Source organism: Rhinoraja longicauda, chromosome 12 (genome assembly GCF_053455715.1).
Source record: "Rhinoraja longicauda isolate Sanriku21f chromosome 12, sRhiLon1.1, whole genome shotgun sequence".
NCBI classification, from domain to species: Eukaryota; Metazoa; Chordata; class Chondrichthyes; order Rajiformes; family Arhynchobatidae; genus Rhinoraja; species Rhinoraja longicauda.
The window spans coordinates 51,985,300-52,056,143 of NC_135964.1; the positions used below are offsets into that span (position 1 = coordinate 51,985,300).

The following is a 70,844-nucleotide window of genomic DNA, read 5'->3' on the forward strand; positions in this document are numbered from 1 at the left end:
ATTCTCTGAATGCATTCAAGAGAGAGCTAGATAGAGCTCTTAAGCATAGCGGAGTCAGGGGGTATGGTGAGAAGGCAGGAACGGGGTACTGATTGAGAATGATCAGCCATGATCACATTGAATGGCGGTGCTGGCTCGAAGGGCCGAATGGCCTCCTCCTGCACCTATTGTCTATTGACCATTGACCAGCGATCCCCACACATTAACACTATCCTACACCCACCAGGGACAGTTTTTTACATTTACCAAGCCAATTAACCTACAAACCACGTCTTTGGAGTGGGAGGAAACCGAAGGTCTCGGAGAAAACCCACGCAGGTCACAGGGAAACTCAGTACAGACGGCACCCGTAGTCGGGATGGAACACGGGTCTCCGGCGCTGTGAGGCGGCAACTCTACCACTGCGCCACCGTGCCAACGTGTGTGGGAAGGAACGGCAGACGGGCACAAAATGCTGGGTTACCTCAGCGGGTTACTCCAGCTTTTTATTGTCCCACCAGAGGAATGGAGAATAGGTGCTCCAAAAAGGCACAGTGCAGGAGGTTAATCAGCAGGCAGTGGGGAATGTGCGCGGGAGTGAAGGGGAGGGTTGCATCACTGGATATCAGCATGTACTCTGTGGCTAAATGATTTGTACAGTTGCAACATTTCCCCCAAGCTCTCCAAACTGGAGCTCAGGAGGATGAGGGGAGATCTTACAGAGGTGTACAAAACCATGAGAGGAATAGATCGGGTAGACGCACAGAGTCTTTTACCCAGAGTAGGAGAATCAAGGACCAGAGGACATAGGTTCAAGGTGAAGGGGAAACGATTTAATAGGAATCCGAGGGGTAGCCTTTTCACACAGAGGGTGGTGGGTGTATGGAACAAACTGCCAGAGGAGGTAGTTGAGGCTGGGACTATCCCATCCTTTAAGAAACTGTTGGACCGGTACATGAATAGGACAGGTTTGGAGGGATATGGACCAAGCGCAGGCAAGTGGGATTAGGGTAGCTGGGACATTGTTGGCCGGTGTGGGCGAGTTGGGCCATTCCTTCTCTCTAGAGATGCTGCCCGTCCCGCTGAGTTACTCCAGCATTTTGTGTCTATCTTTGGTGTGAACCAGCATCTGCAGTTCCATCCTGCGCTCCTGTGAAGGAGTCTGAAGAAGGGCCTCGACCCGAAACGCCACCCATTCCTTCTCTCCAGAGATGATGCCCGTCCTGTTGAGTTACTCCAGCATTTTGTGGTGAGACTCTTGTGAAGGAAGTGAGATAAGAATCATATGACATTCTAGAAGAGTCATGGAGTGGGAGGTTGATCAGCAGGCTCGGGAGAACGTGCTCGAGTGGGAAGCCATGGATTGCTTCAGACCGTGCACTTGTTGGGTAAATATAGGCCGTGATGTGTTGTGATAATCCCATGATATCAGAAGCGGACACACCAACTGAGTCACGGGCTTCCAGATGCAACAGAATCACCAGCAAAACATGATAGATAACTTTTTGTGGCTTGTGTATTAAATGCTAAGAGTGTGTGTGTGTGCTAGTTTATTCATCTGACTATCTCTCTCTCTCTCTCTCTCGCTCTCTCTCTCCCTCCCTCTCCCTCTCTCCCTCCCTCCCTCTCCCTCTCCCCCTCAGAGTTGTGAATCTGTGGAATTCTCTGCCTCAAAAGGCAGTGGAGGCCAATTCTCTGAATGCATTCAAGAGAGAGCTAGATAGAGCTCTTAAGGATAGCGGAGTCAGGGGGTATGGGGAGAAGGCAGGAACGGGGTACTGATTGAGAATGATCAGCCATGATCACATTGAATGGCGGTGCTGGCTCGAAGGGCCGAATGGCCTCCTCCTGCACCTATTGTCTATTCCTTCTCTCTCTCTCATTCCCTCTTTCTTTCTCGTTCTCTCTCTTTTTCTCGTTCTCTCTTTTTCTCGTTCTCTCTCTCTCTCATTCTCTCTCTCTTTCTCATTCTCCCTCTCTTTCTCATTCTCTTTCTCATTCTCTCGCTCTCTTTCTTTCTCATGCTCTCTCATTCTCTCTCTTTCTCATTCTCTCTCTCTCTTTCTCGTTCTCTCTCTTTCTCATTCTCTCTCTCTCGTTCTCGTTCTCTCTCTCCCCCTCCCTCTCCCTTACACTCCTCCAGCTCCCACTTCCAACCAACGACCAGCTATCCTAGAATTGCATCCACCAGATCTCCTCCCCCTCTCTCTGCTTCCAACTGCTCTGTCTCTCTCACCTACCAGAGTGCCATTATCACCTTCTGTCCTTATCAGATTGCAGCACTTGTCGCCTTTGTGTCCGTGTTTATCACCCACCCAGCTCCTGTAAGTATGTCAGTGGGGATAGAAGCTTGGAGGCCATGTTGCAGTTGTATGAGACGGTGGTGAGGTCGCATTTAGAGTATTGTGTTCAGTTCTGGGCACCATGTTACAGGAAAGCTATTGTCAAGCTTGAAAGAGTTCAGAGAGGATTTACAAGGATGTTGCCAGGACTAGAGGGTGTGAGCTACAGGGAGAGGTTGAGCAGGCTGGGTCTCTATTCCTTGGAGTGCAGGAGGATGAGGGGCGATCTTATAGAGGTGTACAAAATCATGAGAGGAATAGATCGGGCAGACGCACAGAGTCCCTTGCCCAGAGTAGGGGAATCGAGGACCAGAGGACGTAGGTTTAAGGTGAGGGGGAAAAGATTTAATAGGAATCCGAGGGGGTAACTTTTTCACACAGAGGGTGGTGGGTGTATAGAACAAGCTGCCAGAGGAGGTAGTTGAGGCTGGGACCATCCCATCGTTTAAGAAACAGTTGGACAGGTACATGGATAGGGCAGGTTTGGAGGGATATGGACCAAACCCAGGCAAGTGTTTCCACACTGTATCACTCTCTGACTCCATAACCCCTGTTCCCATTTCCCCTCTCCCCCTCCCTCTGTCTGGCCACATCTTCCATTGGTGATCTCTTTGTCTTCCATCGAACAGCCGCCCGCCCCCATCTCCCAACTCCACCCCTCCCCTGGCACCTCTCTCTACCCTTCCCCTGTGCACCACTCGCCCACCAGGCTTGTGTTCACTGGAGTTTAGAAGGATGAGAGGGGATCTTACATAAAATTATAAAAGGACTGGACAAGCTAGATGCAGGGAAAATGTTCCCCAATGTTGGGCGAGTCCAGAACCAGGGGCCACACAGTCTTAGAATAAAGGGGAGCCCGTTTAAAACTGAGGTGAGAAGGGCCCAGGGGGTATGGGGAGAAGGCAGGAATGGGGTACTGATTGAGAATTTGCTCACAATACTCCAAATGCGGCCAGACCAGCGCCTTATAGAGCCTCGGCATTACATCCCTGTTTTTGTATTCCTCTTGTAATCCTCTTGATATTGAATTTGCCTTCCTCACTGCCGATTTGACTTGCAAATTCACTTTTTGGGAGTCCTGCACCAGCACTCCACAAGTCCCTTTGCACCTCCGATTTCTGGATTCTCTCTCCATTTAGAAAATAATCTACGCCTTTATTCTTATTACTCAAATGCATGACTCTGCACTTTGCTGTACTGGATTTCATCGGCCACTTCTCAGCCCACATTCCCCACCTGGCCAAGTCCTTCCGCAGAGTCCTTACTTCCTCTACACTGCCTGCTCCTACACTAGAGTTGCCAACTGTCCCGTATTAGCCGGGACATCCCGTATTTTGGGCTAAATTGGTTTGTCGCGTGTGGGACCGCCATTGTCCCGTATTAGGCCCATGGGGCGCTGTAGGCCTGGACGCTGTAGGCCCGGACACTTGGCACGGGCACGGGGGCCGCTGTAGGCCCGGACACTGTAGGCCTGGACAATGTAGGCCCGGAGGCCCAGGCGCCGTGTAGCAGAGGTTGCGTAGCAACCCGCCTCCCGGCCCGGGCGGCCGCCATTGGTGGAGCAGGAGCACGTGGCCGCTGGCTGGGAGCGATCGCGTGGGACGCAGGACGGTGACGTTATCTTTTGTCCCTTATTTGGGAGTGAGAAAGTTGGCAACCCCTTCCCTTCACATACCTTAACAACATCTGCAAACTTGGCCACAAAGCCTTCAAACCCCTTATCCATGGCGCTGTAAGGCAGCAACTCTACCGCTGCGCCACCGTGCCATCCTACGAAGCCATCTGTGGCAATGGCATCACAGCGTGAATGCGTGTGTAAACGTACATTCACACACGCCATCGTGCTCTAAGCGTGAACATATATGTTAATCACAACAATGATCATGCTTCAAAAGTACTTTGAAAAAGCTAAAAATTTGCCAAACCTGTATCTCATATTTCTAAACTGACTTGGATGAAGGGATTAAGAGTAACATTAGCAAATTTGCAGATGACACAAAGCTGGGTGGCAGTGTGAACTGTGAGGAAGATACTATGAGGTTGCAGGGTGACTTGGACAGGTTGTGTGAGTGGGCGGATGCATGCCAGATGCAGTTTAATGTGGATAAGTGTGAGGTTATCCACTTTGGTGGTAAGAACAGGAAGGCAGATTATTATCTGAATGGTGTCAAGTTAGGAAAAGGGGACGTACAACGAGATCTGGGTGTCCTAGTGCATCAGTCACTGAAAGGAAGCATGCAGGTACAGCAGGCAGTGAAGAAAGCCAATGGAATGTTGGCCTTCATAACAAGAGGAGTTGAGTATAGGAGCAAAGAGGTCCTTCTGCAGTTGTACAGGGCCCTGGTGAGACTGCACCTGGAGTACTGTGTGCAGTTTTGGTCTCCAAATTTGAGGAAGTATATTCTTGCTATTGAGGGCGTGCAGCGTAGGTTTACTAGGTTAATTCCCGGAATGGCGGGACTGTCGTATGTTGAAAGACTGGAGCGACTAGGCTTGTATACGCTGGAATTTAGAAGGATGAGAGGGGATCTTATTGAAACATATAAGATTATTAAGGGGTTGGGCACGTTAGAGGCATGAAACATGTTCCCACTGTTGGGGGAGTCCAGAACCAGGGGCCACAGTTTAAGAATAAGGGGTAGGCCATTTAGAACTGAGATGAGGAAAAACGTTTTTCAGTCAGAGAGTTGTAAATCTGTGGAATTCTCTGCCTCAGAAGGCAGTGGAGGCCAGTTCGTTGGATGCTTTCAAGAGAGAGCTAGATAGAGCTCTTAAGGATAGCGGAGTCAGGGGGTATGGGGAGAAGGCAGGAACGGGGTACTGATTGAGAATGATAGGGTGGATAGGGTGGCACGGTGGCGCAGTGGTAGAGTTGCTGCCTCGCAGCGCCAGAGACCCGGGTTCGATCCCGACTACGGGTGCTGTCTGTACGGAGTTTGTACGTTCTCCCCGTGACCTGTGTGACGTACAGGTTGTAGGTTAATTTGGCTTCAGTAAATATTGTAAATTGTCCCCTGCGTGTTAGGATAGTGTTAGTGTGCGGGGATCGCTGGGCGGCGCGGACCCGGTGGGACGAGATCAAGATCAAGATCAAGATCAAGATAGCTCTATTTGTCATCCAATATTGGACGAAATTTCCGTCACCCACAGTCCAACAATAAAAGCATTAAATAGGCATTCAAATTACACAACCCCAAAACCCCCAAAACACAGTCCAACAATAAAAGCATTAAATAGGCATTAAAATTACCCAACCCCAAAAACACACAAAAAAAGAAACATCCATCAAAGAAACATCCATCACAGTGAGTCTCCTCCAGTCCTCTCCTCACTGATGGAAGGCCACAATGTCTTTCCCTTCTCCTGCTGTCCTCGCCCGCAGTCAGGCTGTTGTGGTTGCAGGCTGCACCGGACGGTCCACAGCGGGCCGAGCCTAAGGCGCGTCGCGTCCCAGCCGCTCCCGCAGCCTCCGAAAACGGCCGGCTCCGCCGATGATAAGTCCGATCCGGGGCGGGCGAACACGCTGCTGCTGCCGCTGTTGCTGCACGTCGGAGCGGTCGTGGCTCCCGACATTGAAGCCCCCGCCCAGCAGAGAAATATCCCGCGGCATATCTTAGGCCGCGCCGGACGGTGAAATGTCCGCGACCCAAGCCCCGCGATCCGGGGCGGGCGAACACGCTGCCGCTGCCGGAGCTCCCGATGTCGGCATCCACGCGGCCCAAGCCTAAGGCGAGTCGCAGCTGCTCCCGCAGCCTCCGAAGACGGCCGGCTCCGGTGGTGGTAAGTCCGATCCGCGAGCTCTGCGAACCGGAGCCCTGGAGGCCGCCAGCTCCAGGAGTTGGGCCGATGGTAGGCCGCAGATGGAACGGAGACACGGCCCAGAACACAAAGGTCGGGTCTCCGTTCGGAAGGGATACATATTTACATATTTACAATGTTACAGTTCCCCCCCTCCCCCCCACATACACACATAGTACACAAACACAAAAACACCACATCACAACTACAATTAAGACAAAAAAAAACAACAAAAACACAAGACAAATGGACCGCAGGTGTAGCCGCAGCTGCTAGGGCAGCGCCGCCAACAGGGGCCTGTTTCAGCGCTGTATCTCTAAACTAAACTAAAGTAAAAACAACATTTAAGAGCCATTTGGACAAGATCACGGTAGGAATAGTTTAGAGAAATATGGGCCAAATGCAAGCTGGTGGGACTGGTGCATGGGCAAGTTCTGCATGATTTTTATTTTGTATGAATTTTAAAATTTGGTTTTAAATCTGAATAGGTTTTTTTTGTGTGAATAAAGATTATTCATGAGATTAAGAAGTTTTGCACTTGATCAGTTGTGTGAAGTGAGTGTTAATGGTAAGTGCCCATAACAATAGACAATAGGTGCAGGAGTAGGCCATTCGGCCTTTCGAGCCAGCACCTCCATTCACTGTGATCATGGCTGATCATTCTCAATCAGTACCCTGTTCCTGCCTTCTCCCCATACCCCCTGACTCCGTCCGCTATCATTAAGAGCTCTATCTAGCTCTCTCTTGAAAGCATCCAGAGAACTGGTCTCCACTGCCTTCAGAGGCAGAGAATTCCACAGATTCACAACTCTCTGGCTGAAAAGGTTTTTCCTCATCTCCGTTCTAAATGGCCTCCCCCTTATTCTTAAACTGTGGCCCCTGGTTCTGGACTCCCCCAACATTGCGAACATGTTTCCTGCCTCCAGCGTAACCACACTGAAGACCACACCCTACACCTTCATTAACCTGCATACTTGCAAGCTTTGAGCTGGTTTTAATTCATGGATTTGTTTTCAAATGTATGTGCTTTTGATCGGAGAACAATTGGTTTTGAGTAAGGTCATTCGGCCGTTTGGTGATGTTGCAGGAGCAGAATTAGTTTACTCCGCCATTCAATCATAGAAACATAGAAAATCAGTACCCCGTTCCTGCTTTCTCCCCATATCCCTTGATTCCGTTAGGCCGAAGAGCTAAATCTGACTCTCTTGAAAACATCCAGTGAATCGGCCTCCACTGACTTCTGTGGCAGAGAATTCCACAGATTCACAACTCTCTGGGTGAAAAAAATGGCTGATCTATCTCTCCCTCCTAACCCCATTCTCTTGCCTTCTCCCCATAACCTCTGACACCCGTACTAATCAAGAATTTATCTATCTCCGCCTTAAAAATATCCACTGACTTGGCCTCCACAGCCGTTTGTGGCAATGAATTCCACAGATTCACCACCCTCTGACTAAAGAAATTTCTCCTCATCTCCTTCCTAAAGGAACGTCCTTTAATCCTGAGGCTGTGACCTCTAGTTCTAGACTCTCCCACCAGTGGAAACATCCTGTCCACATCCGCTCTATCCAGGCCTTTCACTATTCGGTGAGTTTCAATGAGGTCCCCCCCCCCCCCCATTCTTCTAAACTCCAGCGAGTACAGGCCCAGTGTCGACAAAGTAGGAGGCCAGTTCCACACAGCAGCAACCAACTGCTGCCAAGCAACAGGCACAGTGGCACAGCGGGTAGAGCTGCCACCTCACAGTGCCAGAGACCAGGGTTCCATCCTGACCTCGTCTGTGTGGAATTTGCCCGTTCTCTCTGCGGTCATTTGCGCGTTTCCCTCGGGTGCGTTCCGGTTCCCTCCCACACTCCAAAGACCTGTGGGGCTTGTAGGTTAATCGGCCCTCTGTAAATCGCACCTGGTGTGCAGGGACTGGACGAGAAAGTGGGAAACACAGAACTAGTGTGGACGGGGGTCAAAAGAGAGTTAGATGGAGCTCTTCGGCCTAGCGGAATCAAGGGGTATGGGGAGAAGGCAGGAACGGGGTAATGATTGTGGATGGTCAGCCGTGATCACAATGAATGGCGGCGCTGTCTCGAGGGGCCGAATGGCCTCCTCCTGCACCTATTGTCTATTTATCTATGTATGTGATCGATGGTCGACGTGGACTGGGGGGGCCAAGGGGCCTGTTTCCATAGATAGACACAACATGGTGGAGTAACCGTGGATCAGGCAGCATAATAGCTGATGTTTTGGGTAGGAAACCCTTCTTCAGGCTGGACAAAAGCAATCTGAAGAAGGGTTCTGACCTGAAACGTCACCCATTCCATCTCTCCGGAGATGCTGCCTGACCCGCTGGGCTACTCCAACATTCTGTGTCTATCTTCGGTATAAACCAGCATCTGCAGTTCGGCGGCACGGTGGCGCAGCGGTAGAGTTGCTGCCTTACAGCGAATGCAGCGCCAGTGACTCAGGTTCGATCCTGTCTACGGGCGCTGCCTGTACGGAGGTTGTACGTTCTCCCCGTGACCTGCGTGGGTTTTCTCCGAGATCTTCGGTTTCCTCCCACACTCCAAAGACGTACAGGTATGTAGGTTAATTGGCTGGGTGTAGGATAGTGTTAGTGTGCGTGGATCGCTGGGCGGCGTGGACCCGGTGGGCCGAAGGGCCTGTTTCTGCGCTGTATCTCTAAATCTAAAAAATCTAAAATCTTCCTACATAAGGGGCCATTTTCCATGCTGTATTACTAAAAGTAAAACTAAAGACATTTTTCCGTAAGAATTTCCATTGGGACTGAAGGCTGGCATTAGAGAGAGGGTTCGATCCTGACTACGGGCGCTGTCTATACGGAGTTTGTACGTTCTTCCCGTGACCTCCATGGGTTTTCTCCGGGTGTTCCGGTTTCCACCCACGCTCAAATGACGTGCAGGTTTGTAGGTTAATTGGCTTCAAAATTGGCTGTAAAATTGTCCCTAGTGTATGTAGGATAGTGCTTGTGTACGGGACGATTACTGGTTGGCATGGACCTGGCGGGCATATCATATCATATCATATATATACAGCCGGAAACAGGCCTTTTCGGCCCTCCAAGTCCGTGCCGCCCAGTGATCCCCGTACATTAACACTATCCTACACCCACTAGGGACAATTTTTTACATTTACCCAGCCAATTAACCTACATACCTGTACGTCTTTGGAGTGTGGGAGGAAACCGAAGATCTCGGAGAAAACCCACGCAGGTCACGGGGAGAACGTACAAACTCCTTACAGTGCAGCACCCGTAGTCAGGATCGAACCTGAGTCTCCGGCGCTGCATTCGCTGTAAAGCAGCAACTCTACCGCTGCGCTACCGTGCAGCGGTAAAGTCTAAAGTCTCAAATCTATCCGGTGGTGCATGCTATTTTATCTTCTGCCCAACAGGAGAGAGGAGAGGAGGAGGTGACTGGGGTGAAAATGGTCTTTGATTATGTTGCTTGCTTTGCAAGTTGTGCATCAACTTCTACATCTTATACTTCTTCTTCTTCTTGCGTATGGCGTGCACAGCCTAAAGTTGTAGGCCAAGGGTAGACATCCAGGCCAGGGCAGCAGCAGTTGCTGGGTGGATAGCCTTGATGCCACCTGGGAAAAGCCTCAGTGAGCAGTCATTCAAGAAGTGTGGGATGGTCTGGTCTGGATATCCGCAGTGGCAAGCAGGGCTGTCTGCCATCGACCACGTGTGCAGGTGATGGGCTGTTCTTGCATGGAGGGTGCGGATCCTGTTCAGGGTTAGCCATTGCTTGCGATGGTGGTCAAATCCCGCTGGTTTCACTGTGGGGTCTGTAATCACCTCTCTGTTGTTGGTGTTGGCTTCTATACGAAGCACAACTTCTATGAGAAGCACAAGTGCAATCAGTGATAACAATATTGGCCGTTTCACAGATTCCCTGGTTCTACCCGTACATGGACATTTGAAGTTCTCCTTTAGACTTAGAAACACACAGAAACATAGAAAATAGGTGCTGGAGGGATATCGAGGGATATGGGGAGAAGGCAGGCACGGGTTACTGATTGTGGATGATCAGCCATGATCATATTGAATGGCGGTGCAGGCTCGAAGGGCCGAATGGCCTACTCCTGCACCTATTTTCTATGTTTTCTATGTTTCTAGGAGGAGGCCATTTGGCCCTACGAGCCAGCACCGCCATTCATTGTGTTCGTGGCTGATCATCCACAATCAGTAACCCGTGCCTGCCTTCTTCCCATATCCCTCGATTCCACTAGCCCCCAGAGCTCCATCTGACTCTCTTAAATTCATCCAGTGATTTGGCCTCCACTGCCCTCTGTGGCAGAGAATTCCACAAATTCACAACTCTCTGGGTGAGAAGAGCTAAAATTGGCATGTCGCAAATGTAATGCGACGGTGGTTTTGGGAGATTTCAACATGCAGGTAGACTGGGAAAATTAGGTTGGTAATGGACCCCAGGAAAGGGAGTTTGTGGAGTGCCTCCGAGATGGATTCTTAGAACAGCTTGTACTGGAGCCTACCAGGGAGAAGGCAATTCTGGATTTAGTGTTGTGTAATGAACCGGATTTGATAGGGGGACTCAAGGTAAATGAGCCATTAGGAGGCAGTGATCACAATATGATATGTTTTAATCTACAAATTGAGAGGGAGAAGGGAAAATCGGAAGTGTCAGTATTACAGTATAGCAAAGGGGATTGCAGAGGCATGAGGCAGGAGCTGGCCAGATTTGACTGGAAAGAGGCCCTAGCAGGGCAGATGGTGGAACAGCAATGGCAGGTATTCCTGGGAATAATGCAGAAGTTGCAGGCTCAATTCATCCCAAAGAGGAGGAAAGATTCTAAGGGGAGTAAGAGGCACCCGTGGCTGACAAGGGAAGTCAAGGACAGCATAAAAATAAAAGAGAAGAAGTTAAACATAGCAAAAAAGAGCGGGAAGCCAGAAGATTGGAACTCTTTTAAAGAGCAACAGAAGATAACTAAAAAGGAAATTCGGGGAGTAAAGATGAGGTACGAGGGTAAGCTGGCCAATAATATAAAGGAGGATAGTAAAAGCTTCTTTAGGTATCTCTAAACTAAACTGAACCGGCTGTACACCTCGCTGAATACTACTTTTCTTGTTATGATCATGCAGGATGGACGCAGAGTTTGGAGATCCTCTCCGGTCCAGATCCAGAGGAGAAAGCTGTGGGCGACAGTGTGATGTTGAGCTGCCGGTTCACACTGGAGAGTGGGGATATCGGGCCGCTGGACATCGAGTGGTCGAGGACACCGCCAGATCCAACAGCTTCACAAATCATTGTACGTGTAAGCCATGCTGCTTAACCTGCCCGAGGTGAACCAGTCAGAGGGCGGTGAATCTGTGGAACTCATTGCCGCAGAAGGCTGTGGAGGCCACAAGTCAGTGGATATATTTAAGGCAGAGATTCTTCTATAGACACAAAAAGCTGGAGTGACACTGGAAGCATCTCTGCAGAGAAGGAATGGGTGACGTTTCTGGTCGACACCCTTCTTCGGACTCCTACACACAGACAGATTCCTGATTGGTGCGGGTGTCGGGGGTTATGGGGAGAAGGCAGGAGACTGGGGTTGATCGGGAGAGATAGATCAGCCACGATTGAATGGCGGAGTAGACTTGATGGGCCAAATGGTCTAATTCTGCTCACATCACTAATGAACTCATTGAAGAAAGCACAGAGTGCTGGAGGGAACTTAGCGGGTCAGGCAGCGACTGTGCAGGGAAATGGAGAGGCAGCGTTTCGGGAATATGCTCTCCGTTAGGAGGAGGGGGGGGGGAGAAAACTGGGAAAGAGACGTGTAGGAAGGAACTGCAGGTGCTGGTTTATACCGAAGATAGACACAAAATGCTGGAGTAACTCAGCGGGTCAGGCAGCATCTCTGGAGAGAAGGAATAGGTTGAGACCCTTCTTCAGACTGAGAGCCAGAAGGCATGGGTGACGTTTCGGGTCGAGAGATGGAGGGTGGGACAAAGCTTAGCAAGTGGTGGGTGGTGGAAAAAATAAACAATGTGCTCTCATTTCATCCCTACCATCGGGAAGAAGTTTAAGAATAAGGGGCAGGCCATTTAGAACGTAGATGAGGAAAAACTTTTTCAGTCAGAGAGTTGTGAATCTGTGGAATTCTCTGCCTCAGAAGCCAGTGGAGGCCAATTCTCTGAATGCATTCAAGAGAGAGCTAGATAGAGCTCTTAAGGACAGCGGAATCAGGGGGTATGGGGAGAAGGCAGGAACGGGGTACTGATTGAGAATGATCAGCCATGATCACATTGAATGGCGGTGCTGGCTCGAAGTGCTGAGTAGCCTACTCCTGCACCTATTGTCTATTGTAAGAAGGCACAGGCGTCTGGAAACCGTGAGCAAAAACCTGCATATTTGTAAACCTCCTCTGGACCCTCTCCATGCCAGCATGTCGCAGCTAATGCATGGGGGCCCAAAACTGCTCGCAACACTCCAAATGCGGCCTGACCAGCACCTTATAGAGCCTCAGCATCACATCCCTGTTTTTGTGTTCTAGTCCTCTCGAAATGAATGCGATCGTTTCATTTGACTTCCTCGCTACTGATTCGACTTGCAAATTCACCTTTTTGCGAACGGTCCTGTTTCCAGTCTGTAAAACCCTCTGACTCTTTTAGTCACTCTGCTAACTCTAGCAGCTAGCAGCTAACGTTCCTTCCTACACGTTTCTCTCGACCCGAAACGTCACCCATTCCTTCTTTCATGCTAACTCTACGCTAGTATGGCCACTGTAACGGATAGCAATACCCAATGTTGGGTGGCACGGTGGCGCAGCGGTAGAGTTGCTGCCTCACAGCGCCAGAGACCCGGGTTCCATCCCGACTACGGGCGCCGTCTGTACGGAGTTTGTACGTTCTCCCCCGTGACCTGCGTGGGTTTTCTCCGAGATCTTCGGTTTCCTCCCACACTCCAAAGACGTACATGTTTGTAGGTTAATTGGCTTGGTGTATCTGTAAATTGTCCCTAGTGTGTGTGGGATTGTGTTAGTGTGCGGGGATCGCTGGTCGGCGCGGTCTCGGTGGGCCGAAGGGCCTGTTGCCACGCTGTCTCTCTAAACTAAACTAAATTATTGAATTAAATTATATTAATTATTGTCCACACCTATAACAATTAAACACTGTTGACTGGACAGGTGCGTGGATAGGAAAGGTTTAGAGGGATATATGGGCCAAACATGGGCAGGTGGGACTAGTGTGGATGAGGCTTCTACATGCCTTGGTCGGCATGGGCAAGTTGGTCTGTTGCTTGCCTGTTTCCACACTGTATGATACTCTGTGACTCATTGTCACTCCGCTAACTTGGGTTGCCAACTGTCCCGTATTAGCTGGGACATCCCGTATATTGGGCTAAATTGGTTTGTCCCGTTTGGGACCGCCCTTGTCCCGTTTTAGGCCCGGATACTGTAGGCCTGGACACTAGGCCCGAACAGTATAGGTCCAGAGGCCCGGGCGCCGCCTAACGGAGGTTGCGTAGCAACCCGCCTCCCAGCCTGGGCGGTTGCCATTGGTGGAGCGGGAGCACGTGGCCGCTGGCTGGGTGAGGTCACGTGGGGCGCGGGGGCGGTGCCATCACCCTTTGTCCCTTATTTGGGAGCGAGAAAGTTGGCAACCCTACTGCTAACCCTTGCAGATAATGGGGCCACCAATACAGATAGGAACCTTTTTAATTCCAAAACTATTTTATTGCTTGAATTGAAAGGATTTGATCTCATGACTGCAGCTTGGTGGATCTAAATTAACATAGAAACATAGAAAATAGGTGCAGGCGTAGGCCATTCAGCCCTTTGAGACAGCGCCGCCATTCAATATGATCATGGTTGATCATCCAAAGTCAGTACCCCGTTCCTGCTTTCTCCCCACGTCCCTTGATGAGAGTTAATCGAAGAAAGCACAGAGTGTTGGAGGAACTTAGTGGATCAGGCAGCATCTGTGGAGGGAAATGGTTAGAGCTTAAGAGCTCTCTCTTGAAAACATATCTTGAATAAGTTGAAACTGGCGACTTAACCGTGATGCCTTTCTGCCCCAGATCATTGACTTTTCTGGAGACAGGGTCTACGAGACCAGCGTGGAAGATATGAAAGGCCGCGTGCATTTCAACTCGGCGGACCCCAAGAGCGGCGACGCTTCCATCAACATCACGCGGCTAAGGTCGACCGATGCCGGCATGTATCACTGCAAAGTGAAGAAGTCTCCCGGCTCAAGAACAAGACCAATGAAGCTGGAGGTTTCTAGTAAGCAAGATTAACTTCTGTGTTGGAAAATAAACTGCAGATGCTGGTTAAAATCGAAGGCAGACACAAAATGCTGGAGTAACTCAGCGGGTCAGGCAGCATCTCGGGTGACGTTTCGGGCCGAGACCCTTCTTCAGACTGATGTTGGGGGGGAGGGGGGCGGGACAGAGATAGAATGTAGTCAGAGACAGGAAGACTAGTGGGAGAACTGGGAAGGGGGAGGGGATGGAGAGGGAAAGCAGGGACTACCTGGAGTTTTGTAGTTGCTGTTCGGCTTGCCGTGTTCCTATCTCCAATCCTCCCTAAATCGTGAGGAATAGATCGGGTAGACGCAGTGTCTCTTGCCCAGAGTAATGGGAAATCGAGGACCAGAGGCCATAGGTTTAAGGTGGCGTTTCGGGTTGAGACCCTTCTTCAGACTGAGAGCCTGGGGGGATAGTTGGGTATAAACAGTTGCAATAGAGCAGTTGGGTAGAAATAAAGAACCGCAAGTGCTGGTTTACACACAAAAAAAAGACAAAGTGCTGGAGTACCTCAGAGGGTCTGGCAGCTTCTCTGAAGGGCCCAGATCTGAAACGTCACCTATCCCGTGTTCTCCAGAGATGCTGCCTGACCCGCTGTTACTCCAGCACTTTGTGAAACGCCACCTATCCACGTTCTCCAGAGATGCTGCCTGACCCACTGAGTTACTCCAGCATTTTGTGTCTTTTTTATAGAATAGTCTAGCACAAAGAAAAATCATGTACAAAATAGTGAGAGGAATAGATTTGGTAGATGCACAGAGTCTCTTGCCCAGAGTAGGGGAATCGAGGACCAGAGGACATAGATTAAGGGGAGGGGGGACAGATTTAGTAGGAACCTGAGGGGTAACTTTTTCACACAAAGGGTGGTGGGTGTATGGAACGAGCTGCACCAGCAAGAGGCAAAGATTTGATCAAATGTGGAGAAAATGTGAGGGAATGGAGTTAGAAGGTTGTCATGTCATGTTTCTTGTTGTACGGTGAGGTACAGGTCCAATGAAAATCTTCCCTGCAGCAGCAACACAAACAAACACACGAGAACGAATGGACACAAAAAGCTGGAGTAACTCAGCGGGTCAGACAGCTTCTCTGGAGAAAAGGAATAGGTGACGTTTCGGGTCGAGACTAGGGTTGCCAACTGTCCCATATTAGCCGGGACATCCCGTATTTTGGGCTAAATTGGTTTGTCCCGTACGGGACCGCCCCTTGTGCCTAATTAGGCCGGACGCTGTAGGCCCGGACACTGTAGGTAACGACATTTTAGCTCCAGACAGTGTAGGCCCGGGCGCCGCCTAACGGAGGTTGCGTAGCAACCCGCTTCCCGGCCCGGGCGGCCGCCATTGGTGGAGCGGGAACACGTGGCCACTGGCTGGGTGAGGTCACGTGGGGGCGCAGGGCGGTGACGTTACCTTGTCCCATATTTGGGCGTGAGATAGTTGGCACCCCCATACTGAGAGACAGAAGGAATGGGTGACTTCCGACTTCCCTTCAGACCCTTCTTCTTGAGAGAAAGGTCGTTGTCTTGACACCAGGCTACGAGGTTCTCGATCTCCTGTTTAGGATCCAACAGTTCACCAATCCTTCTGGTCGGCTCGAGAGTGCATTTGGCTGACGTGTTACTTCTCTCTTTCCAGTGAAGCCGTCACCTCCAAGCTGTATTGTGGATGGAACCCAAGAAGTTGGAAAAGACGCGGTGTTAAAGTGTTTAAGTGTGGGCACCGCCCCCATCACTTACCTTTGGACCAAGCAAGGATCTACACACCTGCTCCCTTCCTCTGCAATTGCAGGTAAATGTACATTAAAAAATAAGGATTTCAAGAAGAATATGTCTATGTACCACAGTTGAGGCAACGTCAAAGAAGGAGAAACAAGAGGGGGGACATCATTGAAACTTACCGAATAGTGAAAGGTCTGGATAGAGTGGATTGTGTTTCCACTAGTGGGAGAGTCCAGGACCAGAGGGCACAGCCTCAGGATTAAAGGACGTTCCTTTAGGAAGGAGGTGAGGAGGAATTTATTTAGCCAGAGGGTGGTGAATCTGTGGAATTTATTTCCACAGACGGTGGTGGAGGGCAAGTCATTGGGTATTTTGAAGGCGGGGGTGGACAGATTCTTGACAGGCCTGTTCATCTTTCCACTGTGGGAAGGAACCGCAGAGATAGGCAGTGTTAGATCAATTCTAGATTAGTAAGGGTGCCGGGAGTTATGGGGAGAAGGCAGGAGACTGGGGTTGAGAGGGAGAGATAGATCTGTACAATTGAATGGTGGATTCGATCCAATGGGCCGAATGGCCTAATTCCCCTCTCGTGTCCTATGGGCCTATGAAGGGATCAGAGGAAATGCTTATCGTGACTCGGTGACTGGTTGGAATCTGAAACAAACCAGTTTAGTTTAGCGATACAGTGCGAAAATAGGCCCTTCGGCCCACCGGGTCCACGCTGACCAGTGATTGCCATAAACAAGCACTATCCCACACGCGCCGCCGGACAATTTCACCGAAGCCGATTAACCCACGAACTTGCCCGTCTTTGGAGTGTGGGGGGGAAACCGGAGCACCCGGAGAAAACCCACGTAGGTCACGGGGAGATCGTGCAGACAGCATTCCGTACAGACAGCACCACCTGTAGTCGGGATCGAACCCGGGTCTCCGGCGCTGTGACGCTGCAACTCTACCCGCTGCGCCACCGTGCCGCCCTGAACTACCCGAGTGGGCGGTGAAGGTTACCGTCATAACATTTAACGGGGGTCTCGATATGCCGCTCAATTGCCATGGCACAATTCCTTAGCTGGTCGAGAGATGCCGGTTCAATCCTGACCTCGGGTGCTGACCGTGTGGAGTTTGCATGTTTACCTTTTTTTGTTTTTGCTTCAGATTTTAAATAAAAGCTCCTTTTGTTTCAGACATATCTGCAGGAACTCTGAAGGTGAAGAACGCTAGCGTGGACAACTCCGGTGTCTACAAGTGTACGGCGAAGAACAGGGTCGGCAGTTCAGAATGTTTCGTTCGGCTCTCCGTTTCCTCCTGTGGGTATTCACTTCCATCCAGCAAGTTTCCGTTGTCTCGGTTCTTCGAGACCTCCGCTCTTGCGAACGAGGAACGGCTCACTTTCCTCTCATTTCCTTTCCGGGTTTAGCATCGAACAACGGTGGCAAGATAGCCGGGGCCATCATTGGAGTCCTCCTCGCCCTGCTGTTGATCGGCGTCCTTGTCTGGTTCTTCCTGCGAAGGAAGAAGAAGACGACACATGAGAAGGAGCAGCCATTCGAGATACGGTAACTGCACTCACAGGTCCACGGCTCCATCAGTTCCAGGAGCAGAATTAGGCCATTCGGCCCGTCGAGTCTACTCCGCCTGGTGTTCCAAAGGGTCCATAAAGTCATAAGTGATGCAAGCAGAATTAGGCCATTCGGCCCGTCGAGTCTACTCCGCCTGGTTTTCCAAAGGGTCCATAAGGTTTTCCAAAGGGTCCATAAGGTCATAAGTGATGCAAGCAGAATTAGGCAGCGGTAGAGTTGCTGCCTTGCAGCGAATGTAGCGCCGGATACCCGGGTTCCATCCCGACTACGGGCGCCGTCTGTACGGAGTTTGTACGTTCTCTCTGCGTGGGTTTTCTCCGAGATCTTCAGTTTCCTCCCACACTCCAAAGACGTGCAAGGTTTGCAGGTTAATAGGCTGGGAAAATGTAAACATTGTCCTCAGTGGGTGTAGGATAGCGTTAGTGTGCGGGGATCGCTGGTCGGCGCGGACCCGGTGGGCTGAAAGGCCTGTTTCCACGCTATATCTCTAAGCGAAACTAAAGACATCCAGTCTGAAGAAGGGTCCCGACACAAAGTGTCACCTGCCCATCTTCTCCAGAGATGCTGCCTGACCTGCTGAGTGCCCCGAGCACTTTGTGTCCTATTCAGAAGTTGCTAAGTTGCTGTGTGCCGAGGGGGGGCGGGGGATGGAGACTCTTTAACGCTGTTTTTGTTTTCTGCTCTCTGGTTTTCACAGGGAGGATGTCCCCGCTCCAAAGAGCCGTGCTTCAACCGCGCGGAGTTACACCGTGGATTCCCAGCGTTCCTCTTTAGGCTCAATGTCTCCCTCCAACATGGAGGCCTACAAGCCCCAATACGACCGGCTGGCCACCGAGGAGAATGAGCGGCCCCCCGCTCACAGCCCGGCCCTCACCCCTTCCTACAAGGTAGCCGTTCCGAGCCTCAGCCGCATGGGCGCCGTTCCTGTCATGATACCAGCGCAACACCGGGACGGATCCATCGTGTAGCACGCAGATCACAGCCGCACCACCCAGCCCAACACCAACCTTCTACTCCCAATCCCCATCCCCAACAGCAACCCCCGACCCTCAATCCCAACCTCCCAACGCCAACCTCCCAACCTCAACGTCAACCTCCCGACCCCAACGCCAACCTTCCGACCCCCAATCCCGACCCCAACACCGACCCCCAATCCCGACCCCAACGCCAACCTCCCGACCCCCAACCCCGACCCCAACAGCAACCCTCAATCCAAATCCCGACCCCAACACCAACCTCCCGACCCTTAATCCAACCCCCAATCCCGACCCCAGCCTTTAATCGCAATCCCGACCCAACACCAATCCCCGACCCTCAATCCCGACCCCAACACCAACCTCCCGACCCTTAATCCCAACCCAAACCCCAACCCTTAATCTCAACCCCAATCTCGACCTTTCCAATCCCGATCCTCCCAATCCCAACCCTCCCAATCCCAACCATCCCAATCCCGACCACCCAATCCCGACCCTCCTATTACCCAATGCCAAACCCAAATCCCAACCCTAAATCCCAATCCCAAACCCCTCCCAATCCTGAATGACCCTCCCTCCAATCTTGATCCAAATCCTAACTCCCAATCCCAATCCTGACCCCCCCAAATCCCTAATGCCAAACCCAAGTCCCAACCCTTCACCCCATCCTCAACCCCCCCCCCCCCCCCCAACCCAATGGCTGCCTTTGGCTGGGCTGCTTGAACAGCGAGGGCCGTCTCTTGTTGACAGTCCACCAGGCGGTCTCGAGTGGCTCGCGTGTTCCACCATCCACGCTGTCCAGCAAGAGCCTGGTCGAAACCTCCACCGTGTAAATTGTGTAGTATACTGGCGAGAGTCGTGTGTCGTTCTGATCCTGTTTTATAAAGACTGTCTTCTCCCCCTGAGCCGGCCGGTTGGGCGTGAAGCTGGGCATGAAGCTGGCACCTCCGGCTTGCCACCGTACCCTCCTCTGGGGGCCCCGTGAAGGAAAGCCTGGGGCTCGGGCATTGGGGACGAAGGGGAGGAAAGTGCTTGGCGTTCCCAAACACCGCCCTCTACAACATTGGACAGTAACCATACATCGGTCCATACATGGAGCAAGGCCTTGAAGGTCGGCACAAAATGCTGGAGTAACTCAGCGGGCCAGGCAGCGTCCCTGGAGAGAAGGAACGGTGGGAGGAGAGAATTCCGGAGATGCTGCCCGTTGGTTGCTGAGTTACTCGGCTCACACCAGCATCTGCAGTTCGTTCCTGCTGCTTTACTGAGGTTGGTGTGAGTGACACAATGGGTGCAGGGTGCCCTGTGTACCGCCTGATGGCCAGATAGCCACAAGGAGTAAAATGTTCTCCATACCCGATGCATCTACCCGCAGTGCCTCCAGCACAACCCAGTGTGTGGGATAGACCCTGTACAGCAAGCACGAGAATCATCCATGGATTTTCCTTCATGCCATGCATGTTTATTCTCCGTTTTCGTTTCATTATAGAGTTGGTGCAGTTGGTAGTTCTTCAAGTCAATGCCCGCCCCTAGTCGGGCAGACCAGTCCCGAGCATTCCTGCACACTACTCTCTCTCTAATGCCTGCCCATTCCCCCTTTGAAAACTCTGTTTACACGCTCCTATGGGCAGTGAGTTCCAGATCAAATCCAAAGTGCAACGAATATCATTCCCTTTCCCATTTTCCATTTTCCACGGGTGCAGCAATAGTGCAGGAGGAGGCCATTTGGCCCTTCGAGCCAGCACCGCCATTCATTGTGATCATGGCTGATCATCCACAATCAGTAACCCGTGCCTGCCTTCTCCCCGTATCCCTTGATTCCACTAGCCCCTAGAGCTCTATCTAACTCTCGTTTAAATTCATCCAATGATTTGGCCTCCACTGCCCTCTGGCAGAGAATTCCACAAATTCACAACTCTTTGGGTGAAAATGTTTTTCATCATCTCAGTTTTAAATGTCCTCCGTTGTATTCTTAAGCTGTGTGGCCCCTGGTTCTGGACTCCCCCAACATTGGGAACAATCCTTACTACAGGTGCTGTCTGTACAGAGTTTGCACGTTCTCCCTGTGACCTGCGTGGGTTTTCTCCGGATGCTCCGGTTTCTTCCCACACTCCACAAAGGCGTGCAGGTTTGTAGGTTAATTGGCTTCTGTAAATTGTCCCTAGTGTGTGTTGCATTGTACAGGGTGGTCGCTGGTTGGCGCAGACTCGATGGGCCGAAGGGCCTGTTTCCACGCTGAATCTCTACCATCTACGAACGTGAATAGGTTCCCTATCTTCAGCTAGATTTTTGTCCTTCCACCAATAACGTTGCCAGCAGCCATGTGCTCCCGCTCCACCAATGGCAGCCGCCCACGACGCAACCTCCGTTAGGCAGCGCCCAGGCCTCCGGGCCTACACTGTTCAGACCTACAGCGGCCCCCGGGCCTACAGCGGCGTCTGGGCCTACAGTGTCTGGGCTTACAGCGGCCCCCGGGCCTACATTGTCCGTGCCTACAGCGGCCCCCCCGGGCCTAATATGGGACAAGGGCAGTCCTGTACCGGACAAACCAATTTAGCCCAATATACGTGATGTCCCGGCTAATACGGGACAGTTGGCAACCCTATCCACCAAACCTCCTCCTAATCCCAGCTTCTGTGGTTGAACCATGCAGCTAAAAACCCTCAACCTTTTTATACACACACACACACACACATATATATATATATATATTCCCCGCCCTTGGTCATGCCTCGAGGTAGTATCCATCCTTTAAGAGGAACTCAAGAGGAGAGGCCAACTATGAAAATGGTCGCAAAATCAAATTTTCAGCCCAACTTCACTAGAGTGGTCTTCAAATCCTGCTCAATTGCCTGCAGCTCTGGAATAAGTCTTTGCGTTCTACGCACGAGTGTGACATGAGTTTTATTATGTAAATGTTTTGTCGTACGTTTTGATGTTGAAGTGGTTTGTGGCTCGTTACAGTCCTGATTTGTCTGACCTTCCCATCCCTTGTTTTGTTTCTCGTGGTACTTTAAGGCAGCATGTCGCCTGTTTTGGCTCACATGAAGGATCTAATATTGATTTGGTGAGAAGAGTGTAGTGGAGCGAATGGCCAAGCATTGGAGTCTCAGCTTGCGTGCAAATCTAGATAGTTTCTGACTTGAATAAACAATGTGCAAATCTTGGCTTTGACCCTCCATGAGCTGTTGGGCAGTTCGGTGGGATCAAGTCCAAAGTTCTTTGTGGTTGATCTTTTTGCTTTAGACTTGATTTTTTTTAAACTTCATCTTGATCTATCGCTGTGTGAAATATAATTTGAACACTTCGAGTGTATCACTAAAACAAGGGCGGCTAACACTTACAATGCCTTGCAACGCTTACAGCGCCTGAGACCCGGGTTCGATCCTGACTATGGGTGCTGTCCGTACGGAGTTTGTACGTTCTCCCCGTGACCTGCGTGGGTTTTCTCCGGGCGCTCCGGTTTTGCTCCCACACTCCAAGACGTGCAGGTTTGTAGGTTAATTGGCTTCGGTAAGAAAATTGTAAATTTGTTGCCTAGTGTGAGTGTGTAAGATAGTGTTAGTGTAGGGGGTGATCGCCGGTCAGCGTGGGCTCGGTGGGCTTGTTTCCACGCTGTACCTCTAAAGCAAAGATACTCGAGGAACAAGATAGACCACTCGACCATAAAAACCGTAGCGTGTAAAACGGCGCCATTTTAGTGGGCAGAAACTTGCAGAGACATTTTAAAAGAAAAATAACAAAAATCTGTGAATTGACAGATGAGATATATTCTGCATTTTAATGGTATCACCACACATACTGTTCCCCCACAACACTGATTACACTGTGAGAGGCAGAGCGAACGGCGGGTTTTGCCTCCTAAAATGGCGGACGTTACGCTCCTTTGCGTACTACACTTCAGTGCAGGCGATTTCAACGGAGTGGTCCATCTTGTTCCTCTAGTATCTTTGCTCTAAAGTCTAAAGGAACGGGTGTTAATGCTGGCAGGCAAGAGTGAGCTAAAATGTAGAGGAAAAGCAATTTTATAAAAGAGCAAAGGTCCCCCTAATCTGACACAAAAGATGCTTGAAGCTGTTGATTGAATGCGTGAGTTGTCCACACAAATCGTATGCACTGACACTCGTACCACCATTTGTTGAACTCTGTACAAATCTGTGTTTTATTTAGTTGTAGAGAGGTACTGTGTAATCATTGCTTATTCCTCTTGACAATTGAATGTGAAATTGGAATAAAGGTTTGAGATTATTTAGATCTCCTGGCTGTCTGGTATTTTGTAAAGTCTGTTCTAGAATCACAAGAGTCATACCGCGTGGAAACAGGCCCTTCGGCCCAACTTGCCCACACCGGCCAACATGTCCCATCTACTCTGGACCCACCTGCCCGCGCTTGGTCCACATCCCTCCAAACCTGTCCTATCCATGTACCTGTCTAACTGTTTCTTAAACATTGGGATAGTCCCTACCTCAGCCACCTCCTCTGGCAGCTCGTTCCATACACCCACCACCCTTTGTGTGGAAAAAGTTACCCCTCAGATTCCTATTAAATCTTTTCCCCTTCACCTTAAACCTATGTCCTCTGATCCTCGATTCCCCTACACTGGGCAAGAGACTCTGCGCATCTGTTGATCTGATACGGGTCAGTCGTACGGTGCTGGTAGATTAGGTTTGTCAACTTTCTAACTCCCAAATAAGGGACAAAGGTTGACGCCACCGCCCAGCGCCCCACGTGACCTCACCCAGCCAGCGGCCACATGCTTCCGCTCCACCAACGGCCGCCGCCCGGGCGGGAGGCGCATCCTCCATTCGGCGAACACACTCGGCCCTGCTCCCTGAACACACTCTGTTAGTCTACACTGTCCCGGCCTACAGCGGCCCCCTGGTCTACACTATCCGGGCCTTACAGTGGCCCCCGGGCCTACAGTGGCCCCCGGGCCTACAGTGTCCGGGCCTTACAGTGGCCCCCGGGCCTACAGTGTCCGGGCCTACAGTGGCCCCCGGGCCTACAGTGTCCGGGCCTACAGTGGCCCCCGGGCCTACAGTGTCCGGGCCTACAGCCCCCCGGGCCTAATACGGGACAAGGGCGGCCCCGTACGGGACAAACCAATTTAGCCCAAAGTACGGGATTTCCGGGCTAATACGGGACAGGTGGCAAGCTGAGGGTAGATGTCCAGAGGTCTCATTGTAGCTTGGTCTGCAGAGTTCATTCATTGCTGCTATCGAGATCTAGGAACTCTGCCCTGTAAGAGCCATCTCTCCCCAGAAGGACCGCCAATGATTTAATAAGACGGCTGATTCACCCCGGCCTCTCAAATCTCGGGTTTGTCTGTTTTTTGATTGATCGACCGATTGATTGATTAATATTTTATTGTCACATGTACTTGGCACAGTGGAATGTTTTGTTTTGGGTGCAGTACACAAAGTATGCAAACTGTCACCATGTAGAGGGCAAAGTTACAAAAGTATTCAATATTGTCGCTGTGGACCTCCTTCCTTCTTTCTCCCCCTCTCCCACCCCAAGGATGGATCCCTCTTTGTTATCGGCGGCCCTCCCCTCCCTCCCAAGCCGGATCCCTCTCGGGACATTTGCCTGTGATGCTTGCAGCCTTGAAAAACCTGAAATGCAAAAAAAGATTTTGGGTCCGTTCTGCCGCTTAATTTAACAATGGTGCAGCGGGTTGGGCCGCTGCCTCACAGCGCCGGAGACCCGGGTTCGATCCTGACCGCGGGCGCTGTCCGTACGGAGTTTGTACGTTCTCCCTGTGTGGCCTGCGTGGGTTTTCTCCGTGTGCTCCGGTTTTCCTCCCACAAGCCATAGACACGCAGGTTTTATAGGCTGATTGGCTTCGGTAAAATATTTGCGAGAAAAATGTTTTAAAAGCCCGGATCTCTGGCGTTGTGAGTCAGCAACTCTACCGCTGCGCCACCGCGCCGTCCACAAATGTGGCACGCAAACGCAGCTGAACCAAACTCCTATAAGGCCACATGAAAGATACGTTAAAGGTCATCTATAATTACAAGCTGTGTGTTTTTTTGTGAATGGCTCTTAATGCCAAGAATTGGTCATTATAAATGCAGGCAGCCTGTGATCAGTGGTGACCTCAAAGGATGGATTCTGCTCCTCCTGTAACAAAACAGCTGATTTAGACAGATTGAGTTTGTTGGCATCAATTCTTCCCCCTCCGGCAGACACTCCATTGTCTAACTGAATAAAACTGGCCCCATTGTTGATTCCTTGTCCTCGTTTGTTACTCTATACACTTGGGTTCTACACACAATGTTCCTCTTTGTTCCTTCCCCTTCTTTCACAGTGAAGGGCCCTTTTCAAGAGACTGCTTTCCATCCGGGATAACGGCCACTCCCACTCTCAACCCCACCAATGGTCAAGGGGGCGAAGGCTGATTTCTGGGATAAAACTACAGGCACGCCCACCTCAAGGCATCCAACATAGACCAGTACAGTAACAGGTAGACTCGAAATGCTGGAGTAACACAGCGGGTCAGGCAGCACCTCGGGAGAGAGGGAATGGATGACGTTTCGGGTCGAGACCCTTCTTCAGACTGATGTCAGGGGAGGGGGCGGGACAAAGATAGAATGTAGCCCGAGACAGTAAGACTGGTGGGAGAACTGGAAAGGGGGAGGGGATGGAGAGAGAGGGAAAGCAAAGGCTGTCTGAAGTTAGAGAAGTCTTACAATGGAGGAGGCCCAGGACAGAAAGGTCAGATTGGGAATGGGAGGGGTAGTTGATTTGGGAATGGGAGGGGGAGTTGAATGGGAGGGGGGGGGGGAAACAATCTAGCATAGGAACAGACCCTTCGCCCCACAGTTATCATTGCTGAACATGATGCCAAGTTATGTGTAGGAAGGACTTGATTAGTACGGGTGTCAGAGGTTACGGGGTAGGGTTGCCAACTGTCTCGTATTAGCCGGGTCATCCCGTATTTTGGGGTAAATTGGTTTGTCCTGTACGGGACCGCCCTTGTCCCGTATTAGGCTGCTGTAGGCCCGGACACTGTAGGCCCGATGCTGTAGGCCCGAACAGTGTAGGTCTGGACACTGTAGGCCCGGACACTGTAGGCCCGGACAGTGTAGGTCCGGAGGCCCGGGCGCCGCCTAATGGAGGTTGCCTAGCAACCTGCCTCTCGGCCCGGGCGGCCGCCATTGCTGGAGTGGGAGCACGTGGCCGCTGGCTGGGTGAGGTGACGCGGGGCGGTGAGTGAGATAGTTGGGAGTGAGATAGTTGGCACCCCTATTACAGGGAGAAGGCAGGAGAATGGGATTCGGAGGGAGAGATAGATCAGCCATGGTTGAATGGCGGAGTAGACTTGATGGTCCGAATGGCGTAATTCTACACCTACTCCATATGACGTCTAAAGACGTGAAGGTTTGTGGGTTGATTGGCTTGGTATAATTGCAAATTATCCCCAGTGTGTGTAGGATAGTGTTAGTGCGCGGGGATCGCTGGTCGGCGAGGGCACAGTGGGCCGAAGGGCCTGTTTTTGCGCTGTATCTCTAAACTAAACTAAACATAACTTTCTGGGCTGAAGGCGATAAAGTGTTATTGTGGAATGAAAATGTGGGAGTGAGGTGTGATTAATAACACTGAACCGAGACATCTTTCACCTGTAAACAGCTTGGCTGTTTCAAGATGATCATTGCCAGCCAATTTCTCTAAGGCTTTTCACCCTTCGGTAGTAAGGAAAGCAAACGCAATGCTATGATTTATTTCGAGAGGGCTGGAGTCCAAAAACCGGGGCTCTATAAGGAGCTGGTCAGGCCACATTTGGAGCACTGTGAGCAATTCTGGGCCCCGTATCTGAGGAAGGATGTGCTGGCTCTGGAGAGGGTCTAGAGGAGGTTTACGAGAACGATCCCAGGAATGAGTGGGTTAACAAACGATGAGCGTTTGTCGGCACTGGGCCTGTACTCGCTGGAGTTTAGAAGAATGAGGGGGGGACCTCATTGAAACTTACCGAATAGTGAAAGGCCTGGATAGAGTGGATGTGGAGAGGATGTTTCCACTAGTGGGAGAGTCTAGGACTAGAGGTCACAGCCTCAGAATTAAAGGAACGCTTCTTTAGGAAGGAGATGAGGAGGAATATCTTTAATCGGAGGGCAGGAGGAATCACAGAGGGGGAGCAGCGAGAGAGGATGTTGCAGGAGTCTTGTCCAGATCAGCCTTCCCTGTGTCCAAAACAATCCCACTGATGTTTCTCAAGATACAGTACACGAGGAACAGCAGACGTAGATTTACAAAATAAAATAGGGCATCACGGTGGCACAGCGGTAGAATTGCTTCCTTACAGCGCTTACAGCGCCGGAGACCCGGGTTCGATCCCGACCACGGGCGCTGTCTGTACGGAGTTTGTACGTTCTCCCCGTGACCTGCGTGGGTTTCCTTCGAGATCTTCGGTTTCCTCCTACACTCCAAAGACGTACAGGTTTGGAGGTTAATTGGCTTGGTATAAGTGTAAATAGTCCCCTAGTGTGTGTAGGATAGTGTCAATTTGCGGGGATCGCTGGTCGGCGCGGACTCGGTGGGCCGAAACGCAAGAGCCTGCAGATGCTGGAATCTTAAGCAAGAAAAATAAAGCTTTAGACTATAGAGATACAGTGCAGAAACAGGCCACCGAATCCATGCCGACCAGTGCTCACCCCGTACACTAGCACGACCCTACACGCACTACGCATAATTTACAATTTACACCAAGCCAATTAACCTACAAACCTGCGCGTCTTTGGAGTGTGGGAGGAAACCGAAGATCTTGGAGAAAACCCACGCAGGTCATGGGGAGAACGTGCAAATTCCGTACAGACAGCGCCTGTGGTCAGGATCGAACTCGGGTCTCTGGCGCTGTGAGGCAGCAACTCTACCATCGTGCAAGCCCAAAGCTATGTCGTTCGCTCTTTGCCATTTCCACCCTGGGTTTAATGTTTTGACCGTTTAGGTTAGAGATACAGCGTGGAAACAGGACCGTGCCAACCAGTGTACCAACACTGCCCTACATACTGGGAACCATTTTGCAACATACAATCAACCTACAAACCTGCACGTCTTTGGAGTGTGGGAGGAAACCAGAGCACCCGGAGAAAAACCCACGTGGTCACGGGGAGAACGTACAAACTCCACTTCATTCACTTCAAACTCACAACTCCACCCTGGATAATGGTTCTAACTGCCTACTCTTACATGTGCCGTTTAATATTTTTCTAAACTTCTTTTCAAGGTCAAAGTTAAAAGGTGACGTCTCCTACTGCCATTGATGTACAGGGAAGAAAAACAAGCTGAACAAAAGATGTTTTGTACACAGTGGAAATTTTAACTTTCCAGGGCGGTCACAATGGCGCAGCGGTAGAGTTGCTGCCTTTACAGCGAATGCAGTGCCAGAGACCCGGGTTCCATCCCCACTACGGGTGCTGTCTGCACGGAGTTTGTACGTTCTCCCCGTGACCTGCGTGGAATTTCTCCGAGATCTTCGGTTTCCTCCCACACTCCAAAGACGCGCAGGTTTGTAGGTTAATTGGCTTGGTGTAAATTGTAAATGTTTAAAGAAATAGTCCCTAGTGGGTGTAGGATAATGTTAGTGTGCGGGGATCGCTGGTCGGCGCGGACCCGGTGGGCTGAAGGGCTTGTTTCCTCGCTGCATCTCTAAACTAAACACTGGCAAACATGCAAGGGTATCTCTCAGTAAGTATTGTCCAGTGTCCCTCTGGCTCATGTAGCAGGCTACTTGATATGCTAGTTTTCATTTGTTCATAGAGTACAAACAAACTAGAAGAACCAGTTTGCAAAAGAACAGATCCACCCATGTCCGTATAATCACTGAGAATTGTTTGGAGAAAAACACACACAGAGTGCTGGAGTAACTCAGCGGGTCAGGCAGCATCTGAAACGTCACCTATCCACGTTCTCCAGAGATGCTGCCTGACCCGCTGAGTTACTCCAGCACTCTGTGAAACGTCACCTATCCATGTTCTCCAGAGATGCTGCCTGACCCGTTGAGTTACTCCAGCACTCTGTGGCTTTGTTAGGTAAACGAGCATCAGCGATCTTTGGTATTTGTTGTATTGTTTAGAGTTCTTCTGAAAATACCCTTTCTGGAGTTTTTTAATATTTCCGTGACTGCAACTAAACAATTCCAGGCATCTCAACGTCTCTGGGTGGAGCTCGAACGCCAGTCAACTAACCTTGTCGCTGTGCGTAGGAAGGAACTGCAGATGCTGGTTTACATCGAAGATAGACACAAAATGCTGGAGTAACTCAGCGGGACAGGCGGCATAAGGTCCATTTAGAACGGAGATGAGGAAGAACTTTTTCAGTCAGAGGGTGGTGAAGGTGTGGAATTCTCTGCCTCAGAAGGCAGTGGAGGCCAGTTCGTTGGATGCTTTCAAGAGAGAGCTGGATAGAGCTCTTAAGGATAGCGGAGTTAGGGGGTATGGGGAGAAGGCAGGAACGGGGTACTGATTGAGAGTGATCAGCCATGATCGCATTGAATGGCGGTGCTGGCTCGAAGGGCTGAATGGCCTACTCCTGCACCTATTGTCTATTGTCTATTGTCTAACTCAGCTCAGAGAGTTGTAAATCTGTGGAATTCTCTGCCTCAGAAGATCGAGCTCTTAAAGATAGCAGAGTCAGGGGGTATGGGGAGAGGGCAGGAACTGGGTACTGATTAGGGATGATCAGCCACGATCACATTGAATGACGCTGCTGGCTCAAAGGGCCGAATGGCCTACTCCTGCACCTATTGCTTATTGAATGGGTGACGTTTTGGGTCGAGACCTTTCCGAAGCGTCACCCATTCCTTCTCTCCAGAGATGCTGCCTGTCCCACTGAGTAACTGCGGCTCTTTGTGTAAGTCTATCTTAGGTTCAAACCAGCATCTGCAGTTCATTCCTGAACTAAACTAATCCTTATGTGCTGATACCGAAAGATGGCGACACCTTTAATAAACGTAAGTGACACGTGGCCAGAAAACAAAATGATGACGTTTAACTTTTTAAACATGTCATCACACCATACCATTGTGTACTGTCACAAACAATGCACCACCACCACTCCTTTCATCATTCTAGAAGGTTCCAGGAAAGGAATGGAAAATCGTAGGTCAGAGGAAAAGGTCAACAGGTGAAGGATAGAAGGAAACACAGGGAAATAAGCTGGAGAGTGTGCGGAGATTATTTACCAGGATGTTGCCAGGATTTGAGGGCCTGAGCTACAGGGAGAGGTTGGGCAGGCTGGGACTTTATTCCTTGCAGCCCAGGAGGCCGCAGAGTGATCTCATTGAGGGAAATAGAAAGGGTGAACGCATAGAATCATTTACCCAGAGTAATGGAATCAAGAACCAGTGGAGTAGGTTTAAAATGAGAGGGGAAAGATTTAATCAGAACCTGAGTTACAAATAGGGTTGCCAACTGTCCCATATTAGCCGGGATATCCCGTATTTTGGGCTAAATTGGATTGTCCCGTACGGGACTGCCCTTGTCCTGTATTAGGCCCGGGGGGCACTGTAGGCCCGGACGCTGTGGGCCCGGACGCTGTGGGCCCGGACGCTGTAGGCCCGGACGCTGTAGGCCCCGACGCTGTAGGCCCCGACGCTGTAGGCCCGGACGCTGTAGGCCCCGACGCTGTAGGCCCAGACGCTGTAGGCCCCGACGCTGTAGGCCCGGACACTAGGCCCCGACGCTGTAGGCCCGGATGCTGGAGGCCCAGACGCTGTAGGCCCGGACGCTGGAGGCCCAGACGCTGTAGGCCCCAACATTCTAGGTTTCCAACATTTTAGCTCCGGACAATCTAGGTCCGTAGCAACCTGCCTCCCGGCCCGGGAGGCCGCCATTGGTGGAGCGGGAGCACGTGGCCGCTGGCTGGGCGAGGTCACCTTGTCCCTTATTTTGGAGTGAGGAAGTTGGCAACCCTAGTTACAAGTCTCTGGGACTCTGCAACAAGATCCTATGTTTGGTTCAAGATGTATTCAAGAGAGAGGTCGAATACCTCTCAGGGCTAATGGAATCAAGCGATGAAAGTAGAAAGCAGGAACGGGGTACTGATTGTGGATGATCAGCCCTGATCACATTGAATGGCGGTGCTGACTCGAAGGGCCGAATGGTCTACTCCTGCCCCTATTTTCTATGTTTCTAAGTTTGTGACAACACTGGAAAGCATTTTAGTTTCGTTTAGTTTGGAGATACAACGTGGTAACAGGCCCTTCAGCCCATCGAGTCCGCGCCGACCAGCGATCAACCCTTACAGCAGTTCTACGCTACACGCACCAGGGACAATTTACAGAAGCCAATTAACCTACAAACCTGCACGTTTTTGGAGTGTGGGTGGAAACCGGGGCACCCGGAGAAAACCCGTGTGGTCACAGGAAAATCGTACAAACTCCGTACAGACAGCACCCGTGGTTGGGATGGAACCCGGGTCTCTGGCGCCGTGAGGCAGCGACTCTACCACTGCGCCACTGTGCCGCACCCAGAGTTTTCTGAGTTGACAGTCACGTGGTGTAGGGAGAACCACCTGATCAGGTTTAGCCAGTCCAGCCCAGTGCACTTCCCCCTTGAGTACTTAAGCAAATGGTGTTTTGTTGAGAAGCTGAGAGATGCTATCATTATGTGGGCTGTAACTAGATCACACGGAGACAGAGGAGAGCTCAGAGACAGGGTGGGACGTAGCTTGGCATTGGTTAATTGAGGGTGCAACACTCTAATTGCAACCCTCCGTCCTTGTCTCCTCTGTTGCTTCTTTGAGACTCCACCCTCCAGCCTGTGTCGGAAGGAACTGCAAACGCCGGTTTACACCGAAGTTACACACGAAAAGCTGGAGTAACTCAGCGGGACAGGCAGTGTCTCTGGAGAGACGGAATGGGTGACGTTTCGGGTCGAGACCCTTCTTCAGACTGGAGTCAGAGCAGAGGGAGATTCACAGCTATGTATCTCCAGAGACGCTGCCTGTCCAGCTGAGTCACTCCAGCATTTTGTGTCCATCTTCGGGTTTAAACCAGCACCTGCAGTTCCTTCCTTTCACGGGTGTTCCTTGTGATCTCTTGACTTTAGAGATACAGAGTGAAAACAGGCCCTTCGGCCCGCCGAGTCCGTGCCGGCCAGCGATCGCCCCGTACACTAACGCTATCCTACACACACACACACGGGACAATTTCTCAATTTTTACGGAAGCTAATTAACCTGCGCGTCTTTGGAGTGTGGGAGGAAACCAGAGCACCAGGAGAAAACCCACGCGGTCACGGGGCGAGCATACAAACTCCGTACAGACAGCGCCCGTAGTCAGGATCGAACTCGGGTGGCGTTTACGAGGCACATAGATATGCATGGAATAGATATGGATCACGGGCAAGCAGACGTGATTAGTTTGACCTGACATTGTGTTCAGCATGGACATTGTGGGCCGAAGGGCCTGTTCCTGTGCTGTACTGTTCTATGCAGGAGCGTATTTTGCTTGGGTGGCCTACAACCCAGCGGTTTGAAGATTGATTTCTAAGACTTCAAGTTACCCTTGCATCCTCTCTCTCTCCGTCCCTGTCCCACCCAGTACTACCTTCAGTCTTGTCGAGTCTCATTGTCTGAAATTCATTTTCACCTAGACCACAGCTAACAATAGCCCGTTTCCTTTATCGTCGTTACTTTTTTTGTGCGTTTCTTTCATTCATTTGTTCTATATCTCTCTACATCACCGTCTGAATCTCTTGGTTCCCTCTCCCCTGACTCTCAGACTGAAGAAGGGTCTCGACCCGAAACGTCACCCATTCCTTCCCTCCAGAGACGCTGCCTGACCCGCTGAGTTACTCCAGCATTTTGTGTCTACCTTCGATTTGAACCAGCATCTGCAGTTATTTTCCTACACCAGCATTTTGTGTTTGTCTTCTGTTCTATGTTCTACAGTTTATATTAACATTTATAGTATTATATTCACTCGGATGTGAATGTAGGAGGAATGATCAGTGCTGTTGTGGACTCTCGCGATGAGCGTTATCTGAGGTACAGCAGGACATGAATAAGTTGGAAAATTGGCCGGAACATTGGCAGATGGAATTTGACCATATCAAGTGTGAGGTGATGCATTTTGGGAAGTCAGATAAGGGTACGACATACACCGATCAGCCAAAACATTATGACCTGATGAGCCGAAACATTATGACCACCTGCCCAATATGCTGTTGGTCCTCCGTGTGCAGCCCCATACGCAGCAGGGTGCGATGCACTGTGTATTGTGACACATTCCTCCCGTGACCACCATTAACATTTTCTGTGACTTGTGCCACAGTCGACCTTCTGTCGGTTCGGACCAGACGGGATAGCCTTCGTTGCCCTCGCGCATCGATGAGCCTTGGGCGCCCAACACCCTGTCTGTCGCCGGTTTGTGGTTTGTCCCTCCTCGGACCACTGTCGGTCAGTACTCACCACTGCTGACCGGGAGCACCCCACAAGCCTTGCCGTTTCAGAGATGCTCTGACCCAGTCGTCTGGCCATAACAATTTGGCCCTTGTCAAAGTCGCTCAGGTCTTTACTCCTGCCCATTTCTCCTGCATCCAACACATCAACTTCAAGAACTGACTGACTAATATATCCCACCCCTTGACAGGTGCCATCGTAACAAGATAATCAATGTTATTCACTTCGCCTGTCAGTGGTCATAATGTTTTGACTGATCGGTGTGTACAGCAAATGAGAATGCATTGTAAAGTTGATGAACAGTGACACCTAGAGGAGTAAGCCTAGATCGAAGGTCGGCACAAAATGCTAGAGTAACTCAGCGGGACAGGCAGCATCCCTGGAGAGAAGGAATGGGTGACGTTTCGGGTCGAGACCCTTCGTCAGACTTACTAGGTTGTAAAATGTCTGGATTGTTTAGTTATAGGTTGGGTAGGTTGTGTGTTCAATCTGTTGTGAAGGAAGCTTAAGTGGTGACCAGACAGTCGAATATAAAAATTTAAGAGGCATAAATGATAATTAAACATAATTTAAAAACTCTTGGTTTGTGTTTAGTTTATTGTCATGCACACTGACTTACAGCGAAAAGCTTTTTTGCTGCGTCCTAGCAGCCAGCGTAAAGGAGACGCATGGTTACAATCGAGCCGTCCACAGTGTACAGATACAGGCAATAACGTTCAGTACAAGATAACGTTCAGTGCAAGATAACGGGCTATTAAAGATGGCCCGAGGGTCTCCAATGAGGTACATGGGAGCTCAGGACCGCTCTCTTGTTGGTGATAGAATGGTTCAGTTGCCTGATAACAGCCGGGAAGAAACTGTCCCTGAATAGGGCGGCACGGTGGCGCAGCGGTAGAGTTGCCACCTTACAGCGAATGCAGCGCCGGAGACTCAGGTTCGATCCTGACTACGGGCGCCGTCTGTACGGAGTTTGTACGTTCTCCCCGTGACCTGTGTGGGTTTTCTCCAAGATCTTCGGTTTCCTCCCACACTCCAAAGACGCGCAGGTTTGTAGGTTAATTGACTGGGTAAATGTAAAAATTGTCCCTAGTGTGTGTAGGATAGTGTTAGTGTGCGGGGATCGCTGGGCAGCACGGACTCGGTGGGCCGAAGGGCCTGTTTCCGCGCTGTATCTCTAAAAAAAAATTTTTTTAATAAAAAATAAATCTGTGGGTGTGCGTTTTCACACTTCTGTACCTCTTGCCCCGGTGGGAGAGGGGAGAAGAGGGAGTGGCCGGGGTGAGACAAGGACACCTAATTCAGACTCTTGAAATGGAACAGTCAATATCTTTTTTTCTCAGTTAGGGATATCAAAGACTGGAGGACATAGTTTTAAGGTGAGAGTTAGTAGATTGTAAAGCTAGTTGAATTGTTTGGGCAGCATGGTGGCACAGCGGCAGAGTTGCTGCCTTACAACTCACGCTAGAGACCCACGTTCGATCCCGACCACAGGTGCTTGCTTTGTACAGAGTTTACATGTTCTCCAATAACCTGTGCAGATTTTTTATGAGCTCTCCGGTTTCCTCCCTCACTCCAAAGGTACGTAGGTTAATTGGCTTGGTATAAAATGTATAATTGTTCCCCTGGTGTGTGTGTGTGTGTGTGTGTGTAGGATAGTATGTTAGCGTATGGGGATCGTTGGTCGGTGCGGACTCGGTGGGCCGAAGGGCCTCTTTCCGCTCTGTATCTCTAAGCTAAACTAAAACGGCTAGATTTGGACAAGATGGGCCGAAGGGCCCGTTTCTATGTTTTGACGACGTTTCCTTTCCTTTTAGGACAATGGGCAAGGAGCAGAAGGAAAGCCCCAGGGATACAACTCCATGTCCATCGTGTGAACAAGCTGCCCCCCGGGCGGGGCATGGGATCACGTGATGAAGGGGACAAAATGAAGAAGGAAGACAATAGACAATAGACAATAGGTGCAGGAGGAGGCCATTCGGCCCTTCGAGCCAGCACCGCCATTCAATGTGATCATGGCTGATCATGCACAATCAGTACCCCGTTCCTGCCTTCTCCCCAAACCCCCTGACTCCGCTATCCTTAAGAGCTCCATCTAGCTCTCTCTTGAATGCATTCAGAGAATTGGCCTCCACTGCCTTCTGAGGCAGAGAATTCCACAGATTTACAACTCTCTGACTGAAAAAGTTTTTCCTCATCTCCGTTCTAAATGGCCGACCCCTTATTCTTAAACTGTGGCCCCTGGTTCTGGACTCCCCCAACATTGGGAACATGTTTCCTGCCTCTAATGTGTTTATAAGACATATTTATCTTTTGGATACTCATCTTTAGAAAAATAAACAATTGCATCTGTGCAGCTAATCAGGTTACTCAGGTGATTTAATTTTAGTTTAGTTCAGCTTAGAGATACAGCGCCGAAACAGGCCCTTCGGCCCGCCGAGTCCGTGCCGACCAGCGATCCCTGCACATCAACACTATCCTACACACACCAGGAACACTGTACAATTTTTTACCAAAGCCAAATTAACCTACAAACCTGCACGTCTTCGGAGTGTGGGATGAAACCGGAGCACCCGGAGAAACCCACGCGGTCACCGGGAGAACGTACAAACTCCGTACAGACACCACCCGTAGTCGGGATCGAACCCGGGTCTCTGGTGCTGTGAGGCAGCGACTCTACCGCTGCACCACCGTGCCGCCCACAAAGATCGCCGATGTGTCTTAAAAGAAGGGACACCTAAAGCCTTACCGGACTGGTGTTGTGCATTTGCCGAGAGTTCTTTATCGATTTTTTATTTGCATTTCGGGACTTTGGGTGTAAGATTATTTTGATGATTAATAAAATCTTTTTTTTTAAATGGAGCCTCTGTTTAATTGCTGCTGTAAATACAACACTGAAATAGTGGTATACGAAAGCATTCATGGTAGTGGTATACAAATGGCATTCATGGTAGTGGTAGACAAATGCATTCCCTTCGGTGCTGGCTCGAAGGGCCAAATGGCCTCCTCCTGCACCTATTTTCTCTGTTGAAGAAGGGTCTCGACCAAAAACGTCATCCATTCTGTCTCTCCAGAGATGTTGCCTGTCCCGCTGAGTTACTCCAGCTTTTTGTGTCTATCTTCAGTTTAAACCAGCATCTGCAGTTCCTTCCCACACACATTCCCAACTCTGTATCTGTCCAAGTGTCTTTTAAGTTCCTCATGCCAAAGTTCAAGCACAATGTTGACAGCAATGATCTGGTCTGACTTTGCATTGGATGTTTAGTTTAGTTTAGTTTAGTTTAGTTTAGTTTAGAGATACAGCGCGGAAACAGGCCCTTTCGGCCCACCGGGTCCGCGCCGACCAGCGATCCCCGCACATTAACACTATCCTACACCCACTAGGAACAATTTTTACATTTACCCAGTCAATTAACCTACAAACCTGCACGTCTTTGGAGTGCGGGAGGAAACCGAAGATCTCGGAGAAAACCCACGCAGGTCACGGGGAGAACGTACAAACTCCGTACAGACAGCGCCCGTAGTCGGGATCGAACCCGGGTCTCTGGCGCTGCATTCGCTGTAAGGCAGCAACTCTACCGCTGCGCCACCGTGCCACTAAGTGGTCTGTAGGGGCAAGTTATTAACACAGATGGTGGTGGTTATGTGGAACAATCTGCCAGGGGAGGTGATGGCACTGGATACAATTACACCATTTAAAAGGCAGAGACTTGGATAGAAAAGGAGTAGAGAGACATAGGCCCGATGCAGGCAAGTGGCTTTAACACCGAGTGCCGGAGTAACTCAGCGGGTCAGGCAGCATCTCTGGAGAACATGCATAGGTGACGTTTCACAGAGTGCTGGAGTAACTCAGCGAGTCAGGCAGCATCTCTGGGGAACATGGATAAGTGATGTTTCAGAGCTGAACACGATACTCTAAATATGGCCTCACCAAAGTCTTGTGTAACTGCAACGTAGGGTTGCCAACTTCCTCACTCCCAAATAAGGGTGACGTCACCCTTTGTCCCTTATTTGGGAGTGAGGAAGTTGGCAACCCTACTAATACGGGACAAGGGCGGTCCCGTACGGGACAAACTAATTTAGCCCAAAATACGGGATGTCCCGGCTAATATGGGACAGTTGGCAACTCTACTGCAACATGACCTCCCAACTTGTAACCTCAGTCTCTGGAGACTGTGCCTTTACCCTATTTTAGGCTTGTATACACTGGAATTTAGAAGGATGAGAGGGGTTCTTATCGAAACGTATAAGATTATTACGGGGTTGGACACATTAGAGGCAGGAAACATGTTCCCAGTGTTGGGGGAGTCCAGAACCAGGGGCCATAGTTTAAGAATAAGGGGTAGGCCATTTAGAACGGAGATGAGGGAAAAACTTTTTCAGTCAGAGAGTTGTAAATCTGTGGAATTCTCTGCCTCAGAAGGCAGTGGAGGCCAATTCTCTGAATGCATTCAAGAGAGAACTAGATAGAGCTCTTAAGGATAGCGGAGTCAGGGGGTATGGGGAGAAGGCAGGAACGGGGTACTGATTGAGAATGATCAGCCATGATCACATTGAATGGCGGTGTTGGCTCGAAGGGCTGAATGGCCTCCTCCTGCACCTATTGTCTATTTCTCTTATGACCTTACACACTGCAACTCTAGGATGCAGTACGGATTGGATTGTATGCAAAACACAACTTTTCACTGTAACTAAATACACATGACAACAATAAACCTGAACCCAACAAAGCCAAGCCAATGTAAATGGTTGCAATGCCTGATGCCACCACTATGCGGCAGAGTTCTCAGCAGTGTGATGTGGGAGCTCAGAGTTACAATGAGAAGAAGTCCCTGAATCTGGAGGTGTGCGTTTTCACACTTCTGTACCTCTTCCCCGATGGGAGAGGGGAGGAGAGGGAGTGGCCGGAGTGTGACTGGTCCTTGATTATGCTGCTGGCCTTGCCGAGGCAGCGTGAGGTGTAGATGGAGTAAATGGAAGGGTGAGAGGAATATTGATTTCTCTCCTGCAGGCTATGAATATTGATTTCTCTCACTTCAGGTAGCCCCGACATTCCCTCTCTCTCCATCCCTCCCCCACCCAAGTTGCCCCAGCTTCTCGTTTTCACCCGACAAACAGCTAACTGTGGCCTGTTTCCTTTATCATCGTTACTTTTTTGCATTTCTTTCCTTCATTGTTCTTTATCTCTCCACATCACCCTCTATATCTGTCGTTTCCCTTATCCCTAACCAGTCTGAAGAAGGGTCTCGACCTGAAACGTCATCCATTCCTTCTCTGCAGAGATGCTGCCTGTCCGGCTGAGTTACTCCAGCTTTTTGTGTCCATCAATGGAAGAGAGGCTGGTTTGAATGATGGTCTGTGGTCGGCATGGACTCGGTGGGCTGAAGGGCCTGTTTTCGTGCTGTATCCCTAAACTAAACTAAACTATTATCTGAATTCATTGGAATACATGCGAAACCAAGCTTTTCACTGTACCTCTGTACACAATAGACAATAGACAATAGTTTCAGGAGTAGGCCATTCGGCCCTTCGAGCCAGCACCACCATTCACTGTGATCATGGCTGATCATCCGCAATCGGTACCCAGTTCCTGCCCTCTCCCCGTAACCCTTGACTCCGCTATATTTAAGAGCTCTTTCTAACCCTCTCTTGAAAGCATCCAGAGAACTGGCCTCCACTGCCTTCTGAGGCAGAGAATTCCGCATATTCACAACTCTGAGTGAAAACGTTTTTCCTCATCTACGTTCTAAATGGCCTACCCCTTATTCTTAAGCTGTGGCCCCTGGTTCGGGAAATGTCCCTCAACATCGGGAACAGGTGACAATAATAATAAACGAAACCTGAACCCTAATCCTACCTCAGTATGGGAACTCTATGCACTTCCTCCTGCACTACCATGGTCTTGTACTAATTGTATTTCGCACTAATGTCTATTTTTTTCCATCTTTTTTTTTTTACTGTCTTATAGAATTTATGTGTAATATATGCATAATTTATGTTTAGTTTAGAGATGCAGCGCGGAAACAGGCCCTTCGGCCCACCGAGTCCGCACTGACCAGCGATCCCCGCACACTAACACTATCCTACACACACACTGGGGACAATTTACATTGACACCAAGCCAATTAACCTACAAACCTGTATGACTTGAGTGTGGGAGGAAACCGAAGATCTCGGAGAAAACCCACGCAGGTCACAGGGAGAACGTACAAACTCCGTACAGACAGCGCCCGAGGTCAGGATGGAACCCGGGTCTCTGATGCCGTGAGGCAGCAACTCTACTACACTGTGTTTGGGTTTGTGCGTTGACTGACTCTATGTGCTGCTGCTGCAAGCAAGATTTCCATCGCACTTGTAACTCACTGTAATTGTACGTACAACAATAAACTTGACTTGACTCCAAGTCAAAAGAGAAAATAGACTCATTGCAGAATGTCGTGTTACAGAGAAAGTGCAGACGATAAAACTGCAGGAGCCAGTAGGTAATCTACTACAGTAGATAATTCATCCTCAGCTCAAGAGAGGTCTGTTCAATAGTCACAGAGTTTTACAGCATGGAAACAGGCCCTTATTCTCCATTCAAAATATAGAGCAGTGGAAGGAAATAGAAATTAATTTCCGCAACCACATAAGTATGTAATTAAAGAATATTAAATGTACAGTCACAAGCGAACAGGCCATTGTTAACTGTGGGCTAGGGGAAATTGTGTTACAGACAATGAGACTCAACAAGATGACCTTAAAGCTAGTAAAATATGTGGGATAGGGAGGGAGAGTAGAGGGATGGAGAGGGGAGGGGTGGAGAGGGGAGGGATGGAGAGGGGAGGGATGGAGAGGGGAGGGAAAGAGAGTAGAGGGATGGAGAGGGGAAGGATGGAGAGGAGAGGTGGAGAAGGGAGGGATGGAGAGGGGAGGGATGGAGAGAGTGGGGAGGGACGGAGAGAGGGGAGGGACCGAGAGAGAGGAGGGTCGGAGAGAGAGGAGGGTCGGAGAGAGAGGAGGGTCGGAGAGAGGGGAGGGTCGGAGAGAGAGGAGGGTCGGAGAGAGAGGGGAGGGACGGAGAGAGAGGGGAGGGATGGAGAGAGAGGGGAGGGACCGAGAGAGGGGAGGGTCGGAGAGAGGGGAGGGACGGAGAGAGAGGGGAGGGATGGAGAGAGAGGGGAGGGATGGAGAGAGAGGAGGGTCGGAGAGAGGGGAGGGACGGAGAGAGGGGAGGGACCGAGAGAGAGGAGGGTCGGAGAGAGAGGGGAGGGACCGAGAGAGAGGGGAGGGTCGGAGAGAGGGGAGGGATGGAGAGAGAGGGGAGGGTCGGAGAGAGGGGAGGGACGGAGAGAGGGGAGGGACGGATCAATGTGATCGCGGCTGATCATTCACAATTTTGGGTTGGGATCCTTCTTCAGACTGATAGCTTCGCTAGCTTTCAGTCTGAAGAAGGGTCCCGACCCGAAACGTCACCTATCCATGTTCTCCAGAGATGCTGCCTGACCCGCTGAGTTACTCCAGCATTTTGTGTCTATTTTCTACCGAGGGTTGTATTTGCTACTGTGACCATCAGATGGCATCAGTGGAGAGAGTCAGGACTTCACACAGTGAACAAGGTAGCGATCGTTTGTGTGGGGAGGAACTGGAGATGCTGGTTTACACCCAAGATAGACACAAAACGCTGGAGTAACTCAGCGGGTCAGGCAGGTCTGAGGCTGTGGCCCTCTGGTCCTGGACTCTCCCACTGGTGGAAACATCCTCTCCATCAAGTGCACCAAGTGATGGAAGGCATCCGAAGATGCAGAACTTTTAAATGGAAAGAAAACCAAACACACAGCAATAGCAGCGCATTAAGAAAATATCCTTTATTTTAAAATCTATTTCCGCTCTCTGGTATAATTTCATATACTGTAAATGTAAAAAGACTTGCAGAATTGAGTGAATGCAATGCTACACACACAGACTCCTGGCATTGGAAAAGTAAACTTATAGCTTCACCAAAGGACCGCGATTCCCACTGGAACTGTAGAGCCTGTAACAGCGTGCTCCAATACTCCTTCAAAAAGTCGTAGGGGCAGAATTAGGCCATTCGGCCCATCGAGTCTACTCCGCCATTCAACCACGGCTGATCTCTCTCTCCCCATTCTCATCCCCATCCTCCAGCCTCATTGGTGGCCAGTATTATCCAGTATTATTCGCCCTGTATGATTTGTGGATGGGGTGCTTCTAGTATCCCCGACACACACCAATGAGCAGACGACTAGCTCCACGACTGAATGATGGGGCTTAATTTTTGGCAAAGTTTACCTTTGGCTTGTGTTTATAGTCGTAGAGTGATACCAGGGGGGAAACAGGCCCTTCAGCCCAACTTGCCCACACCGGTCAACATGTTCCAGGCACGCTAGTCAGGTTTGCTATGAGGCAGTGCAGCGTAGGTTCACCAGGTTAATCCCCGGGATGGCGGGACTGTCATATAAGGACTTGTATTCACTGGAGTTTAGAAGGATGAGAGGGGATCTTATAGAGATGTGTAAAATTATAAAAGGACTGGACGAGCTAGATGCAGGAAAAATGATATCAATGTTGGGGGAGTCCAGAACCAGGGGCCACACAGTCTAAGAATAAAGGGGAGGCCATTTAAAACTGAGGTGAGAAAAACACTTTTTCACCCAGAGTTGTGAAATTCTCTGCCACAGAGGGCAGTGGAGGGCGATTCACTGGATGAATTTAAAAGAGAGTTAGATAGAGCTCTAGGGGCTCGTGGAATCAAGGGATATGGGGAGAAGGCAGGCACGGGTTACTGATTGTGGATGATCAGCCATGATCACAATGAATGGCGGTTTTGGCTCGAAGGGCCGAATGGCCTCCTCCTGCACCTATTTTCTATGGTCGGATAGGACAGGTTCGGAGGGAAACGGGCCAAACGCAGGCAGGCGGGACTAGTGTAGCTGGGACATGTTGGCTGGTGTGGGCAAGTTGGGCTAAAGGGGCTATTGTCATGCTGTATCACTCTATGATTGGAGTCCCACCTGCCCGCGTTTGGTCCATATCCCTCCAAACCTGTCCTATCCATGTTGATGAAGAAGGGTGTCGGAAGGAACTGCAGACGCTGGTTTAAACCGAAGACAGACGCGAAAAGCTGGAGTAACTCAACGGGACAGGCAGCATCTCTGGAGAGAAGGAACGGGCGACGACTCGGGTCGAGACCCTTCTTTAGACGGAAAGTCACGGGAAAGGGAAACGAGAGATATAGACGATGGTGCAGGGAAAGATATAGAACAATGAATTAAAGATAATTTAAACAGTAACGATGATCGAGGGAACAGGCTGTTGGGTGAAAACGAGAAGCTGGAGCAACTAGGCTTGTACACACTGGAATTTAGAAGGATGAGAGGGGATCTTATCGAAACGTATAAGATTTTTAAGGGGTTGGACACGTTAGAGGCAGGAAACATGTTCCCAATGTTGGGGGAGTCCAGAACAACGGGCCACAGTTTAAGAATAAGGGGTAGGCCATTTAGAACGGAGATGAGGAAAAACTTTTTCAGTCAGAGAGTTGTGAATCTGTGGAATTCTCTGCCTCAGAAGGCAGTGGAGGCCAATTCTCTGAATGCATTCAAGAGAGAGCTAGATAGAGCTCTTAAGGATAGCGGAGTCAGGGGGTATGGGGAGAAGGCAGGAACGGGGTACTGTTTTGGAATGATCAGCCATTATCACATTGAATGGCGGTGCTGACTCGAAGGGCCGAATGGCCTCCTCCTGCACCGATTGTCTATTGACTTGGGTGGGGGAGGGATGGACCTTCAGTCTGAAGCAGGGTCACGACCCGAAACGTCACCCATTGCTTCTCTCCAGAGATGCCGCCTGACCCGCTGAGTTACTCCAGCACTTTGTGTCTATCGTCAGTGTAAATCAGCATCTGCAGTTCCTGCCACACATCACGCAGGAGATGTGGACGTACAAGAGACAGCTGATGCTGGGAATCTCCAGCTACAATGTTGAGAACTATATTCTGCACTCTGTCTCGCCCCCTTTCCTCTGTCCTTACTTTAAACGTTAGAGATACAGCCTGGAAACAGGCCCTTCGGCCCACCGAGTCCGCGCTAGCCAGCGATCCCCGTACACTAACACTATCCTACACACTAGGGACGATTTGCAATCTTTACCAAAGCTAATCAACCTACAAACCTATGGGTGCTGTGTGTAAAAAGTTTGTACGTTCTCCCCGTGACCACTTGGGCTTCTCCGGGTGCTCCAGTTTCCCCCCGCACTCCAAAGGTGTGCAGGTTTGTAGGGTTAATTGGCTTGGTATAAATGTAAATTGTCCCTAGTGTGTGTAGGATAGTGTTAAGTGTGTGGGGATCGCTGGTCAGCTTGGACTCGTTGGGCCGAAGGGCCGGTTTCCAAAATGTCTCTCTAAACTAAACCAAAGATGTAGCCTGACCCACTAAAGGGCCTGTCCCACTTAGGCCATTTTTTTAGGCGACTGCCGGCGACTGTCAAAGTCGTAGCAGATCGCCAAAATTTTCTTTTACCCGACGACAATGACCACGACAATGACCGCGACAATGACCGCGACAATGACCGCGACAATGCCGAGTCAGGTCGAGATTACACCGTCTTCGGAAACATCGCAAAATTCCCACGCTGGATTGACTTCCAGTTTACTAATAGCAGTATTAAGAAATTTAATTTTAAAAGTGGTTAAATGGATTTTTGTGAAAAGTGTGTGGGCATTCTTTGAAAATGTACGGGAGATGCATATCTGGTTTCTGTGTTGCATATCTGGGTTGGGAGCCCACTTTAAATGTAATCGCTGATGGCCATAAACATCGCAAAAATTCCCACGCTTACCTGACTGTCAAACTGCCGCCTCCAATCTACCTGTTAAATGTCCTGACGGTAAATAAATTGGTTAAACACAAGTGTTTTACGGTATCTTGAAATGACTTTACTTATTTTGATATTATGTGCTTCTAAATGCATCTAAGAGAACCTAGCAAACCTGGGGACAGCTTGCGACAGCGCCCGCAATAAGCAACGATACCTGGCGACAAGCCAGCTGTCGCCCAGAAATTTCACTCCGGTTGATTTCTCAGCGAAGTGCTGAGATCCGCTACGATTATTGGATCATGCCCTCACGATCATGCCCACGACACCCCGGCGAACTGTCGCCTAAGTGGGACAGGCCCTTAAGTTATAGAATCATAGAGTGATACAGTGTGGAAACAGGCCCTTCGGCCCAACTTGCCCACACCGGCCAACATGTCCCAGCTACACTAGTCCCACCTGCCTGCGTTTGGTCCATATCCCTCCAAACCTGTCCTGTCCATGTACCTGTCTAACTGTTTCTTAAAGGTTGGGATAGTCCCTGCCTCAACTACCTCCTCCGGCAGTTCGTTCCATACACCCACCAGCACTTTGTGTCTTTGTTTTGTAAACCAGCATCTGCAGTTCCTTGCATCTCCTTTTTAAATAATAAGTCGCACAAGTACATCAGGTCTAGGCCATATGAACTAGACTGGGCAAGCTGATTAAAGCAGCTAAGATCTACATTATCCAAAATACTCTCAATCCCAGTCTCTTGGCAGTGGATTTACTGGATTTGTCATGGGGCTTAAACAATGTGTTAAATTCAGTGCAAAAAGATTTTTTAGAGGGCGGTGGAGAATGTAATAATTCATCCCAAAGTCACTACCTTATCACACAACTAGATATTCTCTTATCCTGTATCTGTCCACTGCGAATGGCTCGATTGCAATCATGAAAGACAGACACAAAATGCTGGCGTAACTCAGCGGGACAGGCAGCATGTCTGGAGAGAAGGAATGGGTGACGTTTCGGGTCGAGACCCTTCGTCTGATGCTGCCTGCCCTGCTGAGTTACTCCAGCATTTTGTGTCTATCTCCGGTGTAAACCAGCATCTGCAGTCCCTTGCTACACGAGTTAGATTTAGCTCTTGGGGCGAAAGGAATCAAGGGATATGGGAGAAAAAGCAGAAACGGGGTACTGATTTTCGACGATCAGCCATGATCATATTGAATGGCGGTGCTGGCTCGAAGGGCCGAATGGCCTACTCGTGCACCTATTTCTCTATGTTCTATGTTTCTGTGATTGTAATCGGGTGCTGCCTTTCAGCTGACTGGTCGGCATGCAACAAAAGCTTGTCGCTGTACACCTGGTAATAAACAAAAACCCAAACTGAACTGAAACCAACCAAAAGCAGAACAATTATTAAAAAAGACAACATCGTATAAAACCGGGTGAAAGTCTCGCAGAATACAAAGGGTCAAAGCAGAAAATGGCTGGAAATTCCGGGCAGTCAGCACCTGTGGAAGAGTTAACAAGTTTAGGAAAAGTGGTAGACCTGAAATATTAACCCTCACTCCAACTTCTCTCTCCCACACCCCTGAATTGCCTGTGGTTTAGGCGTTTTTTTCCAGTATTGTGCTTGCAATTCAGAGAGGAGGTTCTCTTAAGTAAATATCTTTGGAACATGTACATTCCCCGCGCACACACACACACACACACGCACCCGCGCAGTCACTACAGAAATAACTCATATACTTTGCTACCTACTGAAAAATAAAACTGTGAAATACTGCACAGCTGGGGAGGGATTCTGCACTCAGTGGAGATTCTCTCAGTCCAGTCCATTCTTTGGAATTTGTATTCCAAACACTATTAAAAAGCATCGCATCTAAAAAAGAATCTCACTGCACCCTCACAGTACACGTGACGATCGCGTACCTATCCAAGAACGTTTCTCGCTCTCTCTCTCTCTCTCTGCCACGCTACATTTTTAGGCTTTCAAACTGGGCACCAGAGAGAACGGGCCATTCGGCCCCTTGAGTCCGTGTCGCTGTTCAGTGAGATCAATGCAGAGTTGGAACGAGAACGGCAGCTGACATCTCCCCAAGGATGGCAGGGTGCTGAGGTCGGAGGGAAGGTGGACACAGGCCTCACTGAATGCCTGCTGTTGACGTTCATTGCTTGTAGCTGCATGTCCTCTTGAGTTGGTGTAACGGAGATGGCATTGGTCGAGGATTCAGGGCGGCGCGGTGGCGCAGCGGTAGAGTTGCTGCCCTGAAACGCCAGAGTCTGCAGTCTACCTGCAGTCATACAGTGCGGAAACAGGCCCAACTTGTATTGTCTATTGTCCATGCTGACCAAGATGCCCCATCTAGGCTAATCCTACCTGTCCACTTTTGGCCCATACCCCTCTAAACCTCTCCTATCCACGCACCTGTTCAAATAGCTTTTAAATGTTGTTATAGTTCCTTCCTCAACTACCTAATCACACCCACCACTTCAAAAGAGCTTGTGATTCCTAAATCTGCTTTAGTTTATTTTAGTTTAGAGATACAGCGTGGAAACAGGCCCTTCGGCCCACCGTGTTCGCGCCGACCAGCGATCCACGCAAACTAACGCTATTTCCCACACACAGGGGGCAATTTACAATTTTACCAAAGCCAATTAACCTACAAACCTGTACGTCTTTGGAGTGTGGGAGGAAACCGGAGATCTCGGAGAAAAAAACCCAGGCAGGTCACGGGGAGAACGTACAAACTCCGTACGGATAGTCAGGATCGAACCCGGGTCTCTGGCACTGCAAGGCAGCAGCTCTACCCGCTGCACCACTGCGCCTGCTGAAACCCTCTCTGGTGGGGCAGTTGCAATGGACCAGTCTCACATGCTGCTCCTCACAAAGCCACCTTGGTCAGCATGGACTCAGTGGGCCGAAGGGCCAGTCTCCCTGCTGCATCTGCAGGCAGGCAAGAGATGTCTTGGCATCATGTTCGGCATGGGACATTGTGGGCCGAAGGGCCTGTTTCTGTGCTGTACTGTTCTACGTAGTAGGTGGGTACAATGAGGTTACCGTGGGGAGGAGACGTGCATTGCATTGGTACGACCGTGTCCCTGATGCCTTTACCCTCCTTGGTGGCCAAAGTTGTGGGTTTGAGAAGCAGCTAAAAAAAAAAAAATCCTTCAGTCCAACAAGTTTGCAGTAAACACTGAAGGTGTGGCAAAGCAAAAAGAAAAATGGCTTTAAAAAAACACATTAGATTCACACAAGTAGTTAAAACGCTTCCAAATTTCTCTCTGTAAATATAGATGCAAAATAGGGTAGAAAATATTTTCCACATCGAGTGGAGTTCAGAGTCATCTAACAGCGTCGTTGTTGGACTTTGTGAGTCTTGTCGGAGATGGGGAGGTGGTCAGTTGTCGAGAGGGACACTGGGCTTGATTCCTCTGCGGCCGATCTGTAACCAAGGCAGCTTGGAGCTGTTCTTAAAGAGCTGCTCGATGGCAATGTAACGCACGTGAAGTTCAGAGGAGAGGGAGTCTTTCTTCTCCAGTTCTGCCGTCAGATCTTCGAAGACCACTACAAGCAGGGGAGAAGACAAAAAAGAAAAGCAAATCAGGATGGAGAAATGGAATGGAATCACAGAGTGATACAGCGTGGAAACGGGCCACTTCGGCCCAACCTGCCCACACCGGCCAACATGTCCCAGCTACACTAGTCCCACCTGCCTGCGCTTGGTCCATATCCCTCCAAACAGCGAATGCAGCGCCGGAGACTCAGGTTCGATCCTGACTACGGGCGCCGTCTGTACGGAGTTTGTACGTTCTCCCCGTGACCTGCGTGGGTTTTCTCCGAGATCTTCGGTTTCCTCCCACACTCCAAAGACGTACAGGTATGTAGGTTAATTGGCTGGGCAAAATGTAAAAAATTGTCCCTAGTGTGTGTAGGATAGTGTTAATGTACGGGGATCGCTGGGCGGCGCGGACCCGGTGGACCGAAGGGCCTGTTTCCGCGATGTATCTCTAAATCTAAAAAAAATCAAACCTGTCCTATTCATGTACCTGTCCAACTGTTTCTTAAATGTTGGGATAGTCCCTGCCTCGGGCAGTTCGTTCCATACACCCACCACCCTCTGTGTGAAAAAGATACCCTTCAAATTCCAATTAAATCTTTTCCCTTCACCTTAAATCTATGTCCTCTGGTCCTTGATTCCCCTACTCTGGGCAAGAGACTGTGTGCATCTACCCGATCTATTCCTTTCATGATTTTGTACACCTCTCTAAGATCACCCCTCATCCTCCTGCGCTCCAAGGAATAGAGACCCAGCCTGCTCAACCTCTCCCAACAGCTCAGACCCTCTAATCCTGGCAACATCCTCGTAAATCCTCTCTGTACCCTTTCCAGCTTGACAACATCTTTCCTGTAACATGGTGCCCAGAATTGAACGGAATACTCTAAATGTGTTGTCACCAACGTCTTATACAACTGCAACATGACCTCCCAACTTCTTTCCTCATTACTCTGCCTTTTTGACTACCCAATCTACCTGCGACTCGACCTTCAAGGAACCTTGCTCCTGCACTCCTAGATCCCTCTGCTCTGCAACACTTCCCAGAGACCCACCATTCACTGTGTAGGCCCTGCCCAAAATGCAACATCTCAACTGAATTGAAAGATACAACATGCAAACAGGCCCTGTGGCCGACACAAAATGCTGGAGTAACTCAGCAGGACAGGCAGCATCTCCGGAGAGGAGGAATGGGTGAGACTGAGATCAGTCCGAGGAAGGGTCTCGACCCGAAACGTCACCCATCCCTTCTCTCCAGAGATGCTGCCTGCCCCTCTGAGTTACTCCAGCATTTTGTGTCTACCTTGGATTTAAACCAGCATCCGCAGTTCTTTCCTACACCTTTGGCCCACCGAGCCCATGTTGACCATCGTCACCCGTTCACACTAGCTCCGTTTCTCCATTTTCTCACCCACTTCCCCACAAACTTGGGAAAGTTCACAGAGGAACAATGAACCTGCAAACCTGCAATTCTTAGGCACATCGTTCCATACACCCACCACCCTCTGAGTGAAAAACTTGCCCCTCGCGTTCCTATTAAATCCTTCCCCTCTCGCCTTAACCATATGCCCTTCGGGTTTTTTATTCCCCAACTCTGGGTTTTGATTCCCCTACTTTTGATTCCCCACCTCTATAAGATTGTTTAGTTTATCATTGCCACGTGTACAAAGTGCAGCGAAAAGCCTTTTTGTTGAGCGCTATCCAGTCAGCGGAAAGACTGTTCATGATTACAATTAAGCAGTCCACACACAGTGGAGATACAGAATGGGGGAGTAACGCTCAGTGCAAGAAAAAGCCCAGTAAAGTCCGATCAGAGATAGTCCGAGGATCTTCAACGGTAGGTCAGGACTCCTCTCTACATCATCCTCCTGCGCTCCAAGAAATAAAGTCCTTGCCTGCTCAACCTCTCCCTGTAGCTCAGGCCCCTCGAGTCCTGGCAACGTCCTCTTTCTATGTAAAGAGAAGATTGTGGGAGCTCACCTTTGATCTGTTTGAGGAGTTGGTCATTTAGCATCACCAGTTCTCCCATCGCCATTCCGCTCACTGCAAAGAAGGTCAACAGCGTCAGAATCAGTAGGAAAACAACACTTCCAATTAAAGTTTAATTGAGGTTAAAATAAATTTAATTGAAAATAATTTTCAGGCTTGTATTCACTGGAGTTTAGAACGATGAGAGGGTATTTTTTTTTTTTTTTTAGAGATACGGCGCAGAAACAGGCCCTTCGGCCCACCGGGTCCGCGCTGCCCAGCGATCCCCGCACACTAACACTATCCTACACCCACTAGGGACAATTTTTACATTTGTCCAGCCAATTAACCTACAAACCTGCACGTCTTTGGAGTGTGGGAGGAAACCGAAGATCTCAGAGAAAACCCACGCAGGTCACGGGGAGAACGTACAAACTCCGTACAGACGGCGCCCGTAGTCAGGATCAAACCCGAGTCTCTGGCGCTGCATTCGCCGTAAGGCAGCAACTCTAACGCTGTGTAACCGTGACCGCCCTCTTATAGAAACATATAAAATTCTAAAAGGACTGGACAAGCTTGATACAGGAAAAATGTTCCCAATGTTGGGCGAGTCCAGAACCAGGAGCCACACAGTCTAAGAATAAAGGGGAGGCCGTTTAAAACTGAGGTGAGAAGAAACTTTTTCACCCAGAGTGTAGTGAATTTGTGGAATTCTCTGCCACAGAAGGCAGTGGAAGCCAAATCACTGGATGGATTTAAGAGAGAGTTAGATAGAGCTCTAGGGGCTAGCGGAATCAAGGGATATGGGGAGAAGGCAGGCACGGGGTATTGATTGTGGACGATCAGCCATGATCACAATGAATGGCGGTGCTGGCTCGAAGGGCCAAATGACCTCCTCCTGCACCGATTTTCTATGTTTCTATGTCTATGTTTCTAATTTAAGTAGTATCCTAATGTAGAGCAATTTACTGCAGATGCCGGTTTAAACCGGATAGACACAGAGTGCTGGAGTAACTCAGCAGGTCAGGCAGCATCTCTGGAGAGAAGGAACAGGTGACGTTTCTTAGCTATTCAGTACCTTGCTTCGGTGTAAGTCAGCATCTGTGCCTTGTTCCTACACATTTAGTTTTAGTTTATTTTAGTTTAGCTTAGTTCCGTTTAGTGTCACGTGTACAGTGAAAAACTTTTGCTGCGTGCTAACCAGTCAGTGGAAAGATATATAAATGATTACAATCTTGCCATCCAGAGTGTACAGATAAAGAGTACAACATTTAGTGCAAGATAAAGACTAATTAAATAGCTCCAAATAGGTAAATGGGAGGTCAGGACCACTCTCTAGTTGTGGTAGGACGATTCAGTTGCCTGATAACAGCCGGGAAGAAACTGCCCCTGAATCTGGAGGTGTGCGTTTTCACACTTCTGTACCTCTTGCCCGATGGGAGAGGGGAGAAGCCGGGGTGAGACTGGTCCTTGATGATGCTGCTGGCCTTGCCGAGGCAGCGTGAGGTGGAGATGGAGTCAACGGAAGGGAGGTTGGTTTGTGTGATGGTCTGGGCTGTGTCCACAATTCGCTGCACTTTCTAGTTGGTGAGAGAGTGGTTCAGTTGCCTGATAACAGCTGGGAAGAAACTGTCCCTGAATCAGGAGGCGTGCGTTTTCACAATTTCCTCACGCAAAGTGTTTCACCATGATCCCAGCTTGTGAAATAACTGCCCGGTGGTGGTCAGAGGTGAGGTGTGAATGTTTCTTCCTCTCGCGCTCCCTCAAAGCTCCTTCAATGGAGTAGTTTGCAAAATAAACGCTGCCTCAGAAAGGCAGCAGCATTATCAAGGGCCCACACCAAGCTCTCATTTCACTCCTGCCATCGGAAAGAGGGTATTGACTGGGCTTATACTCACTGGAATTTAGAAGGATGAGAGGGGATCTTACAGAAACATATAAAATTCTTAAGGGATTGGACAGGCTAGATGCAGGAAAAATGTTCTCAATGTTGGGGGCGTCCAGAAGCAGGGGTCACAGTGTAAGAATAAGGGGAGGCCATTTAAGACTGAGATGAGGAAAAACTTTTCCACCCAGAGAGTTGTGAATCTGTGGAATTCTCTGCCACAGAAGGCAGTGGAGGCCGATTCACTGGATGTTTTCAAGAGAGAGTTAGATTTAGCTCTTACGGCTAATGGAATCAAGGGATATGGGGAGAAAGCAGGAACTGGGTTATGATTTTGGATGATCATCCATGATCATATTGAATAGCGGTGCTGGCTCGAGGAGTCGAATGGCCTCCTCCTGCACCTATTTTCAATGTTTCTGTAAAGGAGCCTGAACACTGCATCGTCCAAGTTCAGAAGATAGCCCAGACCATCGCACAAACCAACCTCCCTTCCCTTGACTCCATCTACACCTCACACTGCCTCGGCAAGGCCAGCAGCTTAATCAAGGACCAGTCTCACCCCGGCCACTCCCTCTTCTCCCCTCTTGGGCAGGCGGTACAGAAGTGTGAAAACGCACACCTCCAGATTCAGGGACAGTTTCTTCCCGGCTGTTATCAGGCAACTGATCCATCCTCTCACTAACTAGAGAGCAGTCTTGACCTCCCATCTACCTCACTGAAGACCTTTCAAATTCCCTAGTGTGTGTAGGATAGTGTTAGTGTGCAGGGATCGCTGGTCGGCTCAGATTCATTGGGCCAAAGGGCTTGTTTCTACGCTGTATCTCTAAACTAAACTATAGTGATTGGGGCAAAGTTAGGCCATTTGGCCCATCTAGTCTTAAATGCCCATTTCGGCTCTGGGGTATTTGGAGAGAGACATTTCCCCTTGGTTGTGGAGATAGCCCCTTCGGCCCATCTTGCCCACACCGGCCAACATGTCCCAGCTGCACTAGTCCCCACCTGCCTGCCACCCCATGACCTGTTGGCCCATATCTCCGTGTAACCCCATGATGCCTGTACTAATCAGTGCCCCGAGCTTGTGGGTGTTGTTGCTGGTGGTACTTACAGTGGTCCCGTGTGTAGTGGGGGTGACACCGGGCCTCCCCTGGGTTGCCCATGGGGAGCTGGTCCTCTCTTGACCATCGAGCTTCTCCGCCAGCGTGGGCTCCCAGGACGTCCAGGCCGATCCCAGACCGCCGTTCCCGCACCAGGAGGCCGTGGGTGCACTCCGAATACGCAGGCGCCCCCACCTCCAGCCAACGCGGGGAGTATCGGGGCAGCTGGGACCCGTTGGCCTGGTGGAAGTGTGTCCGCAGGCAGGTGGGCTCGGGGTCACCACCTGTGACCTGGGCCGGTCGGCGGCCGTGGAGGTCAGGGTCCGGGTGATGGTTCTGGGCGTAGTGAATGATCTGGCCGATCTTCCTGCTCAGGATCTCCTTCACGTCCCTGTAGGTGGTCTTGGTGGACCTGGAGCGGGGCAGGTCCTGGCTGGCGATCAGGTGACACTTCTCAAAGCACTCGCGGTGGCCACGCACCGACTCCGTGTGGAGCAGGCCGCACCTGGGCACACCTGGAACAGGTAACAAAGCATTAACACTGGCCCAAAGGGCAGCCGCAGAATGGGGGGGGGGGGGGGGGACAGGGGGAGAGGGAGGAGGGGGAGAGGGAGGAGAAGTGGGGGGGAGAGGGGAGAGGGAGGAGGGGGAGAGGGAGGGGGAGAGGGAGGAGTGGGGAGTGGGGAGAGAGGGAGGAGGGGGAGAGGGAGGAGAGGGAGGGCGAGGAGGGGGGAGGGCGAGGAGGGGGGAGGGCGAGGAGGGGGGAGTGCGAGGAGGGGGAGAGGGAGTAGGGAGTGGAGTGGGGAGTGGGGAGGGTGGAGAGGGAGGAGGGGGAGAGGGAGGAGGGGGAGAGGGAGGAGGGGGAGAGGGAGAGGGAGGAGGGGGAGAGGGAGGAGGGGGGAGTGGGGTGATGGAGGGAGGGGGAGAGGGAGGAGGAAGGAGGGAGGGGGAGAGAGAGGAGTGGGGTGGAGTGGGGAGGGAGGAGGGGGAGTGGGGAGAGGGAGGAAGGGGGAGAGGGAGGAGAGAGGTGGGGGGAGGGAGGAGGGGGAGAGGGAGAGGGAGGAGGGAGGTGTGGGGAGGGGGGAGGAGGGAGTGGGGAGGGGGGAATGGGGAGTGGGGGGGGAGAGGGAGGAGGTAGGAGGGAGGAGTGGGGAATGGGGAGGGGGGAGTGGGGAGGAGGGAGCAAAAGTGGGATAACATGGACCTAGTGTGAACGGGTGATCTAAGGTCGGTGTGGACTTTGCGTGCTAACTAGTCAGTGGAAAGACAATACATGATTACAATCATTTACAGTGTATTAGATATATGATAAGGGAGGAATGTTTGATGCAAGGTAAAGCCAGCAAAGTCTGATCAAGGATAGTCCAAGGGTCACCAATGAGGTAGATAGTAGTTCACTAAACTAAACTAAACCATTTTTCCTCTCTTCTCGTGCTTTGCTTTGATAAAATAAGCCGAGAGTAGAAGAATATTTCCATCGAGCAAGATCGTGCTTGTTCAATCAGCCTTCGATCAGCAGGTCTTTGTGAAGCAGACGGCTGGTGGAGTGAGTCACACTGTTAGAATGCCGACTGCAGACACAAAAGTCTCTTCCCCTTCCCCTCCTGTCCAACAATTCCAGATTATCCACACTTTCTAGACTCGTAGCTTGCATTTCCAACATATAGACGGACACAAAATGCTGGAGTAACTCAGCGGGTCAGGCAGCATCTCTGGAGAGAAGGAATGGGTGACGTTTCGGGTCGAGACCCTTCTAGATTTGTTCCAACATATAGATTTATTTTCTTTCTGGCAGGTTCAGATTTTATTCACCACCTACTGCACAACAGTATCGAGTACAGAAGTTGGGAGGTCACGTTGCAGTTGTTTAAGACGTTGGCAAGGCCGTGTTTACAGTATCGTGTTCAGTTTTGGGCACCGTGTTATAGGAAAGATATCGGCAAGCTGGAAAGGGTCAGAGAGGATTTACGAGGATGGTTTTTTTAGATTTAGAGATACAGCGCAGAAACAGGCCCTTCGGCCCACCGGGTCCGCGCCGCCCAGCAATCCCCGCACACTAACACTATCCTACACTCCCTAGGGACAATTTTTACATTTGCCCAGCCAATTAACCTACAAACCTGTACGTCTTTGGAGGGTGGGAGGAAACCGAAAATCTCGGAGAAAACCCACGCAGGTCAAGGGGAGAACGTACAAACTCCGTATAGTACAGCACCCATAGTCAGGATCGAACCTGAGTCTCCGGCGCTGCATTCGCTGTAAGGCAGCAACTCTACCGCTGCGCCACCATGATGCCCATATGTTGCCAGGACTCGAGGGCCTGAGCTATAGGGAGAGGTTGGGCAGGCTCGGACTTTATTCCTCGGAGCGCAGGAAGCTGACAGGTGATCTTATAGACGTGTATAAAATCATGAGAGGAATAGATCAGATAGATGCACAGCATCTCTTGCCCAGAGTAGGGGAATCGAGGACCAGAGGACATAGGTTTAAGGTGAAGGGGGAAATATTTAATAGGAATCCGAGGAGTAACTTTTTCCACACAAAGGGTGGTGGGTGTATGGAACGAGCTGCCAGAGGAGGTGGTTGATGCTGGGACTAATGCAACGTTTAAGAAACAGTTAGACAGGTACATGGATAGGACAGGTTTGGAGGGATATGGGCCAAATGCGGGCAGGTGGGACTAGTGTAGCTGGGACATGTGGGCTGAAGGGCCTGTTTCCATGGTATATCACTCTATGACTCTAGCGATCCTGACCTCCGACACTGTCTGTGTGGAGTTTGCACGATCTCGCTGCAACCACAAGCGTTTTTTCCCCCAGGTGCTCTGGTTTCCTCCCACATCCCAAAGAGGCTCTCTCCCTCTCCCAACCCGTGTCCCTCTGCATCTTTCCATCCATCCCCCTCTCCGTCCCCCCACCCACAGAGTCCACACTGACCATCGATCACCGTTCACAACGGCATTCCGCGTGACGCCACTTTCTCACCCACTCCCGAAACGCCAGGGACAATTTAGTGGCCAGTTAACCTGCAAACCTGCCCGTCTACGGGATGTGGGAGGAAACCGGAGCACCCGGAGGAAACCCACGTGATCAAAGAGAGAACGTACAAACTCCGTACAGACAGCACTTAAGGTCAGGATCGAACCCGGGGTTTATGACTGTTGGCAGCAGACCAATTTCCCTCCTGGGATAAATAAAGTTCTATCGTATCGTATTTAAACAGATATATGGATGGGAAGGTGTGGAAGAAGGAGCTGCAGATGCTGGTTTACACAACATGTTAGAGTAACTCAGCGGGTCAGGCAGCGTCTCTGGAGAAAAGGAACAGGTGACGTCTCAGGTCGAGACTGGAGACCGAGGCTCAGTCTAAAGATGGGTCTTGACTTGAAACGTCACCTATCCATGTTCTCCAGATATTCTGCCTGACCCGCTGAGTTACTCCAGCATTTTGTATCTACCTTCTCCAGATATTCTGCCTGACCCGCTGAGTTACTCCAGCATTTTGTGTCTATCTTTATGGATAGGAAAGGGTTTAGAGGGCAATGGGCCAAACGCAGGTCAATGGGACTAGCCCAGTTGCTAATTTGTGCCTGTGGGCATTTTTCCGGTTGCACCTGGAATGAAGTGCGTGACTCAAACATCCTGTTGGCTCAAGTTCTAATGTAAAAATGCCCAGAGTCTGTCGAGTCGAGGTGATTCAGACTCGGAGTTGCGGAGGATAATCCTAGCCTTTCCCTTCTCATCTCTGCTTCCAGAGCAATCCAAGTTCTCATCCAGAGAGCAGTGCTGAACGACTATCTACCTCTTTGGTGACCCTCGGACTATCCTTGATCGGATTTTACCTTGCACTGAACGTTATTCCCTTATCATGTATCTAATACACAGTAAATGGATTGATTGTAATAATCTATTGTCTTTCTGCTGACTGGTTAGCACGCAACAAACGTTTTTTACTGTACCTACAGTCGAGTGTACCTACCTAGACTGCTACACTAGTCCCACCTGCCCGCATTTGGCCCGTATCCCTCCAAACCTGTAGGTGCAGCGGCAGAGTTGCAGCCTCAAAGCGTCAGCGACTCGGGTTCGATCCTGACGATGGGCGCCGTCTGTACGGAGTTTGTACGTTCTCTCCCCCCCCCCGTGGGTTTTCTACGAGATCGTCGGTTTTCTCCCACACTCCAAAAGACCCGCAGGTTTGTAGGCTAATTGGCTTCTGTTAATTTGTAAATTGTCCCTGGTGTGTGTCAGGATAGCGTTAATGTGCGGGTTCGGCTGGTTTCTAAACTAAACCAAGAGAAGTTGAATTCATTGCGTTGCACAAAACCTATTTAGAAACTAGTCAGTGGAACAAAGGGACAACTGGGTCAGCCAAAATGCAGCATGAAAAGTGGATGACCGGTCACTGTGGGTATTGTGCTCTCTGCACACCCACCGTGTTACGCACTGCACAGCATGCAAGAGGCCACTGGAAAGTTCCTATGATGTAGGAGTGAATGAGAAAGTAGGTTTACGTAGAACATAGAAAATAGGTGCAGGAGTAGGCCATTCGGCCCTTCGAGCCTGCACCGCCATTCAATATGATCATGGCTGATCATCCAGCTCAGTAGCCTGTACCTGCCTTCTCTCCATACCCCCTGATCCCTTTAGCAAAAAGGGCCACATCTAACTCCCTCTTAAATATAGCCAATGAACTGGCCTCAACTACCTTCTGTGGCAGAGAATTCCACAGACTCACCACTCTCTGTGTGAAGAAATGTTTTCTCATCTCGGCCCTAAAAGAACAAGTGAGTGGGTGATCAAAAGACTCAGTGGGCTGAAGGGCCCGCTTTTATGCTCTCTCTCTCTCCCTCTCTCTCCGCTAAATGACAAGGGCCACAGTTTAAGAATAAGGGGGAGGCCATTTAGGACCGAGATGAGGAAAGGCTTTTTCAGCCAGAGAGTTGTGAATCTGTGGAATTCTCTGCCACAGAAGGCAGTGGAGGCCGATTCGCTGGATGTTTTCAAGAGAGAGTTAGATTTAGCTCTTTGGGCTAACGGAATCAAGGGATTTGGGGAGAAGGCAGAAACGGGCTACTGATGTCAGATGATCAGCCATGATCATATTGAATGGCGGTGCTGGCTCGAAGGGCCGAATGGCCCACTCCTGCACCTATTTTCTATGTTTCTGTTTCTAAATGAAGTACAGAAAGCAAAATGTGTTGCTGGTCTAATAGACAATAGGTGGAGGAGTAGGCCATTTGGCCCTTCGAGCCAGCACCACCATTCAATGTGATCATTCTCAATCAGTACCACGTTCCTAATAGCCCCGTTCTTAAGTCTTCTGCTCACATGACCACAAGAAACAAGACATCTCAGACATGTTCTGCCATTTAGTTCATAGGTTCATAAGTCAGAAGAGTAGAATTAGGCCATTCGGCCCATCAAATCTACTCCACCATTGAATCATGGCTGATCGATCTCTTCCCATCTTAACCCCATTGTCCTGCCTTCTCCCCATAACCCCTGACACCCGCACTGATCAAGAATCTATCTATCTCCGCCTCATAAACACCCAATCACTGGGCCTCCAATTTACTCACCCTGGACCTTCAATTAGTTAAAATGCAAGGTTTACCAGTTGTAGAATCAGCAACAGCTCCACAAATAAGGCCACTGTGTATGTACAAACTGACATCAGCGTGTGGAGCCGAAAGACCTCAGAAAGACAGGCAACATGGAAACAGGCCCTTCGGCCCACCGAGTCCACGCCGACCAGCAATCCCCCGCACACTAGCACCATCCTACACCCACTAGGGATCATTTACATTTACACCAAGCCAATTAACCTACAAACCTGTACGCCTTTGGAGTGTGGGAGGAAACCGGAGCACCCGGAGAAAACCCACGCAGGTCACGGGGAGAACGTGCAAACTCTGTACGGACAGCACCCATAATCCTCCGGTTTCCTCTCACACTCCCTGTGACCCCGTGGGTTTTCTCCGGGTGTTCCGGTTTCCTCCCACACTCCAAAGACGGACATCTTTGTAGGTTAATTGGCTTCAGTAAAATCATTAAATTGTCCCTGGTGTGTAGGACAGTGCTAGTTTACGGGAGGGGATCACCGGTCGGCGTGGACTCGGTGGGCCGAAGGGCCTGTTTCCATGTTGCCTGGACAGTGCTAGTTTACGGGAGGGGATCACCGGTCAGCGTGGACTCGGTGGGCTGAAGGGCCTATTTCCGCGCTGTATGTCCAAAGTCTAACGTATAAAGTGAAAGTAAATGGCACAAGTTGGTTAACTTACAGTACCTTCACTGCCTGTATCCACCTGTGGTTTTCCCACTCTCTACTACACATTTATCTGCATTTATGGGCGGTCACGGTGGCGCAGCGGTAGAGTTGCTGCCTTACAGCACTTGCAGCGCCAGAGACCCGGGTTCCATCCCGACTACAGGCGATGTCTGTGCGGAGTTTGCACGTTCTCCCCGTGACCACGTGGGTTTTCTCTGAGATCTTCGGTTTCCTCCCACACTCCAAAGACGTGCAGGTTTGTAGGTTAATTGGCTGGGGTTTGTATACTTGGTACAAGTGTAAATTGCCCCTAGTGTGTGTAGGCTTGTGTTAATGTGCGGGGATCGCTGGGCAGTGTGGACTCGGTGGGCCGAAGGGCCTGTTTCCGCGCTGTATCTCTAAACAAAACTAAAAATTAAAAAAAATCCCATTGCCATGGATTTTGCAAAAAATGTACCCCACTTTGCTTGTGTTGTTCCCCTATAACTTCCCCTACTGACTGGTGGAATTCTACAACTTATCTCTCCAGCAATCTTGGCCTCACCTTGTCATGGATATTCCCCTTGTCCTCCCCCAGTTCAGGCAACTGAACCATCCTGCCCACAACCAGAGAGCAGTCCTGAGCTACATTTACCTCATTGGAGTCCCTCAGACTATCTTTGATGGGACTTCACCCTGCACTAAACATTAGTCACGTTATTCCCTTTATCCTGTATATGCACACGGCTCGATTGTAATCATGCATTGTCTTTCTGCTGACTGGTTTGTACGCAACAAAAACTTTGCACTGTAACTCGGTACACCTGACAATAAACTAAACTGAAACTCAAGATGGACATAAAATGCTGGCGTAACTTTGCGGGACAGGTAGCATCTCTGGATAGAAGGCATAGGTGACGTTTCAGGTCGAGCGAGACCCTCCTTCAGACTGAGAAACTCAAACCTTCTCTGTAACTCGAAACGCGTTCTTTTTTCCCCCCTCTCCTTCCCAGTTCCGATGAATTGACTTTCACCTGAAACATTAGCCCCGTTTCTATTTCCATGGATGCTGCCCGACCCGCTGAACATTACCACTTTCGATTTTATTACAAGTTTCCTGCCATTGACTAATCGAGTTCCAGAAATGATGATGTCATGGGAATGTTCAAAATGAATCACAAATACCACAAAGACAGGTAACACCCTCTCAACAGTGGAAAGCACCGTCAACTGATGCTGTGGGGCCTTGCAGAAATTCTAACCCTGTGTGTGTAAACGGCTCGATTGTAATCATAGACAATAGACAATAGGTGCAGGAGGAGGCCATTCGGCCCTTCCAGCCAGCACCGCCATTCAATGTGATCATGGCAGATCATTCTCAATCAGTACCCCGTTCCTGCCTTCTCCCCATACCCCCTGACTCCGCTATCCTTAAGAGCTCTATCTAGCTCTCTTTTGAATGCATTCAGAGAATTGGCCTCCACTGCCTTCTGAGGCGGAGAATTCCACAGATTCACAACTCTCTGACTGAAAAAGTTTTTCCTCATAGTTAGCTAGGGACTGAGTGAAAACGAGTTACAATGTGACTCAACAAGACGACTTTCAAACTAGCACGTCGTGGGCGGGGAGGGATGGAGAGAGGGTTAGGGTTAGATACCTACTTCCCTGATTACTGCCTTCAAGACCACTCTTACCTTCAATGCTGAGCTCAAAGCAAACGTGGCAGAAGGAAAGCATGTCCTTAGCTGTCTCCATCTTACAGATGCCGCAGATGTAGTCATCGTTCAGGTCGATGTTGACGAACTGCTCCTCGTTCATAGCGAGTCTGCACACAGCGAGGACATACAATGGGTCAAACAGAACAGGAGTAATGCTGTGGAAAGGAGCGCAGATGCTGGTTTACACCGAAGATAAGACACAAAACGCTGGGATAACTCAGCGAACCAATATCTGCCTTTCCTTGTTTCTACAAAGACGTGCAGGTTTGTAGGTTAATTGATTGGGTAAATGTAAAAATTGTCCCTAGTGGGTGTAGGATAGTGATAATGTGCGGGGATCGCTGGGCGGCGCGGACCCAGTGGGCCGAAGGGCCTGTTTCCGCGCTGTATCTCTAAATCTAAAATCTAAACACCCAACACAACTTTGGTCGTGCACTGAAGATAAACACAAAATACTGGAGTAACTCAGTGGGTTCATAAGGCCATAAGTGATAGGAGTAGAATTAGGCCATTCGGCCCATCAAGTCTTCTCCGCCATTCAATCACGGCCGATCTATCTCTCCCTCCTAACCCCATTCTCCTGCCTTCTCGCCATAACCTCTGAAGAGAAGGCAGCACCCGTAGTCAGGATCAAAACCAGGTCTCCAGTGCTGTAAGGCAGCAGTACTGGGGTAACTCAGCGGGACATTTCGGCTCTGGACTTCCAGCCAAAATGGCATCGGCCCATTCCCTCCTTCACACGGAGGGTGGTGGGTGTATGGAACGAGCTGCCGGAGGAGGTAGTTGAGGCAGGGACTATCCCGACGTTTAAGAAACAGTTAGACAGGTACATGGATAGGACAGGTTTGTAGGGATATGGACCAAGTGCGGGCAGGTGGGACTAGTGTAGCTGGGACATGTTGGCCAGTATGGGCGAGTTGGGCCGAAGGGCCTGTTTCCACGCTGCATCACTCTGTGACTAGGTTTGCTTTCCCACATTATAGTGCATCTATAATCCCGGCCTTCTGCAATCCGTTACCCATCAAGCTGTGATAAGATGTCCTCGTTCGTTAACTGCAAAGCTACAAGCCAGCGACTCTGTAGGCAAGCTGTAAAACACAGAGTTGCTGGCAGCTGAGAACAATTAGTTTCTTTGGGTTTATTAGCAGACTGAATGATGCATTCACTGAAGGTTTTTTTTTAAAAACTCTGCTTGGAGCACACGCTGTGGGTCTTTGTTCTCAGAATAATACCGAGTAGCTCCAGCACTCGAAGCCTTGGCACACTGCCAGGGAAGGCTTGTGAACAAACCTTTGGCCTTATTCCCTTTATCCTGTGTAGGAAAGAAAACTGCAGATGCTGGTTAGAATCGAAGGTAGACACAAAATGCTGGAGTAACTCAGCGGGTCAGGCAGCATCTCTGGAGAGAAGGAATGGGTGACGTTTCGGGTCGATACCCTTCTTCAGACTGAATCTGAACCCATTCCTTCTCTCCAGAGATGCTGCCTGACCCGCTAATTTACTCCAGCATTTTGTGTCTACCTTCGATTCTAACCAGCATCTGCAGTTTTCTTTCCTACACAGGATAAAGGGAATAATGTTTATGGTGCAAAGTAAAGTCAGATTAAAGTCAGATTAAAGATAGTTCAAGAGTCTCCAATTAGGTAAATGGGAGGGGGGGGAACTGCAGATGCTGGTTTAAAACTATGACAGGCAAAAAATGCTGGAGTAACTCAGCAGGCCAGGAAGCATCTCTGTAGAAAAGGAACAGGTGATGTTTTGGGTAGAGACCCTTCTTCAGAGAGATAGACAATAGGTGCAGGAGGAGGCCATTCGGCCCTTCGAGCCAGTACCACCATTCAATGTGATCATGGCTGATCATTCTCAATCAGTACCCCGTTCCTGCCTTCCCCCCATACCCCCTGATTCCGCTATCCTTAAGAGCTCTATCTAGCTCTCTCTTGAATGCATTCAGAGAATTGGCCTCCACTGCCTTTTGAGGCAGAAAATTCCACAGATTCACAACTCTCTGACTGAAAAAGGTTTTCCTCATCTCCGTTCTAAATGGCCTACCCCTTATTCTTAAACTGTGGCCCCTGGTTCTGGACTCCCCCAACATTGGGAACATGTTTCCTGCCTCTAACGTGTCCAACCCCTTAATAATATTATACGTTTCGATAAGATCCCCTCTCATCCTTCTAAATTCCAGTGTATACAAGCCTAGTCGCTCCAGTCTTTCAACATATGACAGTCCCGCCATTCTGGGAATTAACCTAGTAAACCTACGCTGATGGGAGGTCAGGATCGCTCTCTAGTTGGTGAGAGGATGATTCAGTTGCCTGGTTACAGCTGGGAAGAAATCGGCCCAGGATCTGGAGGTGTGCAATTTCACACTAGGGTACCTCTTGTCTGATGGGAGTGATGCCTGACCCCCTGTGTTACTCCAGTTTTTTGTGTCTTTGTGCCTTGATCATCGTTACTTTTTTGCACATCTTTCATTCATTTGTTCTACATCTCTCTACGTCATCGACTAGATCGCTTGTTTTCCTCTCCCCTGGCTCTCAGTCTGAAGGGTCTCGGCCCAAAACGTCACCCATTCCTTTTCTGCCTGACCCGCTGAGTTACTCCAGCTTTTATATGTCCATCTTCGGTTTAAATATCACCTGCCCATTTCCACACACAAATGGGTGGGAAAGGTTTAGAGGGATGTGGGCCAAACATGGGCAAGTGGGACTAGCCTAGAAGGGGCATCTAGGTCAGCACGGGAGAAGTGGGCAGAAGGGCCTGTTTCCCTGCTGTGTGACTCAATGAGATGCTGCCTTACCCTCTACGTTCCTCCTGCAGTTTGTCTTTCATTTAATTTACACTGATATTCTCTGCCATCATTGATACAATTAGCCGGCTCCAAGGGTTTAGATTATAGTTCTACAGTTACACATGAGAACAGTACACAGGACACTACGCTGCCCTTGGCTCTTGTTGTCTAATCTCCATTGTCCTATCCCTATCACAAACTGTCGCCTTCCGTTGCACATTGTGTTCCGAGCTCCATCAACCCCCTGTGGTTGGTACAGTTACAGCGCCAGGGAGACCCGGGTTCGATCCCAACTACGGAGTTTGTACGTTCTCCCCGTGACCTGCGCGGGTTTTCTCCGAGATCTTCGGTTCCCTCACGCACCTCAAAGACGTGCAGGTTAATTGGCTCGGTGTAATTGTAAATTGTCTCTGCTGTGTGTGGGATAGTGTTAGTGTGCGGGGATCGCTGGTCGGCGCGGACTCGGTGGGACGAAGGGCCTGTTTCTGCGATGTATCTCTAAATGATTTTTTTTTTTAAATGCAGACCAGAGACTGACTGTGTGTCCTTTCTAGGTTGAGGTGAGCCCACTTCTAATGCATGTCGAAACGTCACCGATCCCTGTTCTCCAGAGATGCTGCCAGACCCGCTGAGTTACTCCAGCACTCTGTGTAAACCAACATCTGCCATTCCTTGTTTCTACAAAGAATACCCAACACAACTTTGTTCTCGCTCTGTCGATACAAAATGCTGCTGGAGTAACTCAGTGGGTTCATATGGTCATAAGTGATAGGAGTAGAATTAGGCCATTCAGCCCATCGAGTCTACTCCGCCATTCAATCATGGCTGACCTATCTCTCCCTCCTAACCCCATTCTCCTGCCTTCTCCCCATAAGTCAAGTCAAGTCAAGTTTATTTGTCACATACACTTACAGGACGTGCAGTGAAATGAAAGGTCACGCACAGTCCAGCAATAGAGCAATAAAAATAAACTATTTCACACACAATCACAAACCGACCCAAAACAAAAAAAAGAAACATCCATCACAGTGAGTCTCCTCCAGTCACCTCCTCACTGTGATGGAAGGCCAGAATGTATTTTCTCTTCCCCTGCCGTTTTCTCCCGTGGTCAGGCTGTTGGAGTTGCCACGTTCCAGGCCGCGCCGGACGGTGAAAGGTCCGCGGCGGGCCGACCCAAGCCCCGCGATCCGGAACCCTTGACACCCGCACTAATCAAGAATCTATCTATCTCTGCCTTAAATATATACACTGACTTGTGGCCTCCACAGCCGTCTGTGGCAATGAATTCCACAGATTCACCACCGTCTGACCAAAGAAATTCCTCCTCATCTCCTTCCTAAAAGAACGTCCTTTAATTCTGAGGCTGTGACCTCTGGTCCTAGACTCTCCCACTGGTGGAAACATCCTCTCCACATCCACTCTATCCAAGCCTTTCACTATTCTGTACGTTTCAATGAGGCCCCCCTCGTTGTGCAAATTAATTTCACTGTGTTGCATGTACAGGACAATAAAGAACCATTGTGAAACAAATGGACACGGTGGCACAGCGGTAGAGTTGCTGCCTCACAGCGCCAGAGACCCGGGTTCGATCCTGACTACGGGCGCTGTCTGTACGGAGTTTGCACGTTCTCCCCGTGACCTGCGCGGGTTTTCTCCGGGTGCTCCGGTTTCCTCCCTCACTCCAAAGACGTGCAGGTTTGTAGGTTAATTGTCTTGGTATATGTCTAAATTGTCTCTAGTGTGTGTAAGATAGTGTTAGTGTATCGATGGTCGGCACAGACTTAGTGGGCCGAAGGGCCTGTTTCCACACTGTACCTCTAAAGTCTGAAGTAAAACTCTAAATAAACAAACAATAATAGTGCAAAGTCCAAAGTAAATGAAGAAGGGTCTCGACCCGAAACGTCACCTATTTCTTTTCTCCAGAGATGCTGCCTGACACGCTGAGTTACTCCAGCATTTTGTGTGTGTATCTTCGGTTTAAACCAGCATCTGCAGTTCCTACCTACACAATAAATGCCCCCAGATCTATGTGATTCGGAGCCAATTTGGAGGTTGTTGTGTTTTAATAGACTATTGACAGTAGGGAAGAAGCTGTAATGTAAATCGCACACAGTTCACACCCAAGTGTGCGATGCACACCCAATTTGTGCACACAGACGACACTTGTAACCAAATCAAATGTTTACACTGATTTACATCCACAAGTATGTCCCAAAAACAGACTTTAGTTTAGTTTAGTTTAGTTCCGCACCGACCAGCGATTCCCGCACACTAACACTATCCCACACCCACTAGGGAGAATGTTTACATTTATACCAAGCCAATTAACCTACAAACCTGTACGTCTTTGGAGTGTGGGAGGAAACCGAAGATCTCGGAGGAAACCCACGCAGGTCAGGGGGAGAACGTACAAACTCCGTACAGACAGCGCCCATAGTCGGGATCGAACCCGGGTCTCCAGCGCTGCATTCGTTGTAATGTAGCAACTCTACCGCTGCTCCATCGTGACCGCTAACCTCTCTAACTTCAAGTAACCCTTGCTTTCTCTCTCTCTCCCCATCACACCCCATCCCAATTCTCCGGACCGGGTAAAGATGGTCCTCCTGACTACATTTTATTTTGTGTTCCTCGTTGTCATTTTCCCCTAACAACCAATGATCTCTTCTACATTTTCCTTGATCATCGCCTCTCTCGTTTTCACACCAGACCCTTCCATATCTCTTGTCTCCCTCTCCCCTGACTCTGACTGAAGACGGGTCTCGACCCAAAACGTCACCCATTCTTCCTCTCCAGATATGCTGCCTGTCCCGCTGAGTTACTCCAGCATTAGGCCATTCGGCCCTTCGAGCCAGCACTGCCATTCAATGTGATCATGGCTGATCATCCAAAATCAGTACCCCGTTCCTGCATTTTCCCCATATATCCCTTGATTCCGTTAGCCCTAAGAGTTAAATCGAACTCTCTCTTGAAAACATCCAGTGAATTGGCCTCCATTGCTTTCTGTGGCAGAGAATTCCACAGATTCACAACTCTCTGGGTGAAAATGTTTTTCCTCATCTCCATTCTGAATGGCCTACCCCTTATTCTTAAAATGTGACCCCTGGTTCTGGACTCCCCCAACATGGGGAACATTTTTCCTGCATAAACTAAAGTAACCCCCAACTGTGCCACATTCCTCCCCCCCCCCCCCCCCGAGACGCAAGACCTAGCCTAGATTTTGGTGTCTACGTTTTTGTTTCAAACTTTAACCCACATCTAATATGAACAAACCACAAAACCGAAGGCGTGCCAGAAATAATTAAAACATTCATTTAAAGATTGCACCTCCTAACATAATTATAGGCAGCTCAACAAACCGCTGAGATAATGAAAATTCCCCAATCGGGGTGGGCTGTCTGTGAAGAAGTTATACAACTCAAATATGAAAACAATCATAGAAACATAGATAGAAACGTAGAAAATAGGTGCAGGAGGTGGCCCATTCGGCCCTTCGAGCCAGCACCACCATTCAATGTGATCATGGCTGATCATTCTCAATCAGTACCCCGTTCCTGCCTTCTCCCCATACCCCCTGACTCCGCTATCCTTAAGAGCTCTATCTAGCTCTCTCTTGAATGCATTCAGAGAATTGGCCTCTACTGCCTTCTGAGGCAGAAAATTCCACAGATTTACAACTCTCTGACTGAATTTTTTTTCCCTCATCTCCGTTCTACATAGATGCAGGAGGTGGCCATTCAGCCCTTCGACCCAGCACCGCCATTTATTGTGATCATCCACAATTAGTAACCCGTGCCTGCCTTCTCCCCATATCCTTTGATTCCAGTAGCCCCTCGAGCTCTATCTAACTCTCTTTGAAATTCATCCAGTGAATTGGCCTCCACTGCCTTCTGTGGCAGAGAATTCCACAAATTCACAACTCTCTGGGTTTCCTTCCATTGATGACCGGCGATCCCCGCACACTAACACTACCCGACACACACTAGGGACAATTTACATTTATACATGGGCGGCACGGTAGTGCAGCGGTAGAGTTGCTGCTTTACAGCGAATGCAGCGCCGGAGACTCAGGTTCGATCCTGACTATGGGTGCTGCACTGTAAGGAGTTTGTACGTTCTCCCCGTGACCTGCGTGGGTTTTCTCCGAGATCTTCGGTTTCCTCCCACACTCCAAACACGTACAGGTTTGTAGGTTAATTGGCTGGGTAAATGTAAAAATTGTCCCTAGTGGGTGTAGGATAGTGTTAATGTGCGGGGATCGCTGGGCGGCACGGACTTGGTGGGCCGAAAAGGCCTGTTTCCGGCTGTATATATATGATATGATACCAATCCAATTAACCTACAAACCTGTTCGACTTCTGAGTGTGGGAAGAAACCAGAGATGTCGGAGAAAATCCATGCAGGTCACGGGGAGAACGTACAAACTCCGTGCAGACAGCACCCATGGTCAGGATCAAACCCGGGTCTCTGGCGCTGTGAGGCAGCAACTCTACCGCTGCGCCACCGTGCCGCCCCACGGCTGTATTTTGTGTCTATCTCCATGTTAAACCATGATCATGGAGGTGTGCAGATCATTCCTTCAACCCCCCGATCTCTCAAACAATTATCTATGTCTTCTTCAGGAAGGAACGTCCTTTAATTCTGAGGCTGTGACCTCTAGTCCTAGACTCTCCCACTAGTGGAAACATCCTCTCCACATCCACTCTATCCAAGCCTTCTTGCGAATACTGCAGTGATCCAACCTTCACATCCTGCAGGGTCGACAAGCCCCACACAATGACACGGTGGCACAGCGGGTAGAGCCAGGGTCCCGGGTACCATCCCGACCTCGGGTGCTGTCTGTGTGTGGAGTTTGCACGTCCTCACAGTGACCGCGTGGGTTTCCTCCGGGTGCTCCGGTTTTGTAAATGCTGTGAAAGTACTGGTCTCTAACCTCCTTCAACCCTTCCATTACTCCAGGGAGGGAGAGAGGGAGGGAAGAAGGGGGGAGAGAGGGAAAGAGAGGGAGGGGGAGAGGGAGAGAAGAAGGGGAGGGGAGAGAGAGAGAGGGAGGGAGGGGGGAGGGAAGGGGGGGGGGGAGGGAAGGGGGAGGGAGGGGAGGAGGGAGGGAGGGAAGGAGGGGAGGAGGGAAGGAGGCAGGGCTCACACTGGGCACCTTTTCCCAGCTGGGACACAGTAGAACTACTTCTCCCCAATCACAGTGGTGCTCACGGCTCCTGATCACACCGCGGCCCCTCTTGCCTCCCACTGTACCCACACTTACACCGTTTCCCCTCTATTTGTTATCCCCTCCCACACTTTATCTCCTCTGCTGTGATCTCACTGCATTTATCCTCTCTGGCTCCTGCTTACCCCCCTCTCTGCACTGTATCCAGTTGCTCTCACTGTATTGTTCCTGCTACACTGTATCCTTCCTGTTTACACTGTATCCCTGGTCACACTGTGTCTGTTACACTGTTACCCCCCCCCCCTTACACTGTTTCACTGCATCCAGTGTCCACACCATATCTCCTGTCCCCCTGGTTACACTGTATCCAGCAGCCACACTGTATCCCCTAGTCCCCCGTTACACTGTATCCCTCTGGTTACTGTGTCCATTCGCGGCCACCCTGTTATCCCCTGCCCCCCTGCTTACTCTGTATCCCCGTTACACTGTATGCGCTGCCCCATTGTATCCAGTAGCGGCCCCACTGTATCCCCAACGCTCTAGTCACACTATATCCCTGTTACACCGTACCCCTGTCCCACTGGTCACACTGTATCTCCTGTCCTCGATACACTGTGTCCCCGTTACACCGTACCCCTGTGGCACCGGTCACACTGTATCCCCTGTCCTCGATGCACTGCAACCCCTGTCTGCGATACACTGTATCCCCTGTCCTCGATACACTGCATCCCCTGTCCGCGATACACTGTATCCCCTGTCCGCGATACACTGTATCCCCTGTCCTCGATACACTGTATCCCCCAGTTACACCGTACCTCTGTTCCACTGGCTACACTGTATCCGCGTTACACCGTACCCTCGTACCCTTGTGGCACCGGTTACACTGTATCTCCTGTCCTCGATGCACTGTATCCCCTGTCCCCGTTACACCGTACCTTTGTTCCACTGGCTACACTGTATCCGTGTTGCCCCGTACCTTTGTTCCTCTGGCTACACTGTATCCGTGTTGCCCCGTACCTTTGTTCCTCTGGCTACACTGTATCCAGTGGCGGCCCGCGCTCCGCTACTCCGCGTTCCACAACAAGCCGCTCTCCAGCGCGGGGGGGGGGGGGGGGGGGGGAAAGGAGGGGGGTTAATAACAGCAGACAGACACAAATACCCACTGTAAAGCACCAGGGCACCTCCTGCCCACCGCACACTCTAACATTAGGCCAGGCTGCAGCTTCACCGGCGCTCACGTGGATGTGGAAGCCGCACTTTGATGGGAAATACAATCGCAAATGGACCTCCCCCCCCCCCAGAGTTCACCCAGTGGTCGCTCCCACCCTCCCTGGATCAGTCCACGAGCCACACTGTGGGGGGGGGGGGGGGGGGACCCGCTCAATTACCGCTTCAATGAGTCTGTGAGGGGCAGTTGTGCTTCTGCGGAGACGGGGAAGCGGTGAATGGTGTCCCTGATGGCGGAGCCGGCTTGTCTGCGGGGGGGGTTGTGTTAGGAAAGACATTGATGACCCCCCCCCCCCTCCTCCCTCCTCCCTCCTCCCTCCTCCCCCCAGCTCTCAGTGTTGAGAGACAGCGCCTCACTCTCTCTCCCCCTCTGGCGGCGAGCGGCGGCGCTGCAACCTCTCACTCTCTCTCTCCCCCTCTGGCGGCGAGCGGCGCCACTGCAACCTCTCACTCTCTATCTCCCACCCCCCCCCCCCCTGCCAGCGAGCGTTGGCGCTGCAGCCTCACTCACTCTCCCCCTCTGGCGGCGAGCGGCGGCGCTGCAACCTCTCTCTCTCCCCCCCTCTGGCGGCGAGCGGCAGCGCTGCAGTCTCTCACTCACTCTCTCTCTCTCTCCCCTTCTGCCGGCGAGCGGCGGTGCTGCAGCCTTACTTTCTCTCTCTCCCCCTCTGCCGGCGAGCGGCGGTGCTGCAGCCTCTCACTCACTCTCCCCCTCTGGCGGCGAGCGGCGGCTCTGCAACCTCTCACTCACTCTCTCTCCCTCTGCCGGCGAACGGCGGCGCTGCAGCCTCTCACTCACTCTCTCTCTCCCCCCCTCTGCCGGTGAGCGGCGACACTGCAGCCTCTCACTCATCTCTCCCCCCCCACCTGCGGGCGATCGGCGGCACTGCAGCCTCACTCACTCTCCCCCCAACTTCTAACCCAAGGCTTTCATGGCTTTTACAGTCAATCATTTCAAGCTGTCACTCCTCCAAGGGCTGAATAAACAAAACACGTCTTCATTCTTTATCAGGCTCGGGAGTTCTTAATTATGTTGCTTGTTCATACCTCATTATAGTAATTTTGCAATCTGTCCGTTCCAGGCACCTTATCTTCTCAGTTTGGCAAAAGAACAAACCAGGAAAGGTAGTGCATCCGTGGCTAACAAGGGAAATCAAGGATAGTATTAAAACAAAAGATGAAGCATATAAATTAGCCAGAAAAAGCAGCCTATCAGAGGACTGGGAGAAATTCAGAGTCCAGCAGAGGAGGACAAAGGGCTTAATTAGGAAAGGGAAAATAGATTATGAGAGAAAACTGGCAGGGAACATAAAAACTGACTGCAAAAGCTTT

The 70,844-nt window shown here is 50.2% G+C and overlaps 2 protein-coding genes across 5 annotated transcripts; one reads left to right on the forward strand and one right to left on the reverse strand.

Moving 5' to 3' along the window:
- Positions 1-11,240: 11,240 nt before the first annotated feature.
- Positions 11,241-35,023, forward strand: cxadr (CXADR Ig-like cell adhesion molecule). 2 transcript variants are annotated; one of them, XM_078409745.1, is made up of 7 exons: positions 11,241-11,405; positions 14,165-14,369; positions 16,024-16,176; positions 17,291-17,413; positions 17,524-17,662; positions 18,384-18,573; positions 34,874-35,023. In XM_078409745.1, exons 1-7 carry the CDS (start codon positions 11,307-11,309, stop codon positions 34,931-34,933), a joined length of 969 nt encoding a protein of 322 aa, XP_078265871.1. In that variant the 5' UTR covers positions 11,241-11,306; the 3' UTR covers positions 34,934-35,023. The 2 variants fall into 2 exon arrangements, with proteins under 2 accessions (XP_078265871.1, XP_078265870.1); XM_078409744.1 differs by lacking the exon at positions 34,874-35,023 and having other exon boundaries at positions 18,384-22,896.
- A 7,879-nt stretch (positions 35,024-42,902) lies between these two features.
- Positions 42,903-69,554, reverse strand: c12h21orf91 (chromosome 12 C21orf91 homolog). Of its 3 annotated transcripts, none has more exons than XM_078408807.1 (5): positions 69,449-69,554; positions 60,304-60,434; positions 52,375-52,878; positions 49,394-49,456; positions 42,903-47,424 (listed from the first exon to the last, which is right to left on the reverse strand). In XM_078408807.1, exons 1-5 carry the CDS (start codon positions 69,490-69,492, stop codon positions 47,258-47,260), a joined length of 909 nt encoding a protein of 302 aa, XP_078264933.1. In that variant the 5' UTR covers positions 69,493-69,554; the 3' UTR covers positions 42,903-47,257. The 3 variants fall into 3 exon arrangements, with proteins under 3 accessions (XP_078264933.1, XP_078264934.1, XP_078264935.1); XM_078408808.1 differs by lacking the exon at positions 69,449-69,554 and adding an exon at positions 69,303-69,358; XM_078408809.1 differs by lacking the exon at positions 69,449-69,554 and adding an exon at positions 69,221-69,293.
- Positions 69,555-70,844: the final 1,290 nt, after the last annotated feature.

Coding starts and splice junctions, on each gene's coding strand:
- cxadr (XM_078409744.1), top strand. CDS start 11,307: ATGTTGAGCTGCCGGTTCACACTGGAGAGTGGGGATATCGGGCCGCTG. Junction 14,370..16,023: donor AATGAAGCTGGAGGTTTCTA/GTAAGCAAGATT, acceptor CTCTCTTTCCAG/TGAAGCCGTCACCTCCAAGC. Junction 17,414..17,523: donor TCGGCTCTCCGTTTCCTCCT/GTGGGTATTCAC, acceptor TTCCGGGTTTAG/CATCGAACAACGGTGGCAAG.
- c12h21orf91 (XM_078408807.1), bottom strand. CDS start 69,492: ATGTTAGAGTGTGCGGTGGGCAGGAGGTGCCCTGGTGCTTTACA. Junction 60,435..69,448: donor AGGTGCCCTGGTGCTTTACA/GTGGGTATTTGT, acceptor CGCTGTGTGCAG/ACTCGCTATGAACGAGGAGC. Junction 47,425..49,393: donor ACTCCTCAAACAGATCAAAG/GTGAGCTCCCAC, acceptor CCCTGCTTGTAG/TGGTCTTCGAAGATCTGACG.